Here is a 72,089-nt window from a genome sequence, read left to right as displayed (position 1 = left end):
GCGGATGTCGGCCCATTCCTGGGATCAGCTCTGGTGGGGTTCTGAACTACAATATCTGAGCTATCCCTCTCTTGACTTCAGCCATTTTTGTCTGCAAGGTCTCTAAGGGATGGACCTAGGCCTGTTCGGGTGATTCAGAGTCATGTGGATCCATACTAATGGGGCTATAATCACTTGGTAGTAGACAATCTCAGAGAGATAATAGAGGTGACACTGGACTTAGGCGAGTCAACGGATTACCCTGACGTGTCCAAAGGGACCACGGAGAATACTTGAGGTGTGGAATTGTGCCTGAACCAAAAGTGGCTTATTTTAGGATTCTTGAATTCCCAACCCCTTGTTCACACATTCACTAGATTAACAACCAATGATCCATCTAAAGTTAGTCTACTTAATAATAGGGGCGGATAGGGTTTGATGCCCCTAGGCCACCCAATATCATAAGTGGGAAATTCATACAAATGGCTTGTCGAGAATATTCCCATAAGACATTCCATGAAATGAAGTCATGCTTTTTTTGCTCTTTTTCCCACTAGGTGTCCATCCTGCTTTTCTTGGGACTTCTCGGGACTTTACGTGACTCTGACGGGCTTGCCCCTAAGTCACGTATTTTTTAAAGATGAGGGACACCTTCTATCCAAAACCCATTTAGGAAAGTAATTCTTTATGATGAGAATATAATGTAGGAAAATTCCTTTTCAACACCGCAAACAAATTCTACAGTTAGCTTATGATGCTCCTAGCTTCTCCATCTATTTTCTATATGATGTTGAGTATGTAATGGATGCAATAGGACCGATAAGGCTTCCTTGATAGGATCTATATACGCAAGGTACGTGATCCTTTTGATATACCCATAGCTATGAGATCAAGGGGGTTGACTTCCTTACCCATTACTCGTGACTACACACGAGGTTAAGCAACTGGCCACAAGGTGGGGGAATCATGAGTGATTGTGTGCAAAAGTGTAATGCGGGAATACCATTATCTGATCTTAGAATGTTATAAAGTGCATAGACCTCCCCGAGGGTGCTGGCACAATTATGAACATCCTCATCATTTAATAATACCCCACACCCTTGTACAGGAAGCGGGTATCATTTGCTCTCAGAGTACTCTCCATGACATGCACTGACCTCCCCGAGGGTGAGGGCATGACAAGGAGTCCCTCGCAAAATAATTTCACTTAGAGACAATTACAAACATGGGGTTAGTCAAACATGTTTTCAAAAAAATGTGGTGAAAAATGTTCTTGTATTTAAAGGTAGCATCTAGTATCGGAAGCTTGACATTTATCCCCAGTGGAGTCGCCACTGTGAGGGTAGCGGCCGGAGATGATGAGACTTCTCTCTTCCTTTTTGGGGGGGAAAAGGACTTGCATGCCGTCCTCTCTCCTCTCTTTCTCTTTCATGTGAGGGAGGGGGTGTGTCATGTGTACTTACCTTACCGGCCCTTCACCGTTGTATCGTCGCTCAGTGATACATGGAGGCCTATTTGGCAAGAGTGTGAAATTCATCATTCGAGATGGGGGTTTAATGATGGTCCAATACGTGGATCGAAATCATACAAATGAGGGTTTGGAGTCGCCACCTAGGTTATGGGCCTAGGACCCTGAGGTGGGCCCAATTCCCGAGAAAAGGGCCCAAAATTTGGTCAGGTCTAGAGATTTAGGGTAAGTGGCAGGTTGTAGAATCAGGAAGGTGTTAGGCACCCAATCTACCCGATTCGATTGATCTTCCTACTAGATGCTTAAGAACGAACATTTTCCGTAATTATTACTATTCCACATGCATGGCTAAGTTATCACACATATATACATTGACTGAATTTAAACTACTATATACACTAAGATAAGGTCTATATAAAGTCTACATGATGACAATGTGGTTGAGAAACTATACCTGAACTTAACCCCTGTTTTGGGTCAAGAGGGGTGGGCCCCTGATTAGTACCGGCTCGAACTATCTTTCGGTTTCTCTTGGCTCAAGGGAAGATGGTCTTGACCTCCAACTTCCTTGATGTTGACTATGATGGTATGCAGACAGAGGTTCGGCTAGGAACGGTTACTTTTGGATTTGGGCTTGGACAGAGCTGCAGCTAAGGAAGGCTATTTCTGGATTTGGATTCGGATAGAGCTTAGGCTAAGGAAGGCTATTTCTAGCCTTAGGATGAGGTGGCACTTTGGCAAAGCTTTCGTCGAGGATAGACTAGGGGAGGGCTAGGCTGAGGTGGCATTTCAGCAGAGCTTCCGCTGGGAATAGCTATTTCTGGAGAGATTCTAGGGGCACTCGGACAGGGCTTCCACTAGGAACTGCTATTTTTGAAAAGAAATGGATTGACCTAAAAAATCGATTAAAGATTTCCAAAGCCCCGAAGAACACCTTGAAGATCCGAATAGAGCTTTGAATCTTGACAAAGATCTCTTTGTAGACCCGAAGAACCTTAAGGGGGGAGGGATTTCTATTTCTGGTAAAGCTCAAGAACACTCAAAGGGGGAGGCTAAGAACATCCTATATTTTACAAAAACTGGATTGGACTAAGAACTTGGATTGAAGATCTTCAAAATCTCGAATAGCACTTCAAAAATCCGAACAAGATTTTGTATCTGAGTGAAGATCACTCCTAAGACCCGAAAAAAATCAAGAGGGGGAGGGGAGGAGGAGTGAGGGTTTCACTACTATGGAGTGAGGTAGGGTTGTTTAGTATGTAAAATCCAAAGGATGTGGGGTATTTATAGGATTTTCGGACCAATAGGGAAGGGGGAGAATTTTTAACTAACGAACAAAAGAGGGTTCTTAGACTAAAATGGGTGAAGAGGGCTTTTATCCAATGGGTAAAAGGGGTTTTTTTGGAGAGAAAATTCTTAGCCAAAAAGTGGGTTTTTGGTCTCAAGTGGGTGAAGAGGAAATCTCCTCACCTACTGGGCCAGTGGAAAACCAATCCCGGCCATTGATGATGGCGCACAAGATTGGGCCGAAGTGCACGGGACATGGCCAACACAGGAGGGCAGGCAATATGTAGAAAGTGTGCGGGCAATGTTATGGATGTGCAGCACATGGCATAAGTGTGCGGGTAGTCGCATGGGTAAACAAGGAATGGCATGGGTATACGAAACTTGGCACACGGGGCAGGCCACACATGGGCATTGGCAGGGCAGCAGGCAAGGCTAGCTAGGCACCATGCAGCAGCCGCATGAGCTCGGTAGCAGCAGGGTATGCTGGGTACTTGACAGCAGTCGCATGGGCTGGGCAACAACAGGCACAGGCACGGGCTGTCCAGTGCTAGTAGGCTCGTGGGCTACAGCCAGCGGGGCCACGGGTAGGGTCATACGAGGGCACGAGCCAAGTCATACAAGGGTGCGGGTTGGGTCATGCAGGGGTGTGGGTTGGGTCGTACGAGGGAGTGGGTTGGGTCATGCGGGGGCACACACGCGAGGCTGTGCGGGCTAGCCAAAGAGCGAGGTTGTGTGGGTTGTCTTATTGGCCAGCACGCGAGGCTGTGCGGGTTGGCCTATTGGCTAGCGCGCGTAGCACGCATGCAGGTAGGGCTAGCTGGGCAGTAAGCATAGGCTGTCATGCATTAGGTAGCAGCCAGCTCATAGCATGCTCGTCGATTGGCCTGCTAGCCAGCGCATGCAGCATGCATGCAGACTGGCCTGTTGGCCAACGTGCGCCTATCACAGATTTTTCTAGTGACAATCACAAGAGATTTCGACGATCCAATTTTGACATGCTATATATTTTCAGAATCATATTTTCGAGCCCTATCCATCTGTTCGGTCATCTTGAGCAGATTCCTTCGTATATAGAAAGTCAAAATTGGACCCTCTTCTCTCCCATGCGGGGGTTTCCAGGGTTTTAGGTAGGGGAACATTTCCAAGTTATTTGGGTAGGTATGGGATGAATTTTGGGTAGGTAGGAGGTTGTTTCCAAGTTTTCAGCATGCTTGCTCGTGTGCGTGGAATACGTACGGGAATATATAATTTTTCGACGATGATTGCGGGAGATCCGACAGTCTGATTTTGACATGCCATATATCATCGGAATCGTATTTCCGAGCACTATCCATTTGTATAGTTATTTTGACCATATTCCTTCATATATGAAAAGTCAAAATTGGACCCTCTTCTCTCTTACACAAGGTTTTCAGGGTTTTCAGGTAGGGGAATGTTTACAAGTTTTCTTAGTCCATCATCTCTGTTGATCAAAAGTCAGAAGTCATGTCTAAGATCCACATTTAATCATATCCAGAGGAGGGTGACAAAATTGGGTGTCTACAGGTATCACCACCCCAAGTGCTACAACCCCTTGTCAGGAGGGGATAGGTACTGACTAATCCCAACATATGTGGCTGCCTGATTAGCAATGCACCTTCCGTGGTATGACGTACTATACCTGAGATGGATGAGGATAGGATACAACATACTGTATCCCTAATTTTATTGTATGGGGTTACTATTTAGGGGTTAGCCGAGGGACCGAGGCTCTAACTGGGACTGGCTGACTCCGGCCTACAACGAGCTTGTATTCCTAAGACCGAACATACAAGGTAGGGAATACCACCTACGTTGTGTAGCACTATACCCATTATGATTAGACTTAGTAATGGACTAGGGAATAGTGCAATAAATAATAAATTGATTCATGAGCATCATATGTCTATGTGGAGCATGCATTGCATCATTTGTACTATGTGTACTTGCTTGCCCCAACCCCTCACTGAGCATGACATGCTCACCCACCTTTACTTTGATCCTCTAAATGACGAAGGTGATATTTGCCAACTCCTGACATTGATCATAAGGCAATGGCCATGGATCACTTGGCCCATATTTAGGAAGATGAATTCGACCATAAACCAGCCTGTGATTGTGTCGACAGTGCCTACAAAGTCCAGTATTACTGAGGAGTAGATCTACCACTGACTATTCTTTTTGTGTAATTATATGCTTCTGCGAAGACTTCACTTTTGGCTAGTCTGAGCTTGCTGACGGATAGGGTTACTTGGGAATCATTATATCTTTTGTGTACATATTCTTTTGGTTTATAAATTATTTTGGATGATTGTAATATATAGATAACTGTAAATTATGGTATCACTTAGAGACACTGGATGGCTATGGAGTTTATTTGTAAATGTGATATATGTGAATCTCTGATCTGTAGTTATATCTTATGGTGTTGTGGACTATTCCTAAGTTCAAATCCTTGGGGAAAGTAGGCTGACAGGATGCGGTGAGGTGTCCAGTGCCAGCATACCTGTGCCATAATGAGGGCAGGGTATGACAATAAGTCTAACCTTCTCTGTGGAAGCCACTCTTAAGTGGATAGCATCTGTAGAAGCCTTAAAGGGAGATGGTAAGGCTTACCATCTCCATGGAAGCCATCTTTTGCAAGGATAATTATCCGTGGAGGATCATAGGGTGGGCGACTACATTGTAGCCTAGGCGGTTGCAGTTGATTCTATTAGCTAGGGGAAGACGGTAGGTTTAGTTTGGTTTGGGTTGGGCCTGGTTCGTGTTTGTTCTTGTTTACTAGGTTCAAATTTTAGGTAGGCAATACGACACATCTGGGTATCCCTTTTTTTCCTGCAAGATATCAATAGGACCGTATTTCCTAATACTCTCCAATGGTACAGGAATCGAGCACATGCTAGGCTCAGTTGTAATATTTTGGCAAAAGGCATCAATGACCACTTTTGATCACCCTCCCCGCATCATTTTAAAATATCGGGCTAAATTCCTAATCAGTCTTACACTCAATTATACTCCGCAAGTTCTTGCATAACGGCTTTAGGTTGGGATAGCTGGGATAGTCTGGACTTGTGCTGAAAATTCAATTTCTTTGTAAAAGAGAGAGTAAATGTTTCATCATTACTCATAATTCATCATTATCAAGGGGGGACAAAATTTGGTGTCTACAACTCGGTTCTTTCATGTCACTGCTATTAAACATGGTGCTTGAAATAGGATTACTTCTCTCAATTTTAAAGGGTTAACTTTCATTTATATGAACAGTATTGCAAATATCTTCAAAGCTCATTTGAAACTATCTACTACTCCAATGATCATCAATTGGATACTTTTTATCTCGATCCCATTGTTGGTCGTGTCTCTTTGGAGGATGATACTAGACTATTAGCCCTAGTCACAGTTTAGGAAATCATCAGTATTGTTATGAAGATGTCGGCTTCAAGGTCTCCAGGACCAGATGGATCTTTCAGGTTTTTCTATCATAAAGCTTTGTTTATTATATCCTGGGATGTCTTTAATGTTGTTCAAGAGTTCTTCACTATTAGTCATTTTTCTCTTAAGCTTAATCATACGTATATTACTTTGATCCCTAAAATGGTTTGTCCCTCCTTTGTTAATGATTTCCATCCGATAAGCTTATGCAACTTCCTCTATAAAGTTATCTCCAAAACTCTAGTTACTTGACTCTAGCCTTTGTTATATGAGTTGCTTTCTTCGAGCCAAAATGGCTTTATCAAAGGATAACATATTTAAAACAATATCTTGATCAGTCATGAACTCCTTCATACTATTCTCAAAAAGAGGAGAAGTAGATATGGTTTGACAATAAAGCTGGATATTGTTGTAATAATGGATTTTATATGTTTTAGGGAAAATGTCAATTACCAAACAGATCCTAAGGGGTTTAATGGTCTTTATAATTCTCTAAAACCTTCTCTCCATTGTTATAAATAAAGAGAGCTGGTGTCATATGAGACACAAGTCATTACCCCATTCAACATGGTATCAGAGCCTTAGGATCCGCAACCCTAAGGGCTCTCCCTCTTCTCCATCTCTTTTCCTCTTTCTCATCTCTCTCTCTCTCTCTCCCAGTGTCCCCTTCATCTGTGCCTCCCTCCATCTCTCTTCATCTGCTTCTCTCTTATGGTGGAAGCTTCTTAAACCACCAAGAGGGTTTCTAGCCTCCACCTATTCTTTCCCTGGACTCTCAGACTCTCTTCTACAATGATCTGAGAGACCCAGAACCTTTTTTTCATCACTTTTTCAGTGTTTTCTCCTTGAGAATGTTTTTTTATTGTCGGGATGCTTTTTAACCGCTCGATGCTCTGATCGTCTTAATGTTTGTTATTATTGGTGCCTCTTATCCTTATGGTGGTATGTACTGACCACTTTTTCGTTTGAGGTCTCTGTTCTAGAGCTATCCCCAAAATTGTTTTTTCAGTGTTTTACCCTTTAACGGTCTTTAGGTTTTCTAGTTTTTTTTTTTTTTTTTTTTTTTGGTGCTTTCTCTACCTCTGACTAGTGTCTCTTCCATTTACATAGCCCCCTTGAGTAGCAACCATGTCTACCATCTCATCGGCTTCTACTGGCAGAGACACCATGACTCTCTTCATGCCTTTCCTCCTTATGCTATCAAGCTTGATGGCACAAACTACCTTATGTGGTCACGTTCAGTCTACATCTCCATCAAGTCCCGTGGCTATTACGAGTACCCCACTGGAACCATGAAGCATCCAACCACCAGTACTAAGATTGACAAGTGGGAGTGTGCCAACTCTCTGGCTATGGCCTTCCTTGTCAACTCCATGTTGCCATAGTTTTTGTGTGGCTATCTCCTCCTTGACTCTGCTGCGAAGATCTGGAAGTCTATCTAGGATATCTATTCTCAAGCAAGGAATGATGCTAAGATCTTTGAGCTTTACCAAAAGGTTCGTGATCTAAGGTAAAGAGGGCTCACTCTATCATAGTATTACTAAGAGTTGCAGTCACTATGGACTGAGTTGGATTTCTATGAAGAGTATACTCCTTCCAGCACTGAAGATGTCACCAAATTTTAGAAGCGAGAGGACAAAATTAGGGTCTATGACATTTTGGTAGGTCTGAATGTGGAGTTTGATCTGTTGCGGTCCCAAGTTTTGAGTTGTGACCCCTTTCCTACCTTGGATCAAGCCTATGATGTGATCCAACTTGAGGAAAATCGGCATACCACTATGCTTCCATAGTAAGCAGCCACTCCTACTAAGAGATCTGCACTTGTTTTTGACATGTAGTCCCTTAGTGTAGCCCCACAGTCTAGTGGCTCCTCTACTAGGACTCCAGTGAAGTGCGATTACTGTGGAAATGAACATCACACCAAGAAGCACTACTGAAAGCTTCATGGTCGTCCTGCTGATACATCTGGAAAGGGACGAGCAAAGGGTCATGCTGGTACTTCTGGGCAGGCCAACCATACTGAGAGCCCTGACTCTGACTCTACTTGTAGCTCCTCAGTAGCCTCGCTATCATTTGACGAGCTTACTACCCTCCGACGCCTCTTGACATGTCCAGACTCTCCTGCACTTGCCACTGCGATTTCTGCTTATTCAACCCCTTCTAGGTCAAGTATCTCTTTTTGTGGCCATACTATGGCTGTCCCTTTTACATCTTAGATTATAGACTCTGGGGCTTCTGATCATATGACAGGTCACTTGTCTCTTTTTTCACAGTACACTACTTGTCCTAGTAATGGTAAGGTCAAATTGGTTAATGGGACTTACTCCACTATTTTGGGGAAGGGCTCTATTGGTTGTACCCTCTCTTTATCCCTTTCTACTGTATTGCATGTTCCTTCTTTTCCCACTAACCTTTTGTCCATTAGTAGTCTTACTTCTAGTCTTAATTACAAAGTCACCTTCTTCCTGTCTCATTGTGTTTTTCAGGATATGGTGACAAGGGCAACAATTGGCTCTGGTAGGGTACGTAGTGGTCTGTATCTGCTTGATGATGATTCGACGTTGGTCTCTGATTAGGCTCTTCAGACATCTTCTTCGTCACCTCCCATCTCGGAGTTACTGTAGTGGCATCATCGGTTGGGACATCCACCTTTGGAAACTTTAGTCAAAGTTTTTCCTTCCTTTAAAATTGTAAATCGAGTCAGTTTTTTTGTGAGGTTTGTGTTTTGGCCAAACAAATTCGAATCACTTATTCTGTTTTTGGAAATAAAAGTGCCACTCATTTTTTATTGATACATTCTGATATTTGGAGTCCATCCCGCTATGTATGTCAATGGTTATCGGTGGTTTGTCTCTTATATTGATTTTCATTCTCAAACTACTTGGGTTTATATGATGCGAACAAAGGGCGAGACCTTTTATTGCTTTCAGTAGTTTCACCGCACGATTCAGACTAAATTCGGTGCTACCATTAAGATCCTTCAAAGTGACAATGGTCAAGAATACTTTGAAGGGTCTTTTCAAGCTTACCTTTCTGATCATGGGATGATTCATCAAACTAGTTGTGTGGATACTCCGGCTTGCTAAGTGAAAGAATTGCCACCTTTGTGAGCTAGCACGCTCTCTTAGGTTTGAGATTTATGTTCCTCCCCAATATTGGAGCACTCATGGAAAGTTTGATCCTCGTGGTCTCCCATGCATTTTTCTAGGTTATGCTTCTATTTAGAAAGGCTATCAGTGTTTTCATTCTCCTATTCGGTGTTAGTTTGTGACTACGGATGTTGTCTTTCATGAATTTGTGTCATACTACACTGCGAAACCTCTTCAGGGGGAGTCTCCTTCCATTGTGGAAGATGTGCCACAGTCTTTTGAAAATGCTATAACTACTAGTATCCCATTCCAGGGGGAGAGTGACACTCCTACTTCTCCTACTGCTCCTCGGACAGAGATACGTGTGAATAGTTGCAGAAAGCAGACTCAGACCACGACACATCCAACATCTACCCTACCATGCCAGTCATCTCCTCTCGATCCTGATCTTATCCACTTGGACCCTAGTAATTCTCTTTCTCCTTCTATTGATCAGTCTCTTAAGTTGCCTATTGCTATTCATAAAGGCACTAGGTCTTGTACTTTACATCCTATTCCTAAAATTGTTTCTTATGACTCACTCTTTCCTTCCTACTATAGTTTTGTGTCTTCTCTTTCCTCTATGTCCATTCCTCATACCTGGTAGGAAGCGAGTGCAGACTCACAATGGCAGGTAGCTATAGTTGAAGAGATGCAGGATCTGAAGAAGAATGACAAATGGGATTTGGTGTGTCTTCCCTCACAAAAGAAGACAGTTGGGTGCAAATGGATCATCATAGTAAAACAGAAGGTTGATGGTACAGTGGATCAATGCAAGCCCAGACTTGTTGTCAAAGGCTTCACCCAAACTTATGGGATTGACTACCAGGAGACTTTTGCTCCAGTTGCTAAGATGAACACAATTCATGTTATCTTGGCTTATACCACCAACTTAGGTTGAGATCTTCAGCAGTTAGATGTGAAGAACGTCTTCCTTCATTAGGAACTTGAGAAGGAAGTGAATATGAACATTCTTCCTTAGTTCACTTGCTCTAAAACCCAAAGGAAGGTATACAAGTTGAAGCGTGCTCTATATGGGCTAAAGCAACCCCCTCGTGCTTGGTTTGGACGTTTCCATAAGCTATAGTTACTACAGGTTACTCTCAAAGCAATGTTAACCACACTTTGTTCATCAAAAGATTTGGTGGGAAGATTTCTATCCTCATAGGCTATGTAGATGATATTGTTGTTACTAGTGATGATCTGACAGAAATCTCTCACCTCAAGAGATCATTGAATGAGGAATTCGTGATCAAAGACCTAGGACAACTTCGTTACTTCCTCGGCATTAAAGTTGTCATGTCTTCTCATGGGATCTACTTATCTCAGCGGAAGTATGTGCTTGTTCTTCTCTTTGAGATAGACATGTTGGGGTGTAAGCCAGCAGACACTCCTACTAAAGATAATGGTCACTTGAGAAGCAAGGAAGATGATCCAATAGATAAGGGGAGATATCATAGATTAGTCAGGCAGTTGATCTATCTCTCTTATACACGCCCTGACATAGCATTTGTTGTCAGTCTGGTTAATCAGTACATGCATGATCCCTACTCGACTCATATGGAAGTTGTGTTGCGCATTCTTCGGTACTTGAAATCTACCCCAGGACGTAACATTCTTTTTTCTCCTCATGATCACTTGAGGGTTGAGGCCTTCACAGATGCAGATTGGGCAGGTTCCCCTAATGATCGCAGGTCTACTACTAGTTATTGTACCTTTATTGGTGGTAACCTTATTACATGGTGTAGCAAGAAACGAGCCATAGTTGCCTGTTCAAGTGCTGAAATAGAGTTTCATGCTATGGCACATGGCATTGGTGAGCTCCTATGGCTTAATGGTCTTATCACTGATTTGGCTATTCCTTCTACCATTCCTATGAAGCTCTTTTGTGACAACAAATCTGCCATTAGCATTGCTCACAACCCTGCCCAGCATGATCGAACCAAGCATGTGGAGATTGATCGACACTTCATTAAAGAGAAGCTGGATATAGGCCTTATCACTATGCATTTTGTTCCCAGTAATGAACAACTGGCTGATGTATTTACTAAAGGTCTTAGTAGTAAGTTGTTTTATCCTATTATCTGCAAGTTGGGCATATGTGATATCTATGCACCAACTTTGGGGGGAGTGTTGTAATAATGGATTTTATGGGTTTTAGAGAAATTTTCAGTTACAAAACGGATCCTAAGGGGTTTAATGGTCTTTGTAATTCTCTCAAACCTTCTCTCCATTGTTATAGATAAAGAGGGTTGGTGTCATATGAGACACAAGTTATTACCCCATTCAACAGATATAAATAAAGCCTATTGTAATGCCCCAGACCCATTAAGCTTAAAACAATATTATCCTCTTTGGCCCATAGGCTTCAAGGATTTAAAATGCGATGTGCCATATTAAGGAGGCTAGAGGTTATCAACTAGTCCAGCAACCTCCCCCTAGGCGATGTGAGACTAAAGTTTACACACCATCACCGATCTCTCAAAGCCCTTTGTACTTTTCGTTTCTTAGTGGGGACATCTCATCGATTTCCCACATGGGTCCGATACACTTACCGTTTTCTTGGGTGTTACATCGATCCCCTCCTTTGGACACAACATCCCCTCCATGGCCCCACAAGCTATCGAGGTCCGCTCTGATATCACCTGTAACGCCCCGACCCATTGACCTTGCACAATATTATCCTCTTTGGCCCATGGGCTTCAAGGTTTCAAAACGTGTTGTACCATATTAAGGAGGCTATGGGTTATTAACTAGCCTAAAAACCTTCCCCTGGACGATGTGGGACTAATGTTTGCACACCCTCTATCGATCTTTTAAACCCTCTAATACTAAGTCGTCTCTTGGTGGAGACCCCTCAACGATCTCTTAAGCTAGTCTGGTACACTTGTCATATCTTGGGTGTCACACCTATGATAGGTTTTAATGGAGTTTTCTTCATTAGGTTTTAACAACCTATGGTTTTCATTCTGACTGGGTGCAAAGAATTATGTTCTATGTGGAATCCCTTCAATTTTCTATTCTTTTTAATGGCTCACCTCTTCTATTTTTCCAACCTTCAAGAGGACTTCATCAAGGAGACCCTCTATCTTCATTATCTCTTCGTCTTATGTCTAAGGTGCTTTCTTGTCATCTTGAAGTGGCCTTATATAACAAAAGAGCCATTGGTGTTAAGGTGGCCAGGGCTTGTGCTGCTATTTCCCACATGGCATTTGCAAATGATCTTATTCTGTTTGGTTGAGCTACTTCTCAAGAGGCCTTAAAGTTCAAATCTATTTTAGATACTTATTGTCATTATAGTAGACAAGCTATCAACATCTTAAAAACTAGAGCTCAATTCAATTTGGTTGTTGCTTCAGCTGCCAAGAAATTACTTTTCAAGTGCTTTCATATCTCTGCTCATATCACTATTTGGGTATTCCGTTTATTAGGAAGCGTATCAAAAAAGTTGATTGTATTGGCCTTATTGATAAAATTAATATGAAGCTGAAGTCTTGGAAATATAAGTACCTAACCTTTGCTAGGAAGCTAACTCTTATTCAAGCCACTCTTCTAATTATGCTCCTTTATTATGTCTTTCTTCAATCTTCCAACATCGGTACATAAGGAATTGGACTGTATTAGTCAAAATTTCTTTTGGTCCAATGGAGATAAGTTCCTCAATTACACCATCAATGGGGAGACTGCTATTTGCCTATCTAAGAAGTTTGCAGGTCTTAATGTGAAGAACTCTAGTGATATGAATTTAGCTTTACTCTTAAAGAAGGCATGGGAATTGTTACATTCTCTATCTTCGTTATGCACAAGATTGATGAAAAGCAAGTATTTCCCAAGATCATCTTTTCTCAAAGCTTCTTGACCCTTAACTGCATCATGGGTTTTAAATTTATATTTCGGGTTAGATATATTCTCGTTAAAGGAATTCTCTTTAAAGTGGGTCATTGCCATACCATTAACCCTTGGACTGACCCTTGGGTTCCCAGTCATCCACCACCTACTACCCCATACACATTGCCATTAAATGCTCCATCTACTGTGGTAGACTTTCATTGATTTTGATATCTTTGCTTCGAAAGTGGACCTTCTTTATCAATGATTTTCATTTGATATGATTCAAATCATTTTATCCATCCCAATTCCTATTTCTAATTGTCAGGATTTAATCATCTGGTCATGCATTTCCTCTAAAAAATTCATAGTTGCTTCATCCTATTGACTCTATTTTCATGGAGTGGACAATACCTAACCCATTTTGGCAAAAACTTTGGCACATTTCTACAGCTCCAATAGTGAGGATCTTAAGTTATGAGAGATCATGTTCCCCATGCTGGCATTCTTATCTCTTTGGGTTTTCCATTTCAAGTTATTTGTCCATTTTGTTCAGCTCATTTCCTATCTTTGGATCACATCATGCTTACTTGCAATCTTTCTTTTGAGGTGTGGAACTTGCTGGGTTTTAGGTAGTACTTTCAATCCCGTTCTTTTATACAAGATTGCATCACCAATCCATTTAACTCTCAAAATGTTTGTTTTCCCTTATAGTTAGCGTTCTTTCACATTTATGGATTGCATACAATAATGGCGTCTTCAGGAACCAAGTTCTTCATGCTTATGTTATTGCAACTTCAAGCTTTGATTTTGCGAAGGAATATTTTCATGTTCTAGCTCCAACTAAACCATTAAAGCAAGGTATTTTACTATCATGGGGTTTTCCACCTCAGGATTTTAATGAAGTAAATGTGGATGGTTAATCTCTTGGTTCCCCAAGTCCCTCAGGTATTGGTGGAATATTTTGCAATCAAAAAGCAAGATTTATTGTAGCATTTGCTGATTACATGGGTTTTTCTTATGCCTATGTTGCTGAAGCATTAGCAGTTCGGCGTGCTTTCCTACTGGTTATCTCTAAAGGTTTTCGTTGACTCATTGTTTAAGTTGATAATCTCTAGTCTTAAATCTTCTCAAACGTGTTCATGTTGATTGTCCTTGGTGTATATCTAGCTTCATTGAAAAACTACCACTACCTCAGCTTCTTTTTTCTCCAAGTTCATTTTGTACATACCAACCATGAAAGGAATTCTATGGCTAATTCGCTAGCCTCTTTTGGTAAAACTAATGATCACCTTTTGTTTGGGATGCAAAATCTCCTCCTTTCATTGTATTTTTTTTTTTTCGGATTTTAATAGGTTCATGTAACTCACTTTGTTAATGTTTATTAAATATTTGATTTATCAAAAAACTAGGAAAAATAGAAAAATGAATGCTACCTAGTTGCGTGGCCCTTGCATGGATCCGTCTAGTCTCCAATGTGCGTCCAACGAGCTTGCAAATGGTCGACACATGGAGATGAGAAATTTGACAGTTCGACGAACTTCGACATATTTCTTCTCTCGTTGAATGATCACAGAGGTGAATGAGGATTTGAAATCGATCTCGCGGGCTCGTCTTCCTCTACTCTATTTTTCCCTCTTTCTCTTCATACACACTAAAGCCCTAACTTGCAGAGGGGCTTGAAATCAATCTTGTAGACTTGTCTCCCTCTATTCTAACGGTAAGATCATTGAGCACCAACCAAGAGATTCAAGGTTGTAGGGACTTTCAGAGGGGTTGGAGTCGTTGAGCTTTAGGGTCGTAGAGCGTCCAATCTCTTTTCTCGCTAAACATCTGCAGAGCTACTCGAGGTATGCTCCATCTCTATTTCTCTCTCACACACACATTTAGGGTGACGGTTTCAGAGGGTTGGAGTCATTGAGCTTTTCTTTGTTGTTGCCCCCTCCCCCATACCTCCAAAAAAAAATCTTGTAAGAATAAGTGTTGCCTTTGTGTCGAGGTGGTTTGATATCTGAAATCTAAATGTAACTCCATTTAAATTTTCTTTCTTTCCCTACTTGACTTCGTTGAGCTTTTCTTTGCCGTTGCCCCCTCCCCCATACCCTTAAAAAAAAAAAAAAAGAGATGAAGCTGATATGCAGGGACATTGCTGGGCACACAAAGTTTTACAGGTGATGGCTTCAGTGCAAGGACAGATTGGTTCATCATTTATGTTCCAATTGGCCTAGAATTCTCATTGAATCATGTATTTATAATTTGCCTATGTTTTGATTTGAAAGAACAAGATATTGTTTTACATCATTATCTCCCTCCTAATGTTTTCAAGACCAGGGAATCATTGTTTCGCAACTACTAGTAATCCAAGTTTTTCCTGATCAATTTCTGCTTGTTCTAGTTTATAATTCCTTGATGCACTCTGAAATATATGACCACCATATTTATTAGATTCTTTGGAAATGAACTAAGGTTGAGAATTTCCTTCTCTTATCAGCTATAACAAAATAGATGGTTCAGCACTCTGACACAAATAAATAACAGGATTGTTTGTCCCTCCCTCCCCCTCTCCTCTTTTCTAGTATCACATGGAGAGAATGGATGCAGAGCCTTGCAGTAAGGTTTATTTGCACTTGCCCGTAAATATGTCCACATGAGAATGCATGGGTTGGGTATGTTTTATATTGGTTAAAAGTATTTAACGTTCTAAGGACTACTCTCATTGTTCTATCTTTATGGGGAAGAGTTCTCAGTCTGGGGTGGAGGATTTCTAGGTCTAAAAAATATTATAATTTCCTTGTTCACTATTCCTGTTTGTAAGCATGCTTGGGTGTTCCAATGTCATCTAGCTAGAACATCTGCACTAATTAGAGGTTTAGTAACTATACTTTGGAGATCTGACTAAAGCTTGTTGGGATGTTTTCAAGGATATGGGGCTGCTTGAAAGGTAGTGAATGGTATCTCAAAATAAGAGTATAAGAACTTCAGCTAAATATCTGACTTTATCCTCCAAAATTATTTAGAAGGTACTTAGAGAGTCCATAATCCAAAAGTCTCTTAAGAGATCAACAAACGTAAAGATGGATGAACTTAAAATTCAATCAGCCAAAAGGGTTGTAAAGATTGTGTTTTTTGTGGACATTATGAGAAAATACTTTTGGGTTTACATCTTTGGTTTGAACCCAGAAACCAAGAAGGCAACAAGAACTACTCATGCTATGCATCAAGAGTCTTCTTGTCTCTTTTGTTCATCTTTGACAACAACCTTGCATTTATTTAATAGACACTTGTATTTAATGGTGTCCACTTCCATACAACCTTTCAATGCATTTAAGTTTCAAATTCATTCCATAGCAAATGGTTTTGTGCACCATATCTTTTATGTGGCTGATTGACGTCTGTATTTTTATTTTGCAGATCAAATGTCTATCTCAAGTGTTAATTGTAGTAATCCCGATGTACATAAGTACAGATGCATCAGGTGTAGGTGTAATCGAAAAGCTACGATTAGGATCGCAGAGACTGCGGATAATCAAATAGACTCTTTTACGGGTGCCTAGAGTTTACATGTAACTACTTCGCTTAGTGTGATCCTATAAATGCACCAACAACCGAGCTTCCGCATAAAGAAGTCCCAATAAACAATCTCGCACATGACTTTCGAGAGATGCAAGAAGAGGTGCGGAGGTTGCGAGAGGATGTGCGAGGGTTACAAGAAGAGGTGCGGGTGTTGCAAGAGGAGATGCGAGGGTTGCAAGAGGAGGTGCATAGTGAAAAAATTAGAATGGATTAAATAGAGAAATTTGCTGGATCAGTGAAGGTTGTAGCTAATTTTGTATTTGTTTTTTTAGTCGATGTGTTTGTAGCAATTGTGATTGGTAGAAGAATGTGATGATGTTATGTAATTGAAAGGTTAGTAATGAAATGATGTTTTCTTTTTTGGTGCTTTATTTTGGATTCTCTCTTTATTTTATGAATTATTTTTATTAAATGGATTGTTATTAATGAAAGGAGATGCAAGCAATTCCATCAAGAGCATATAAACCATCAAGGTTTCAAATAGAATTGACACTAATGATATGCTTAACAACAAATATTGAGTCTTGGTGGATTCGAACCACCATCCCATGGGTGTAACCCCCATGTGCTCTTTCGATTGAGCTAAAGACTCACCTAGGGGTATAAACCATGTTAGTGTCGAAATATAATAAAAAATTCAGCAATGTCACATATATTGGATATATAACAAAAAGAAATCAATTTCAAACACACATTAGAATTCCATAAATGCAACTAAGGCATATATGTTCCCATAAGTAAGAAAAGAAACTTAACAACTAAAATTGATCAGACACTATTTGAATGGGGGAAAGATGTTGCTATTTGTTGAAGCTTGGGATGATATTCCTTGCAAGTCATAAGTATCCTGCGACAAGGCAACAACCAATACATCAATAGTGAATAAATAACAGGATTGTAATGGAAAATATACCGATATATTTGAAACATACCAGCAATATAGATCTGAAACTTTGATTGTCATTTAGTTGGTCAACTTCACAAGGTGCACGAGTTTGTTGTATTTCAAAAGGTGGAATCGAATGGTGTATTTCAAAAGGTGCACAAGCTTATTGCATTTCCTATAAAGAATTAGGGGTGTAAATTTAGCCCTGACGATACGAACCTGCCCTAACCCGCCTTGGGCCTGAACCCTATCTAACCCGACTATGAGGGCTAACCCGGCCTAACCCTATGTGGGGTTGGGCTGGGCCTAGGTTGAGGTATAGAAAACCCAGCCCGACCCTAACCTGCCCTGAGTCTAACCTTGATTATTATTGTATTTAACTAATAATGTTTTATCACCCTAGTATACACTATATAACTATAATGTATTTTTAAACCCTAGCTCCTTAACCCCTCTGCTCTTTCCAAATGCAAAAATCACAGGAAGTAGAAACCCTTGAGGCCTTGAGGTAGGCTCTCGACTCATCCCTCTCCCTAAGTCTCTCCCCCATCTAGCGATCCCTATTTTGAGAGATGAAAGACTAAAGTAAGAAGAAGACTGCCTTGATTAGCTTCTCCCAGTCTCCCCCATCTCTATTTTGAGAGATGAAGAAGGAAGAACATCTTGATGCCCTTTCCCTTCAGCCTTCCCTTCTTTCCTAAGCTTTTGAAAATCCAACAAGCAAACTTGATTAGTAGAAGGGACCCTTTCTCTTTAGACTCATAGCACATGCTAGCACTTTGAGGAATTTAGGGGGTGGAGGGTTAGTTACGGTCAATGTTTTTCAGAGTTTGAAGGTAGCGGAGTTGTTTAAAGAATTGGAATTGGAATTGGAATTGAAATTGAAATCGGAATTGAATCGTACTTATTGGAATGTGATTCCACTAAGAAGATGAGCTAGGGTCAACCCGACCCAACCCGGCCCAACACTGAGCCCGGTAGGGTTGGGCCTGAGCATGAACCCGACAAGTTTGTGTTAGGGTTGGTTTGAGTTTTGGGGACCTAGGGTTGGGTTAGGGTTTTAAAAAACCCGGCCCTATTTCACCACCCATCATTCCCATAACAATTTTTTTCTTTCTCTTTCCCAACTCTTCTTACGTCTACCACCTTCTTTTAGACCATCTTTTTTTCTTGAGAATTACTCCATTATTGACAACAGTATCTTTAACTAGAACCCTTTCATCATCCTGCTCATCAAAGCTAATATTTATATTTTCCATATGTTTACAGATCTCATTAGCAACATTGTCCACATAAGCATAATCCTTAGATGAATTTGATGTTATTGCTGCAATCTTAACCAGTTTAGGACAAGTACGCCTATACCTTTGTGGACAATCCAAGTGGGCATCTTCTACAACAACTTTTCCTTAAGTATCATGTATAACTGTATTTCTTGTTGTCCGTGTCCATCTCCTCAATATATATGCATTTGGAATATATTTGAAATCATTGACATCTAGAACTTTAAAAACATGATGACAAAGAATGCCGAATGTCTCAAATTTTCTACAACTACAATGAATCATATACTCCTTTAGGTTGCACGACACTATACATTCATCTTCTTTTCCAAATTTTGAGACTACATATTTATAACAGGTGGCATTCTGAATAAATTTCTTGGTGTAGCATGCACTAATCCACTCAGACTGTTTTTTAAGTTTCTCAAAAATTTTAGGAGTGTAAACTCTTGCTGTTTGATTCATAATTGGTGACTTTATGAATAAATTTCTTGGAAGCTTATTTCTTGCATTAAACTCTACCCTCAACTCGTTAGCACGCTTGTTAGTCATAACCCTTTCGAAGTGCTTGAAAAATTGTACAAGGTCAAGAGTTGAACTTGAGTAATCCTTCATGTCGCCATTTATACTTTCACTTAGTTGTGTACTCTGCATTCCTATAGTCAATGTTTCCTTCATGTAGCACTTAGCCCATTTATATTTAAGACAATAAATACGGTCTAACCAAGAATTTTTTTCAACCTGATAATCACTCCTTAGTTTATCTCGTGCAATTTCAAATTGTGATTCATCATCATAATGGAACATACACTTCTTCAAATCTGCTAAAAAATTGAGTCATCTTTTATCATGTTGCCCATATATTTTATGCTATTTTGCATTAGATGCCATGAACACAAGCCGTGCCTTGTCACAGGTAACACCTCAGTCAAAGCCTTCCCCATTGCAACATTTTGATCTGTGAAAATAGTTTCTTTTGTCCATGAACTTCTAGAAAAACCTCAAACAACTATTTGAATGAATCAACCATCTCATCATACAAAAGCACAGCCCCAAATATAATGATTGAATCCAACAAGTATCCCAAAAGGTCTAGACTCTTTGTCCATAGAAAATGTTGTATTAAGCTAACAACATCACCAAATTGTGCATAATCAATTCTCATCTTTCGATCAGCCCAATATACGTTAGTTATCTGCTCATCATTATCCAACTGCAATGAGTAAGTAAATGATGGATTTATCCTAAATTGATTTTTAAAATATAGTAGCAAACTCCCGGCTTCACCATAACGAAGGTCTCGTTGACGCTTACTTCGAAGATAATTCTTTTGATTTTTCTTTAGGTACCCAATGCTCTGTTTTTCACTTGCATGCCTACTTATGTACTCAAACATGTCCTTAGGTCTAATACCAGAGTCGTCCGCCATATCAATTTCAAATGCATGAAATTCATAAACACTCCTTTATGACTTCATCATATGACTAATAGATGGCATTCAACAAATTCAATGTAATTGTACATCCCATCAATATTCAATTTAATTCTCATCCGTGCAAGACAATCAGTTCTTGTCTTCGCTCGAGGCTTGACAATGTTATTATCTCTCTTGTTTGGTTTCCTTTTTCCTTCTTTATTATATACAAATACCCTTGATGTAATGGTTTTATTATCTTTGATACTCTTATGTACCCAATCTCTTCTGAAACTAAACCCCTTTGTTCCTCCATATCCATTGTAGAAATCATATGCCTTTTACTCAGAATTAAACACCATACTAACATGAGGCTTAATCTCACTATGTGCAATCATTGGATCTTCCATTTTTTTGCCTAAATATTAAGCAATTGAAGTAAAGAAGAAACAAAGCCTTAACCTGGAAAGTAAAGAAGAAACAATAGTATGGGAACACTTTACAATATAATCCAAAAAAAAAGGGGGGGGGGGCATAAAGGATAGTATTAAACACCATGCAAAAATTGTATGTTTAGAATCTTTACCATTCTATTAGTCTCTTTTGTCGCTTCTATTTGATGCTAAACAGATATTATAACATCCAATAGTCTTTAATTCAAATCTTTCAGAATATCCAAACTGCTAAGACTATTTCCCTATTTTTTTCTTGGGCCCCTGCTTTTCATACAGAATTTAACTTCTTTGAACAATTTCCAAATCACTACTTTGAACAAACCCTTCTTGGGTTGGACCAGAAACCAAACACATGATTACATTATGGAATCAAATACATGGGCATTTAATTCGAGCTTCCTATCAAGGGAGGTCCCAATACCCATATTCTCTATTTCAACTTCTCAACAGCCATGGGTTCCCATATTTACTTCCCCTGTATATATGTTTATTGATTTTTTGAAGATGCTGACACATATTTGATGTTCCAATAGTAAAATATTTTCTTCCTAATGGGCAGAAAGGGTCATAAAAGCAGAGGCTGCAAATATGGTTCTCCCTTTATTCATTGTTCATTTACTACCCAAGAAGTATCTAATGGGAACGTAGATTTGGAAGAACTAGAAAAGCTAGAAAAAAAATTATGGGTGGATTAAGAAAGAAGATCTTATTAAAAAAAAAAAGATTAAGAAAACTTGTTATGCCACTTAGCTGAGATGATAGATCGAGAAACTCAAATCTATGTTTTGAAGATGCAGAAAAAATCCATGGCACTCTTGAATAGTATGTTATGCCACTTAGCCCAGATGGTTGATTTATTACAATACAGAGCATGGTATCTTTACATAGTGCCAACTCAGAAATAAAGCTTCCTAATAATTGGTTCATGAACTAAGAACTGCCTACTATAGTGCATGCAACTTTTACATCTATGGGCATGCCATGAAATTTTCTAGCACCCTTGGGTGATGTCTAATTGTACAAGGCACAAGATAGAAACAACCATGGGTTCCTTGAATTTCTAGCACTTCTTATAGAAAAAACTTTGCCCTGCAGGTAATGAATAAGTAAATCCACTTTAGCCTAATGTTTCTTTGGGAGTGAAGAACATGTTTCAAAATATTCAGGGAGAAAATTCAAGCAGGGAAAGAAAGCAAATTTAAATGGAGTTTATTTTGGGAAATAAATTCACAACCCAAGGTTTCATGAATTTGGAATTGTAAATTTCTAGCACTTCTTTTAGAAAAAGCTCTGCCCTGTAGGTAATGAATCAATCATCCACTTTAGCCTAATGTTTCTCTGGGAGTGAAGAACATGTTTCAAAATATCCAAAGAGTAAAGTCAAGCTGAGAAAGAAAGCAAATTTAAATGGAGTTACATTCAGATTTCAAATATCAAACCATCTCGACATGAAGGCAACACTTATTCTTACAAGAAAATTTTTTTTTTTTTGGGTATGGGGGAGGGGGCAACAGCAAAGAAAAGCTCAACGACTGCAACCCCTCTAAAACCTTCACCCCAAATGTGTGTGTGTGTGTGAGAGAGAGAGAGAGAGAGAGCAATAGAGATGGAGCGTACATCGAGCAACTTTGCAGATGTTTAGCGAGAAGAGAGATTGGACGCTCTGTGACCCTGAAGCTCAATGCCTCCAACCCCTCTGAAAGCGCCTGCGACCTTGAATCTCTTGCTTAGAGATCAACAATCCTACCGTTAGAATAGAGGGAGATGAGTTCGCAAGATCGATTTCAAACCCCTCTACAAGTTGGGGCTTTGGTGTGTATGAAGAGAGAAAGAGGAAAAAAAATAGAGTAGAGGGAGACGAGTCTGCGAGATCGATTTCAAATCCTCTTTCAGTTCTGCGATCTTTCAACAAGAGGAGAAATATGTTGAAGTTCGTCAAACCGTCAGATTTTTCATCTCCACGTGTTGACCATCTACAAGCTTGTTGGACGTTTGTTGTAGCATCAGTCATTGGAGACGAGCCGGATCCCCCTTGCATCAGTGCAGGAACCAATTAAGAGGATACATAGGCCTGGGAGCATGGACCTAGATGGAGTTCTTATTTTGTAAAACGGTAGACGCCAATTGAGAAGGGAGTTTTTATTTTGTACAGGAATGGAGAGGTCATTTCACAAAAAACTACGTCTGCGTGCAGAGAACGCGGCCAGAAACCGTTGACGTTCTTTTCCCCCCCCCCAAAAAACAAAATACGGGCTAACAACTTTTTTGTCCAACGCTCCCTACGCCCAGATACAGCTGGCCATCCAGCTGCCCCACGCTGGATATCTTCACGCCCAAAAAACACAGGGCGGGCAGAGTTCGGTTGCCCAGAAAAAATGGAAAGGTATTGGGATATATTGGTTACAGATTTATAACATTCATCCAACAGTCAAAATTTTCCAAAATAAAATGTTTCAATCCAACGCTCAGTGAATGCGGTCTAGGAAAATTACTTGTAGATCGCTTGTATATAGATCATCACGTTCCTTCCGTAAAATCGACGACGCTGCTTTACAAATGGATGAGTCGAAGCAGACGGAGCGAATCGAGTCGATTCTATGAAACTCACAGCAGCCAAGCCATAGAAGACATCGATTCCCTACACGGCCACTCCTTGCGTACCAGAAGTTTTAGGTTTTTTCTGTTCTCTTCTTTGGAAGTGATGAGTCTCCTTTGATGAAACCTTGTTACTTTTCTTTAAATTCAGTTGCAGAACCAGGGATCTTCCACTTGCGTTTCTAGGGTTTTGAATTGCTGTCGTTGGTGAGCTTAATTGATGATCTGTGTCCTTGGGTAATTATTTTTTCAGTAATTTTTTTCACCCGGGGGTGGTGTTGTTGGGTTGTTACAGTTTGATCTGTATTTTTTTTTATCGGCTTTTGTGGAATTGTTCGAATTGTGTTTATGTGGATTAGAATATTTCTGACTTCTTGTGCTCTGGTGTGGCCTCTGGGCTTGAACGTGTAGTTGGTTGGGTTTCTACTGTTTCTGATTCTTCGGGAATATGGGATTTGTGATAAATTACTGAAATGCTGGTATGAACTTTTGAGTTGAATTTATTGGCGTAATTTTGACTAAATTCTCTAGTAGTGGAACACGAATTTTTCCTGTAAAACTACAATTTCCTGTTTTTATTTTTAACTAACACAACTGTATATGAACAATATCCGTTATGTATTTAAATTATTTTCTGTTCATTTAAAAAATCATAATTAAGGAAAAAGCAGAAATTCACATGTAATTATATTCAAACAATTGTAATTCAGATTATAACTCTGGCCCTTTCGAAGTTTGGAGGCTGTGTAAGTAGCTTATCATGATTGGTCGATACTTCCATCTAATAGAGATTATTTGTGATGCCAACCCATGGTATGGTAGCGTAAAGCTTTAAATTTCTCAATCTTTTCTTTATTGTGTACTTGTGTACCTTATGTAGAAATTGCCTGTTTTTATCAAAGCATGCTTTACTGAGGATCAATGGTATATCATTAAATGATCTGGGAAGCAAATCCCTATTCCATCTGTTTATTTTCTGTTCAGTTAAAATTTACTACTTGCTTTCCACCAGGGAAGATTTAAGAACTGTTGCATCACATATGTTTTGAGTCCAGGTGTTATTGAGTTTAGTATAAGTTGTTAAGAGCCTGCTTAATTCAGTTTCAGAGTTCGTAAGCAGGTGTAATACTTTTGGGGTCCTTAGGCCAGTTATTGTAAGTTGCTGTTCATGTATTTACATCCCATTTTACTTGTTGAGTCCATCGACAATTGAATCAGAATGTGTCTTTGGAGGCCAATCTCTCCTCGAATTCGGCCATCCATTTTCTTGCTGTTCATGTATGTACATCCCATTTTACTTGTTGAGTACATCGACAATTGAATCAGAAGGTGTCTTTGGAGGCCAATCTCTCCTCGAATTCAGCCATCCATATTCTTGTTTCATTCACTGCCATGGGATGACATAATAAAAACAGAAAGGCAATTTAATTGAGAGAGCAAGATTGTGTAGAAGGGCACAAACTCCTGGAAGCCAATATTTTAATGCTCTGTGTCTGAGTATTTGCTTGTTATGCGTAATCTGCGAGGGCTGCTTTAGAGCGATGGGCACTTTAACAATGGATTAGTCTGCGACGATGTATAACATATATGTAGATGCCTGTTACTATTAACACATCATAGTGATCGAGATGTGTGTGTGGTTTGACATTTAAGATTAATGTTGAAGAAAAGCAGATGCTAAACTTTTAGGGTTATTTGCTGACCAAGCCAGTATTATTTCGATATATATTATATTTGATGTTCTAGAAAATATTGTCCCATAAGATTAGATAAATTGAAAATTATATCACTATGGGGTTCTAATTCCTTATCCAATAACTCCTCACAGAAGATAAAGGGGTGACGTAAAGCCTGTAAAACAACAAAGCCTTATCCCAACTTAATGAGGTCGACTGCATGGATCTAAGTAAGGACAGAGAAAAGGAAATGTAAAAGTGAAAGGAAACAAATGAGGAAAAAAATAACAAAGTAGAACACAGCTAGATGGGGTCCAATACATGGATCCTAGTCCTCCAATCCACTCTATTTGAAGCCATACTTAGGACAAAGGCCTAAATTGAGCATGTCTTTCCGCACGACATCTCATATGGTCATTTTTGGCATGCCCCTAGATCTTTTAGATCCTTCTACCAAGATTAGATCACTCCTCTTACTGGGGCATTTGTAGGCCTCCATTGAACATGGCTATACCATCTCAAATGACTTTCTCGAAACTTATCATAGATTGAGGCAACTCCTAAATATGCTTTAATGCGTTCATTTCTTAATTTATCCTTCCTTATTTTCCCACACATCCATCTTAACATCCTCATCTCCGCTACACATAGCTTATCCATATGTCGCTCCTTAACTACCCAACATTTTGCCTCGTACATCATAGCTGGGTGTACAATTATCCTATAGGATTTTCCTTTAAGCTTAGTGGGACATATTGGTCACGCAAAACTCCGGACAAACATCCCCACTTCATCCACCCCACTTTAATTCTGTGTGACAAATCGTCCTCTATATCGCTATCTTTATTTATAATTGATCTCAAATATCTAAAATAGTCACTGTGCATTATCTCTCTCCCCCTCAATTATCACCACATTGTTATCCATCGTAGTGTGACTAAAATTACACATCACATATTTCGTCTTTGTTGTACTTATCTTAAAGCCTATTGATTTCCAGGATGACTTCCATCACTCCAGTTTAGTGTTGAGCCAATCTTTGTCTCATCCAATAAAACAATATGGTCTGCGAAGAGCAAACATATAAGGGCTTAGAGCTAATCCTTGATGTTTTCCAATAGTAATTGAGAATTCTCTACCTTGACCGCTTGATTCTCACACTAGTCACCACATCAGCATACATATTCTATCAACATGATACATTAAGCATATATTCTAAATCTTTTGTTGCTGGAATGATTATTAACCCCTAATTATGTCATTCTTTTTATGCAACTAACATGTTTTGGTGATAAAGTCTATAAATACCTTATGCCCTGTCACTAGATTACTTGCAGTTGATGTTCCCTTAGCTGTAATAAGTATACTGCTAAATGTGTGCTTGAATGTTTTAGATTCTCATGATATCACTTCTTGGACTAAACTTTATTCTTTTCCTAAATGACTACAGGTGCCCCAATGGGAAGCAATAATGTCACTGGAATTTGTTTTATGTTTAATCTTATGTAAAACTATGTATTTCCTGAGATACACAAATTAAATGGATGGATTTTCGTGAAAGATTTGGGATGTTTGAGTGTGACAGTTGGCCTTTTCGGTTTCGAGAAACCGAGCCCAGTGAGTTATCTCTTATGGCTCCAGGAAGCAGCATTTGCAAAGAGGTTCCTGAATCTCTCACCACAGATATGGAGTCATTGGCTATCAATGAAGAATTGGAGAATTTTCAACTCAGCAAACCTTGCAATGCTCCTAATGCTCAAGGAGCAATATCTTCTACAAATGGTGTACGCGAGCTTCTTGAGTGCCCAGTTTGTACTATGTCGATGTACCCTCCAATACACCAGGTCTTTCTCCGTTACCTTCATGTTTTGTACTTCTTTATACATTGTTGTTCCCTTTTTAATTCTATTAGCATTGTTGTTCCTTTTTCTTTTCCCTTTTTTTCCCCCTTTCCTTTTGTGATTTTCTAATCCATCTTTCATTTTGACATAAGTAATGGCTTGCTAAGACGAGCTTGTCTCAATGGCTTTCTTGTGAACCATTGGTTAATATTATAGATCTTGGTCATTGTCAGTCTATTTGCATGACTGTCTCTCTATCTTACATCCAGAGACTTGCTAGCAAGGTTTAAGATCTCGCTTCCGCCCCCCATCTCGCTGATCCAAAAAAGAGAGATCTGGCGAGATCTCTTCGAGATCATGTACTTTTTCCCGATCACCTCGGTGGTTGGTCTCGGGGGCCATGTGGTCTTTGAATTTTCAGGTATTTATCCTATTTTAGGCCTTCTAAACTAATGTAGGGATAGATTGGACAACCAAATCAGCCCCAAACTGCAGGAACTTTTAAACTAAGAACAACCAAAACCACCCAATAGTAAACAGCAACAACAGTCCAACTTAAACTAGTCAACAGTCCTTGAAGAAACCAAAATTAGCAGATCCACAATCAGGAATTTCAGGAAACAGAGTTTGCATCAACAATTAGAAGTTCCAGCAACAGAAATAGAGTAATTGAATAAGTAGGATCAGAATCAAAACATATCAGGACCAGATAACCAAATCAGAACTCGATTCTGACAGTAGGTTCTGAAATCTGGCATTAACTTCTGAATTTTCAGCAGAGTATTATCAAGGAACTAGTAACACATCTAAGGACTGATTTGAAAGTCCAACCCATTGGAGAATAATAGCAGCAGTCAAGTTCCATACAGATTTAAACAAAACAGAATTCAGAATTCAGATCTGGACAAAATCCATAACCGGCCAGAACTGAGTAACAGTCCACTTCAGCAGGAACCAGTGGTCTGATTAGCCTCAAAATTGGATCAAACTTCCTTCAGAATAGGACTAACCTTCGATCAAAATTAGAAGGCCATCGGATGGCCAGAACTCCCAAAACAGGAGGCCAACAATAGATAAAATAGAGAATCTTAACCCAGAAATTCTGTAGACAAATTAGAACCCTTACTTGATTGTTTTGACAGCAGTAGAACCTTGAAAACAAACTTGAAAGAAATAAGAAAACTTGAAGAAAACCTCCTGGACTTCACGCCGCAAGGAGTTAATTGGATCAAACACCAATTCCTTCAGCCTTGATCAAACACAAGACAACTATTCATGAAGAAGACAATAGCAACAACCATTATTTTTTTATCAAAATCATTCTAGGCTTTTAGGAGCCTCCTCTTCTTTATTTATAATGTTAATGGGAGAGGGAATTACAAAATAGAAGGTTCCTCAAAAAGGAAACCAAATATTCTCCTAATACAATAGTTACTAAAAACTGAAATTAGAAACTAGTTGAAAAAGGAAACTAACTACTAATGACTTGACTCAATTAACAACTTGACTCCTAAGGAAACAAATATAACTCAAATCAAGCCCAATTAAAAAGGAAACTAATGAAAATGGAAACTAACTAGTAATCCCGTATTCAATCTTAGACCCCCCCTTTTAGACCCATAAAGTGGTCTATTACACTCAAAACACATGGAATCAAAGGCCCAACATGTATGGAACCCAACCCTAGGCTTATTCCTAATAAAACAAGCCTATTTTGGTAATTAATCTGCATCAACTCTCCCCATCTTGAAAAAATTCGTCCTCGAATTTTACAGTGATGAGGGGGAAACATGTGAGTAATAGCTTTGACCATTCCCAAATAAAATTCTGGTTGCTTGTAAACTTGTGGAATGTAGTCTTCAAGGCGTGAAGCTTTCTCTTTGAAGAACCATGATGGCAAAACAAACTCTGTATGTTCGACCTTTGCATCGATACCAATTGTGAATGTTGTATGCATAGAGTCATCAACGTTGGTAACCTTCTCATCAAAGATTGGAGGAACAATCTCTTCCTTCTCATCATGAGTCTCAAAGACTTGTTGTGGAGTTTTTTCAATTACTACCTCATCTTCCAAGGCTTCAGTCTCGTTTACTACGCTCTCTTCAATGTAGAACTCTTCAGTGGAATCTTCTATCTCTTGACTTTCTGTCTTTGAAGCTTTAAGAACCATCTCTTCAATATGAACCTTGACTTCAAGTTCTTTTGGTTTGAATAGAGGTATCTTCACTTCACATAGAGGAGTTGTGGCTCTTGGGGGTGCTAAAGTGTTAGGTTTAGTGGCTGAAAAAAATTTCTTGACCTCACCAGCTTGGTAACTAAACCTTCTACCTGGCTGTGCCATAAGTCCCTCTGCTTGAAGAGCCTTGTCAAAGCAATCTCTCACTGTATACACATCAGCAACACCAATTCTTCTATTAATTTCAGATCGTAATCCCAGTCGAAACTGAGAAAGTAATTGCCTCTCATTCTTCCTAATGCTCGTGCAAGAATAAAGTGCATCAAACTTATTCATATACTCGGCAACAGTCATAGACCCTTGACGAAGAGAGTTCAGCTGGTCTTGTATGCGAGCTCTGAAGTTGAGTGGCAAGTATTTATCTGTTAGCTCAAGCTTCATCTCCTTCCAACTAGTAGGTTCTCTACCATGGTCTTCTAACTCTAGCTCATAGCTCGTCCAGCACTCACGAGCAGCCCCAACTAGCTTAGCACGAGCTAGTTTCATCTTCCGTTCCTCAGGTAACTCATAATAGTCAAAATAGTCGTCTAGTGCGACTACCCAATCATAGAACAATTGGGGGTCATATCTCCCATCAAACTCCTTCAGATTGAGCTTGACCTTCTGTGAATCTCCAGAATACCTTTGTTGCACGGGACGCTCAGTCTCAAAATATCCTCTTACATGCTCTTCAAAAGTAGGTTGTGCTATCGGAACCCTCTGTGGTGCTCTCAGATTAGGGTTTGCTCTCCTGTTAGTCAACTGAGCAACTACATTCAATGGGGTTTCTACTTCGGGTGTTGTATGTGAATCGCCAGTAGGCGGTTGTGGTGGGGTCCCTTCATTCAACAACCTGGCATCTAATTCAGCCTTCAATTCAATTTTCCATTTTTGTACAAACTCCATAATAGAAGCTAGGGTGGGGGTGTTGTTCTTAGCCATGCTCTGATACCACTTAATGTAGGGATAGATTGGATAACCAAACCAGCCCCAAACTGCAAGAACTTTTAAACTAAGAACAACCAAAACCACCTAATAGTAAACAGCAACAACAGTCCGACTTAAACTAGTCAACAGGCCTTGAAGAAACCAAAATTAGCAGATCCACAATCAGGAATTTCAGGCAACAGAGTTTGCATCAACAATTAGAAGTTCTAGCAACAGAAATGGAGTAATTAAATAAGTAGGATCAGAATCAAAACATATCAGGACCAGATAGCCAAATCAAAACTCTATTCTGACAGTAGGTTCTGAAATCTGGTATTAACTTCTGAATTTTCAGCAAAGTATTATCAAGGAACTAATAACACATCTTTCTGTAGACAAATTAGAACCCTTACCTGATTGTTTTGACAGCAGTAGAACCTTGAAAACAAACTTGAAAGAAATAAGAAAGCTTGAAGAAAACCTCCTGGACTTCACGCCGCAAGGAGTTAATTGGATCAAACACCAATTCCTTCAGCCTTGATCAAACATAAGACAACTCTTCATGAAGAAAACAATATCAACAACCATTATTTTTTTATCAAAATCATTCTAGGCTTTTAGGAGCCTCCTCTTCTTTATTTATAATGTTAATGGGGGAGGGAATTACAAAATAGAAGGTTTCTCAAAAAGGAAACCAAATATTCTCCTAATACAATAGTTACTAAAAACTGAAATTAGAAACTAGTTGAAAAAGGAAACTAACTACTAATGACTTGACTCAATTAATAACTTGACTCCTAAGAAAACAAATATAACTCAAGTCAAGCCCAAAAAAGGAACTAACTAGTAATCCCGTACTCAATCTTAGAGCCCTCTTTTTAGACCCATAAAAGTGGTCTATTACACTCAAAATACATGGGATCAACGGCCCAACATGTATGGAACCCAACCCTAGGCTTATTCCTAATAAAACAAGCTTATTTTGGTAATTAATCTGCATTATAAACACATTGGAAACATCTTTTTTTTTTTTTTTTTTTTTTTTTTTTTTTTTTTAAATCATTCCTAAAATGGTACTTTGACTTCATACCCTATATAAGTAGTCTCCGACTCTTCGGACCTTAGGCTAATATGCTCTATTCCACAATCAATATATGACACAACATAATCATAAGAATTTAAAATACATCATAGATAATTACTTAATTGTTTAACAATTACATTGATGACTGTTCACATACATTGAGAATTGGAATGACATAAGATAAGCCACATATCAACTTAAGGTCAGTGTTATATGCATCATTTATTTTAACAGAAAAAAATAAAAAAGATTAAAAACAGAAAAAAAAAATTTCTTTCAATGAATCCATATATCAATGTTATATGCATCACTTATTTAAACCAAGAAGTATTAATGATGTTTCCATGAAAAAATGGGTTTGAGAAGATTTTTTTATTTAAAATGGTTCTTGAGAAGAAAAGTAACTCCAAATTTGGATGGGGAGGTAATATTTTGTACTCTTTTAAGCTTCAATGAGTGTAGAAATGGAGATCCTTAAGCAAAAACACCAAAATCCTTGCTCGTTAGCATTTTTCCCTAAAAAAAGTAGAGAGGCGAGATTTGGTGAGATCTCGGTCGAGTTTTTGTACAATTTATAACTTGCCATGCATCTCGTTTTGCCTTTCTGAAAAAACGAGATATTAGCAAGGCCTCACCAAGATCTTAAACCATGCTTGCTAGAGACATGATAGCTTAAAACATGGAAACCTAAAAGTGAAACTTTATTCTTCTTTCCAAGTGAAACCTAGTCTGATTCTTCTCTTGCTACTTCACTAGGGGCAATAACATGTAAATCTCTCTCTTAGTTCTTCATAAGATTTAATGGTTCTTTTTTGTTGGATCGTGTGGCAACCAAGTAGGGGGGATTACGTCTTTTAATTTTAAAGGCTAAAATGTAAATAAATATTTGAGCAAACACCCACCCAAAGACGCTGCGTGGAAAAATATAAACAATCAAAGAATGAAAGAGACACAATGACTTATGGTGGTTCAGGACTCTCCATACATCCACTCCAAGGAGATAGCTTACACTTATTTCTTTTCACTAACTTCTATTGCTTTACCAGGTGGCAATAAAACCGTCACAAATTGTAGTTTTCCCAATGGCTCACTAGAAACCTTTACAACAGTCCGCTAGTGTTTTTTCTTGTGTTCTTCACACAAGGCAACAACCCTTTGAAAGTGAAAGAATACAACGTCAAAAAAGGCAGAATTGTAAAATGAAGCTGCAATAAAATCTCTCAAAACATTTAAATGCCAAAGAGAAAGAATACTCAGTTTAAGTGTAGTGAACAGTAGTGTTGTATGATGACCTTGAAGGTCCAGACATCCCGTTTAAACAACCCAAGAAAGTTGAAAAGAAATAACACAATTTGGATTAAAACTACTTTCCACGGACATCTACAACTTAATTGTGGATGTGCATTAGGCTCTAGGAGTTTAATGTATCCGTTAGTGACACCACCACCAACTTTAAAATCAACCGACCTGTGTAAGAAAATAAAGTTCTGCCTTCACTACAACCAATGAATTTTTTTTTTTAATGTATTTGTGCGCTATAGGTGGTAATAGTTGGTCGTTGTTATACCTCCTTAGCATGATGTTGAATTGATGGTTGAAGTTATAGTAGAAAGTACAAATACTATTTTGTCACTTCCATCATTGTTTGCCAGAAAATTAATTTCCTTTGAGGATATAAGAGGACAAACAACAACTCAGCCTTATCCCAATTAAATGGGGTTAGCTACATTGATCTGATCAAAGGCAACAGAAGAAAAAGTAGAAGTATAAGGGAAAGATCATGACACAGCAAGGCAATAAAATCTCACCTAAATGGGGTCGGGTACATGGATTCCTACCCTCCAATCAGATCTATTGGAGGTCATATTTGGGACAAGGCCTAAACTAAGCTTGTCTTTCCTCACCACTTCTCCTATGGTCATTTTAGGCATGCCCCTAACGCTTTTAGCTCTTTCAATTTGAATCAAATCACTCATTACTTGTGCATCCTTAAGCCTCCATTGAACATGACCATACCACCTCAAACGGTTCTCTTGAAGCTTATCTTGAATTGAGTAACTCCCAAATCAGCTCTAATATGTTCATTCCTTACTTTATTCATCCTAGTTTTGCCGCATATCCATCTCAACATCCTCATCTGCTAGACATAACTTATCTATGTAACACTTCTTAATTGCATAACATTTTTCCCTGTATATTGTGGCTAGACTTATGATTGTCCTATAGAACTTTCCTTTAAACTTTAAAGGAATATATCGGTAACATTACACCTTGGATGCACCTCTCCACTTCATTCATCTCACTTTAGTCCTCTGTGAAACATCATCCTTTATATCTTCTTTCTTTATGATTGACTTCAGATACCGAAAATGATCACTTTATTGCACCTCTCTCCTTAATCTTCAGCATTTCATTATCTGTTATAGTGTGACAAAAGTTACACATTATATATTTTGTCTTCACTTTACTCATCTTAAAACCTCTTAATTACAAGGCTGCTCTCCATAGCTCCAGCTTAGTGTTAATCCCTGCCTTTGGCTCATCCACCAAAACAACATCATCACCAAAGAGTATACATCGCAAAACCTTGTTTTGAACGTTCCTGGTTAAATCATCAATCACAAGCGGATACAAATAAAGGCTTAATGCAGATCCTTGATGATGCCCAATAGTAACTGGGAATTCACTACCTAGCCCTCTCACGGTTTTCGTACATATCTTTAATTATATCTACATATTTACTCTATACCCTTCTCTTCTATAATATGGGCCAGATTAGCTCTCTAGGGTCTCTAGTATAGGCTTTTTCTAGGTCATTTAAGACTATGAAGATCCTTCTTGCATGCTTTAAATCTTTCCATGTGTCTTTTGAGTAAGTGAATAGCTTCTATTGTGGATCTACGTGGCATAAAACAAAATTTGTTCTCCAAGATGGGAGATTCTCTTCCACGGTGCCTTTAATAACTTTTTCCCATAATTTCATAGTATGAGTCATTAGTTTAATACCTGTATAGTTATTACAGCTCTGGATATCACATTTATTTTTGTATATTGGATGATGTAGATCGAGCTTGCAAAAGGAAGGGGTTGTTGGTTCCATCAAACTAAATCATTCAGGCCCAATGTTTTAGCCCATCAAGCCATTTCAAAACTAGAAATTACCGTTCACGTGAACAGTACCAATGAACAGTAACTCTATTTCCTAGAAGAGGAGTGGCTTAGGCAGCAAGAAAGAGGCACCCATCAATTTCAATTACAGAGAAGATTTGTTTTTATTTTTATTTCTTAGTTAGGCAACAATATTTATTTTCTTTTAGGAGCCCTAAGTTTTTATTTACTTTTTTCTTAGCAAACAAGTTAGTATAGCATGGGAAGTTTTTGTTTCCAAGTAATTAGTTTCCAATTTGTTTAGTTTCAAAAAGTTGATTAATGATATTTTGTCAGCTTTGTAGCAAGGTTTGTTCTTGAGAACGGATGTTTCAACAGCTGAGATAGGTGTGGATGAGAGACCTTGGACTGAGAGAGGCTATCCCACCCACATATATCCCTTTTATATTTATTTTCTCTACTTTCTACTCTTATTCTACTTTTATTTATTCATTATTATTGTGAGAACAAAGTCCCAAACATTGCTGAACAGAAGAACACACAACCAGGCTACTGAATCCAGTTATAGGGTTTACCAGGAAGAAATTTCTAGTGCGTATATCCCAGACCAGATCTCTGATTGCCAGAGGATTTTGAGGGGTTTTTTAAGGTCTTAGGACCATCCGACGATCCTAGCTCAAATTCATTAAGAATCACCAAAAGTTTCATTTTTGTTGCAACCAACATAAGTCTTAATCCATCCGGAAGAATTTGTCCAACTTTCGATGGTTTGTTCCCTCATATAGGATCTCTATTTTCTCCAAAATTCAGCTCCATTTGAGTTGTGGTTTGTAGTAATCAAAATCTCCTCTATTTAGCCCTATTCTCTAGATCTGAGTTTTCTGTTGAATCTTGATTTGTATGTTGGAGTTTATGATGGATCCTACTGGGATTGATTACCCTTTGGTAATTTAGTCTGACATCATCGGAACAACAATGCTTCTCCTCCATTCATCTGGCTTTTTCCTTGTGTTCAAAATCTTGTTAAAAAGTCTAGTTAACCAAGATATCCCATATAAACCTAAGCTCTTCGCCTCTTCCACACTTCTATTGGGACCTCATTTGGTCTTAGTGTCTTACCTACTTTTATCTTTCTTAAGGTTGCTTTAACTTTAGCCACTCCAATCTTTTGTATATAAATAACTTATGATGTGTGAATGAACAATGCAATCTTCTAAGCCATTCTTACTTGAATTGTCTCCATTTAGTAAGTCGCATAAATACACATCCCATCTATTCATAATATCATCATCCCTTACTAGCACTTTACCATTATCACTTTTAATACATGTAACATGATCTATACTCTTCCTTTCTCTCATTTTAGCCATCTTCAAGATAACTTTTTCCCCTTCTTTGGTGTTTAAATTATTATACAGGTCATCATATTTCTTCACCCTTGCTTTTCCCACAATCTTCCTAGCTTCGTTTCTGGTAGCATTATACCTCGTTTGTTTTTTCTACCTCTTTAGTCCTTTGCCAAATCTTAAATCATTCTTAATCTTAATGGCGGCCTAGACGTCCTCATCCCACCACTAAGTCTCCCTAGGTGCCAGACAAATACCCTTTCATTCCCCTAGAATTTCTTTAGCAACCTCTTAATACAGGCTGTTATCTCAGTCCACATCGTGTTGGTGCCTCCCTCAAAGTCCCCCTTTCTTTGCTTGACAACTTTATCAGTAAATGAATCCAAGGAATCTCCTTTTAATCCCCACCACCTTACTTTAGGGAAAACATGCTTCTCTATCTTACGCTTTTGTGTATTGAGGCACATATCCAAGACCACCGATCTATGTTGAGAGGTTAGGATCTCCCCAGGTAACCTTACAATCCTTACACAACAATCTGTCAGACCTTCTAGTTCGGAAAAAATCTAATTGGCTGGTAGGCTACCCACTTTCGTAGGTAACTAAATGCTCCTTTATCTTTAAAAATAAAGAAAAAATTGTTCGCAATGAACAGATCATAAGCTATTGCAAAGTCTAAAACTAAGGATCCCCTCCTCGTTCCTCTCCCCAACTCTACATCCTCAATGTAAATTTTCATAGCCTCTATGATCTCTTCCATCATGTCCGTTCAGGTCACTCTGTTTAGGTCACCTCTTATAGTAATCTTTCATCCTAACCAAAACCTTGCACTAATTCATCCATGTGTTCCCAAAATTGTAACTTACTACCTTCATCCAATCCTACTTGGGGTGCATACACCATTACTTGATCACCGACGCTTTTATTCAGAATCTTGAGACCCTACCAATTGATCTGGTTTGAACTTGCAGCTATCGCCCTCCGAGCCAATCACAGTTTTTCTTTCCCTCGTACAGTGATTAGATCACTTACAGTAAAATAGGGACCAGCAGCACCGATGGTCATAAATATGTTATTCATTGTGAACTTATACAAACTTCTGCGGATGCCATTGTCTTTTGGCAGACACTGGATGCCTCCTGGACAGGGGACATAAAATTACATCTCTTGGCTCAGACGTCCACACTTAAGTTGCTGACGTTCACATTGGCCTGCCTGTCGGAGGACCATAAGTTGCACAAGAGTTTAAATGTTTGTTCTCAACCAGCAGACAACTCCAATAGAAATAATGTAAGATATGTTCACCCTAGGCAAACAACTCCAATAGAAATAATACTCACAACCAAGTACAGGTCTGATCACAGAACAGAGAACCCTAACAGAGCAAAGCAAGGACTAAAGTAGGGCTGAAATATAACTCAGAGAATAGGGGGATTTAGAAGCTTCACGCCTGATCAAAATAGTGCCTAAAATAGACCTGAATATCCACCAAACAGATCCTCCAACAAGGCTGCAAGGGTGCGGCAACAACTCAGACAAACCCTGGCCGAAATTGGGTTTCGACCAGAATAGGGGAGAAGGTCTGTGGCTCATTTGTAGCTGGTCAGAAACTGAGAAAAGGCTGAAAGCCTGGTCAAGTGGTCCCCTTGTCATGGTCTTCAAACCATCCAAAGGGCTTCCCAAACAAAGGTGGTGGGGGGTGTTATGGAGAAAATCGATTGGAGCCTAAAACCCTAACTCCTGGCTGAAATTGATCCTCCTCTTGGCTTGCCTTCAAGCTGATATTTTGATGGAGCTTTTGAATTTCAACAAGCTTGTTTTGATCACTCAAATACTCTCTCACAGCAAGAACAAATAGAAAATAAGAGGAGATGGATGGAGTTGTGACAGATGTGGGTGGGATATGGTTATCTCTACTTGGGCCTCTCACAACTATCTGAGGAGGTTGGAGCAGGCTTTGGCTGTAATTCTATAGTTTTTCATTAATTCAAAAATTGGTACAACAATCTCTCTTTTATAGAGAGTACACAGCCTTACAATTTGGAAACTGACACCTAAAAGGCAAATAACATGTTTTGGAAACTGCTACTGACTTGAACTTCAAGTAAACATAGAAGACAAATGAAAGGGATAATGCGATCTAGAGTTCCGAAATTGGAATCGGGCCACTTTGGGCCCACAAAATCATAGATAATTCAAGTTGAGATTTAAATGGTGAATCTATAAATAGATGGAAGTCTAGAAAGGAATTGGCAAACATGTAATTAATTGGAAGTTCCTTATAAGGAGTGGTAGGTTTATAAATAAACATAATATATAAGGACTTAGATAGGTAAGTATGGGAAGGACACAAAGGTGATTAGTATTTATTTGGTCGGGGTAAACTGGGAAGCAAAGTTAAGGTTATGGGACATATGGGAATAAAGGAAGATCAGAAGATGTGAAGGGTATTATAGGAAAGAGGGCAATAAAATTAAAGCAAACAAGGGAAGTAGGATGAAGAGTCTTCAACCTGGACAGAACCAGAAAAGAAATTAAATTCGACAGCTTTGCTAGAACTCTCTTGCGCCACCATGGATCGACCTAGTTCTTGGAATGGAGAACCGAACCGCAGCACAAGGATCTCTTGGTTGCAGCCAAGGTTCAGCCAATGGTAAATGAAGGGATGGAGTTTACTCTCCGGCAGAAGGTTTCAGAACTAGATCTGTTCTCTGGTTAGAACTTCTAGCATAGAGCGGAGATCGACTCAAGAATATGAAGGGGTGAATCGTTTCATTCGCATGGATGTTTCCTACCAATCTCCAACAAATCAGAAGAGTATCACCAGAAACCGATATCAGCAACTAGGCTGCAAGTATCGTCCAGAACAGGAAGGAAAAGAAAAACCAGAAACTAAATTTTATTCATAAAAAATCTCCCAATACTTGTTCATCTGTTTCATACTTATATGAGAAAAACACCCCTAAAATAGAAACAAAACGAAACCTACTCTACTAAGGAATAAACTTGATTTAGGAAACAAGAAACAGTATCTACTCCCACTCAAGTCCTACTTAAAATAGAAGATTACATAATATTCCTAAATAAATAAAGCTTCATAAAATCCTACTAGAATCCAATATCTCAAATATGGACCTGGTTCACCTACGCTTGGATACCCAGGTGGGAATGGATCTGTCCACGGTTGCGCTCCTGCATCAAAGGACCTTCCAGAAGATTTAATGACTTGTCCAACTAAGGTTGGACTGGTCAAACATAGAGGACAAAAGTATAGCTGTGTGGGAGAAATAGCAGGCAGCAAAAGAGACTTCTTGACAGCTAGATTGATGGCTGCTTGGGCTCTTCTAGAAGACCAATTGAGGAAACAAAATATGCATCAACCAAGGGGCATCTATCCTGGTTCGATGGCTGCATGTATGGGCCAGCATAGGAAAAAAAAGTGAGGGCCAGCTGGCTGGCTCGATCAGGCCAAGCCCAAGGCCTGGCTGGGCTGGCTGGCTGGCTGGCTGGCTGGCTTCTTTCTCCTTCGACAGTGTAGGCCAGCATGTGTGTCTACATCAGCGGACGTATGAAGAAAATTACAAATTAGAGCAAACAAACCCTATGCAATGCGAGTTTCCTCTTGTCGAGACGAGCTCCACTCTATTCAATCCAGAATCCAGCATAATCTCCTCAATCTTGCTTTGGCTGAGGAAGAAAAAGTTGCTGCTTATGAGTTACCATTGGTTATGGATCAAGAAGAGAGCTTCCTCTGTCTGAAAGTCCACATCAAATGGCTTGACCTGGGAGACTCTAATTCCGCATATTTCCACCGTTCTCTCAAAGCTTGGAATATTGCCAACACCATTCCCAAGCTTATCTTCTCATCTAGAATAGAGCTTTACTCCCCTGACCTCATCAAGTCGGAAGCCATTTCACACTTTAATGGGCTCCTCTGCCCTCCCCCTCCCCCTCCGCCTCAACAAGTTTGTCCCTGATGAGCTCCTCCCTTTCCTCCGATCCTTCCCCAGCGAGGAAGAAATCCTTTCAGCCATCCTCTCCCATAAAGCCAACAAAGGCCCAGGCCCGGATGGCTTCAACATGGGTTTCTTCTCTGCTTGCTGGAACATCATCTGCAATGACCTCATTCTTGCGGTGCATAGTTTCTTCTACAACCCCAACCAAATTAGTGGGATCAATCACACTTTCCTTTGTCTCATCCCCAAAAAGAATGGCGTGGTCTCCATGAATGACTTCAGACCTATTTCTCTTTGCAATATCCTCTACAAGTTCATTGCAAAGATCCTTGCCAATAGGATCCAAAAAGTCATTGATTCCCTTGTTAGCCCCAATCAATCTGCTTTTATTGCTAGCAGGAGCATTTTCGATAACATAATTCTATGCCATAAGATTGTTCGTGGTTTTGATCGAAAGTCCCACTTTTCGGTTACCCTCCCCAAGATTGATATACATAAAGCTTTCGACACGATCAGTTAGGACTTCATATCCAATACTCTGTTCCAAATGTCTTTCCTTACCTCTTTTGTTCACTGGATCAACATCTGCATCTCCTCCCCAAGGTTTTCTGTCCTAGTGAATGGTAGCCCTGCTAGGTACTTCCCCTCGAGCTGTGGTATTCGTCAAGGTTGTCCCCTTTCTCCTCACCTCTTCTCCCTCTCCTTAGAAGTCTTCTTCTGCTCCATCCAATTTGCCATTGACATACATCTCATTTCTCCCATCCCCAAATGCAAATCTCTTCTCCTCTCCCATCTAGCTTTTGCTGATGATATTATGATCTTTTCCAAGGTCGATCCTCTCTCCATCACCACTATCATGGCATCTCTTCATTCCTTCGAATCTTTCTCAGGACTTAAAATCAATCTTCTCAAATCCAACATTTACCTCTCCAGTATCTCCCTAAATGCCCAAGATATCCTCTTGGGAATCTTTGGAATTCCGTTAGGTTTCTTACCTATTAAATATCTAGGCCTCCCTCTCATTTCATCCAGGCTCTCCTCCCACCATTGCACCCCCCTTACTTGACCAGCTCAGGAAAAAGCTTCAACTCTGGAAAGGTAAACTCCTCTCTTTTGTTGGCCGTCTCACTCTAATAAGGTCGGTCCTCTAGTCCATGTGCCTATATTGGTCTGGTACCTTTGTCCTCCCGGCTTTTGTGATTAAATATTTTGAAGGTCTCTTATGTTCCTTCCTTTGGAAGGGCTCTGAGTCCTCCAAATTCCTTTGGCCTCTCAGTTGGAAGAAGGTTTGTCGTCCTAAATCTGAGGGTGGTTTAGGCATCAAAAGAATCAAGGATGCCAACACAGTGGGTGTCCTTAAGCTCATCTGGAAAATTGTGTCCAAACATAAAAGCATTTAGGTTTATTGGATCCTCTCTGGGGTCCTCAAGCATAACTCCCTTTGGACAGCCCCTTCCATTACTGATTCCTCCCAGATTTGGAGAAAGATTCTGGACCACAGGCCCATAGCCCTCTCGGCCATCTCCTTCTCCATTGGTAATGGTCGGACCACTTTTCTCTGGAAGGACCCTGGCACCCTTCAGGCATCTTGTCTCACCTGATTTCACCCAGAGTTATATACTGGCCTCCCCGCCAATGCTTTTGTCTCCTTATCCTTTCTCCCACTAGTTGGTCCCCTCCCTCCTCTCCTTGATCTCTGGACTTCCCTCCTTCCTCTTACCCTTGGTCATAGAGGAAGAGAAGATAAATGCAACTGGCTTCCCTCCTCCAATGGGATCATCTCCTCTGCCTCTGCTTGGTCCTTTGTTAGAACCTCTTCCCCGGCTGTCCCATGGCATAAGTTGGTCTAGTTCAAAGGCCACATTCTCCATCACAGCTTTACTCTATGGCATTGCTTGACCAGCTGTCTCCCCCCCTAATCCTTCCTCATCCACCGCCATATCCCCGTCAACCCTTCATGTTGCCTTTGTCCTTATAGAATGGAGAACATCCCCCATCCTTTATTCTCATTCTCCTTCTCCTCAATTGTTTGGAAATCTGTTCTCTCCAAGTGTTGACCGACTAGGAGATGTATTCTTCCCTTTGATAAGGAATGGAACTGGATAGACATGACCTTTTCTGGTTCCTTCATCTGTGACACTGTTGGAAAATTGGCTTTTTGTGCTACCATTAATCATCTCTGGATGGAGCGTAATATTCGTAGATGGACCCCAAAATCTCGCTCCCCGGATAAGATTTGGAAAGCTATCTACTTTGATGTTACCTCTAAAATCCATGCCCTCCCAACTCGTCCCGCTCCCTCCTCTCTCAGAAATACCCACATCATTGCTTCATGGAACTTGCTGGTTGATCTCATCCTCATTCCCTCCTCTTAACAGCATATTAGTTCTCCAACCCCTACCCTATTGTTATCCCCTGGTTTGCGTTGTTTAGTTTCTATTTCATTGTTGTTCCCCCTTGGGTTGGTTGGCTTCTCCTTGTTGGCTTAAGCCTTCCATCCCCCCTCCCTTTTTCCCTTTGTATATTTTTTTCTTCTTGGCAATGAATTATTTATTTATCCAAAAAATAAAAAAATAAAAAACCTATGCAATGGAGCTTAATTCCAACTTAATTATTTCCAAGACTTCGTCTCTTTAATTATTAATGCCTTTTGATCTTGATGAAGCCTTTCCACTATAAATAGTCAAACTTCCATGACTTTTCTCATTGGAGGTGCTTGCTGAACAAATGATGAATCTCTTTGTGGTTTCTTCACAGCTTGGGATTGATTAGTCTTGGCAAGGCTATATTATATAGTATATTATATATGTACATACATATATTAAAATACTGTATACCATCATTGATGCGGATCCTGATTCCAAAGACTGAAATCAGAATGCTTAGGGCCCACAAGAATGACTAAAAAAACTCAATTTAATGGTTGAGGGGTATTCTTGTAATTTCAGAAACAATTTAAGAGCTTTTTAGAGTGAAATAAGTGATTAGGGACTTAACAGGAATTAAACCTAAAGAGAAGGATTAATTCTGGAAATAAAGAAAGTAGTGGGGTAAAACTGAAATAACAATTGGAAGAGAAGAGGAGTATTCTGAAATTACCAAAGATAAGGGGAATATTAGAACACAGGTTTAGAAAAGAAGGGGTTCACTGTAAATATAATTAATTAGGGAACTTAAGAATAAAAGAAAAAGGTCATCTTCTTCCTTCTCACGCTACTAATCAGATGGTGGAAATCTCAGAACCGGGTGCAAGAGGTAGCTGCTTCAGTTCTTCCCGGAAAAGCTAGAAATTCCAGGCAAAGGCTGGAAACCCTTTGGCCTCTTGATTCTGACAAGCAAGTACCACAAGCAGCAAGCTACGAGGGGCAACTGCACCTGCAACTCAGATCTAACGATGAACACTGTTCCAGGTCTGGTTTTACTGAACTGAAGCTGTTCCCCAAGTGTGAAAGTAAAGGGGCGTGTGTCGGGAAGGATTCCTTAGTTTATGTAGGTTGTGAAGTACTAACCAGAACAGGGTAGTTCCAGGGAAGGAAAAATTACAGCAGGAAATAAGAAAGGATTAGGAAGAAGAAGAAGAAGAAGAGAAGATCAGGGAGAGAGAGACTATAATAAAGGGGAAAAGAAGAGAATCACTCACGCAGCCATGGATTTCTCACCCAAATTATGCTTTCAATTTCATTCAAAACTTCAAATCTAAAACTCAGTTCCTCCATCCATTACATGACTAGCAACTAAAATAAAAATCCAATCTAAATTAAAAGACTATCAAACTGATTCTAGCTCTAAAAATGGAAAGTAAATAAATGATATTCTAAATCCATCGCCAAACTGCGTCAATCATCCAACTATTTTTATCACCAAAACAAGAGGCATGAACCCATGATTCAACAATCTGCCCCTTTTTGGTGATGACAACAGTTCAACACAATGATTATGAAGGCAGATAAGCTCCCCCTTTATTGGTGCCATTAAACATCAGATTCAATTTGACAGATTAGGTATGCAAACAAAAGAATAGTTGAACCAAGTTGCAAAGTGGAGCATTATTTATACATTTGATAGCATTCACCCTATACCATCTTGTACCATACATCATCATAAATGTTCTCTCCTCTTTTATCATCGACAAAAAGTAGTTTAGGGAGGAGTAACCTATCACAACGAACAGAAAAATGATACTTCTATGATGTGCTTGTTGGATCGTTTTGGGTTTTATAGGTATGCTACATATAAGAAAATGCTTCAAATTGAACTTACATAAATTAGTACACAAACTTACATAGATACTACACAAAAAGAATATGCCAAAATAAGAACAGGGGATCTAATGCCCCAAGGGTGGACTTAAATAGAGAACAAAATTTCAAACCAATAATAGCACATGAACTCTAATGCTGCATATAGGAAGGATGGAATGCCATGCTTAACTAAATGAAAACAAAAATACAAACTTTGAAGGAAGAGATTTCATTCAGAACTTCAGTCACCACAAAGGTAGACTAATACAAACAATAATTGAAGAGATCACGAGGACCAAACAAGAGGGATTGCAAAACTAAGAAAAAAACTACAGACAAGGGATAGACAAATAACATATTTATTAAAGCTACAAAATTGAGCTATCCCCAAGGTTCAAGTTCTCGATCTCAACATAGGTTTTGCTGGGCAAAAATACCGATATCTGGTATTTTTTGCCCAGTCATCTCGATGGTTGGTATGGGTGGCCATATTGACTTTTAGGCCTTCTAAACACAGTGGAAATGTCAAATTTTTTAAAATCAAACCCAAGATGATACTTTGACTTTGGACCTTGGCATAGTTTTTAAGGCGTTGATGCGGTTTAGAGATGGTAAGGCAGTGCTCTGCCTTACATGAAGTGGTGCCTTATGGGTTTTTTTTTTTTTTTTAAACACATTTTAAAATTACTTGATGAAGATTCCAAATATAGATTTTTTATTGGTAGGTGTATGATTTTGTTAACACTTGAGATGTATGTGATAGCTTTATTCCACCAAAAATAACCAAAACAAACAAAACAAAAACACGATTCACAAACAGGGTTTGGATTTTGTCAAGGGTTTTAAGAAAGGGCTTTGAGAAGGAATCAAGGAAGAAGGAAGAACCACTGATCTAGGCGATCATTTTGCTCTGGCAACGGTGAGTTTGCTTTGGCAGCGGTGTGCTTCATTCTTCTTTGACAGGAGTAGAAATATAGTGGATGACCTTAGGGTTTAGGCACTCATTTTTGGCATCATAGAGGTAAGTATAATAAATACTTGTATTTTGTATGTCTTCTTTTCTTTATATTTATAATTTTGTTTCATAATTATGTATTTATATTATATATTAATATGTTATGATGATTGATGATTGATGATTGATGATTGATGATTGATGAAGATGAACATAGTTTATTCACTTTATTGATTTATTTTCTTGATGAATATCTTACATTGGTATGAATATGAACCTTTAATATTATTTAACATATGAGTAATAGGATCAACTAGGATTTGAGCCAAATAGATTGGTTTTATAAAAAAATTACACAGGAACGCTTTAGTCAATAAGGCAACGTTTTATGCCCGCCTTATCGCTAAGGCACTCTGAAAGATCCTCAAATGCTTCCGTCGCCTTACCACCTTAAAAACTATGGACCTTGGTAGTCTTCGGAGCCTTCACCCTAGGTTATTCCACAATAAAAACTGTTGGATGGGGTAATGATTTATGTCAAATATGACACCAGCCCTCTTTATTTATAACAATAGAGAGAGAGAGTTCTAGAATATTACAAGGACCATTAAACCCCTGAAGGACCTAGGACCCGTTTGGAATCTGACACTTTCCCTAAATACCCATTATTACAGCACTCCCCCTCAAGTTGGTGTATAAATATCACATATGCCCGACTTTCAAATAATAGGATGAAACACTTTACTACTAAGACCTTTATTAAATACATCAACCAATTGTTCACTACTGGAAACAAAAAGCACAATGATTAGACCCATATCTAGCTTCTCTTTGAGGAAATGTCGATTGATCTCCACATGCTTGGTTCGATCATGCTAGACATGGTTGTGAACAATGCTAATGGCAGATTTGTTGTCATAGAAGAGCTGTATAGGAAGGATAGCAAGGATAACCAAATCTGTGAGAAGACCATGAAGCCATAAGAGCTCACAAATGCCATGAGCCATAGCACGGAACTCTACTTCAACACTTGAATTGGCAACCATAGCTTTCTTCTTGCTTCGTCATGTAGTAAGATTACCACCAACAAAGGTGCAATAACCAATAGTAGACCTACGGTCATCGGGAGAATCAACATCTGTGAAGGCCTCCACCTATGGTGGTCATAAGGAGCAAAAGGATGCCATATCTTGGGGAATATTTTAAGTACCGTAGAATATGCAAACACAACTTACATGTGTCGAGTAGGGATCATGTATATATTGGCTAACTAGGCTAACGACAAATGCGCTGTCAAGGCGTGTATGAGATAGATAGATCAAACGCGGAACTAATCTCTGATATCTCCTCTTATCCACAGAATCACCTTCCTTGCTATTCAAATGTCTGTTAGCTTCAATAGGAGTATCTGCCAACTTGCACCTTAATATGCCAGTCTAAGAAAGAAGGTCAAGCACATACTTCCGCTGAGACAAGTGGATCCCACGAGTAAACCTAGAAACTTCAATGCTAGGAAGTAAGAAAATTGTCCTAGATCTTCGATCTCGAATTCCTCACCCAAGTATCTCTTGAGGCGAGAGATCTTTGCCAAATCAATACCTGTTACAACAATATCATCTACATAGGTTATCAAGATAGCGATTTACTCACCAGATCTTTTGATGAGCAGAGTGTGGTCGGCATTGCTCTGGGAGTAGCCTGTAGCAACCATGGCCTTATGGAAATGCCCAAACCAAGCACGAGGGGATTGTTACAGCTCATACAATGCACGCTTCAGTTTGCATATCTTCCCTTGGGTTTTAGAGCAAGTGAACCCAGGAGAAATGCCTATATGCTCCTCTTCAACTTCCCATGAAGGAATGCATTTTTCACATCTAGCTGCTAGAGATCCCAATCTAAGTTGGTGGCACAAGCTAAGATAACATGGATTGTGTTCATCTTAGTAGCTGGAGCAAAAGTCTCCTGGTAATCAATCCCATAAGTCTGAGTGAAGCCCCGACCAATAAGTCTGGGCTTGTATCGATCCACTATACCATCAACCTTTTTCTATTGCTGTGAAGATCCACTTACAACCATCTCCTTTTGTGAGGGGTGACACTAGATCCCATATGTCATTCTTCTTTAGAGCCTGCATCTCCTCAACCATAGCTACCTACCATTGTGAGTCTGCACTCGCTTCTTGCTAGGTATGTTTGTACAGAGTATAGAGAAAACACAGAACTATAATAGGAAGGAGAAAGTGAGTCATAAGAAACAATTTTAGCAATAGGATGTAAAGTATAAGACTTAGTTCCTTACGAACAACAATAGGCAACTCAAGAGACGGATCAACACTTGGCTGAGGGGACAGAGAAGGAGAATTACCTGGGTCCAAGTGGACACGATCAGGCTCGAATGGAGACAACTAGCATGGTAGGGTAGATGTTGGGTGTGTAGTGGTCTGAGTCAGCTGTCCATGAGTTTAAACACGTATCTCTGGCTGAGGCAAAGTAGGAGTGTCACCCTCCCCCCAAAATAAGATACCAATAGGGATAGCAAGTTCAAGAGGCAGCACATCTTCCATAATGGAAGAAGACTCCCCCTGAAGAGGTGGCGTAATGTAGTAGGATGCAGATTTATGAAAGACGAACATCTATAGTCACAAACCATTGTCGAGTGGGAGGATGAAAACATCGATAATCTTTCTGAGTAGGAGTATATCCTGGAAAAATGCACCGAAGACCACTAGATCCAACTTTCTGTGAGGTTGATGATCGTGAGCGGAGCAGACACTACCAAATACCTTGGGAGGAATAGGAAAAGCAACAGAACCTTGAAGAAGATCTAGAGGAGTGCGGAAGGATGAACCCAAAAAAGCATTTGGTTGATTAGAAAGGCAGTTGCGAGGATTGCATCACTCCAGTACTAGGGAGGAACATGCATTTCAAATATAAGAGAGTATGCTACCTCACAAAGGTGGTGATTTATCCGCTCAGTAACCCCATTCTGAGCTGGGGTATCCACATAACGTGACTGATGGATCTTCCCATGAGATGATAGGTAATCCTGAAAGGACCCTTCAAAGTACTCACGGCTATTGTCGCTTCGAAAGATCTTTATGGTAGCACCGAATTGAGTTTGAACCATACAGTGAAACTACTACAAGCAATGAAAGGTCTCGTCCTTGGTTCGCATCATATAAACACAAATGGTCCGATAATTAAAATCAATTACAGAGAAACCACCAGTAATCATTGACGGACACAGCGGGATGGACCCCAAATATTATAATGTATCAATGAATTTTATCATATAAACCCAAGTGGTCCGATAATGAAAATCCATTAAAGAGATGAACCATCGATAATCATTGATGGACACATAGCGGGATGGACCCTAAATATCATAATGTATCAATGAAAAAGCAGTGGCACTTTTATTTTCAGAAACAAAATAAGTGATCCGAGTTTGTTTGACCGATACACATGCCTCCCCAAAAAAAAAAAAAGCCGAATTACAATTTAAAAAAAAAAAAGAAAAATCCTAGCTAATGTTCCCAAAGGAAGATGTCCCAACTGATGATGCCACTGTAGTAACTCAGATGTGGGAGGTGACATAGAAGATGTTTGAAGAGCCTGACTAGAGACCAACACCGAGTCATCATCAAGCTGATACAGACTAGCACATACCCTACTAGAGCCAATCGTTGCCCCACCAAATCTTGAAAAACACAATAAGACGGGAAAATGTGACTTTGCAATTAAGACTAGAAGTAACACTACTAATGGACAACAAGTTAGTAGGAAAAGAGGGAACATGAAAGACAATTGAAATAGATAAAGATGGAGTACAACTAACGGAGCCCTTCCCCAAATAGTGAAATAAGTCACATTAGCCAAATTGACCTGACCATTACTAGGACTAGTAGTGTCTTGGGAGAGACAAGCAACCTGTCATGATAGGAAGCCCTAGAGGCTATAATCTAGGGGTAGAAGAGACAAACATAGTATGGCCACAAAAATAGATACCTAACCCAACAAAATTGAGTGGAGCTCATAGTGGCTGGTGCAGGAGAATTTGGAGCTGTCAGAAGGCGTCGGATGGTAGTGAGCTCAATAGATGATAACGAGGTTGTAGAGATGCTAGTAGTAGAGTTAAAGTCAGGGCCCTCAATATGTTGGCCTGACCAAGAGTACGTACCAGCTCGACCCTTCCCTTGCCTTACCAGATGTATCAGCAGGACCGCCATGAAGCTTCTAGCAGTGCTCCTTGGTGTGACGCTCCTTTCCACAGTAATCACACTTCACTGGAGCTCTGGTAGAGGAGCCACCAGATTGTGGGGTTGCACTAAGGGACTGAGTGCCAGAGATAAGTGCAAATCTCTCAGTGGGAGTGGCAGAAGGCTGTGGAAGCATAGTGGTACGACGATTGTCCTGAAGTTGGATTACAACATAGGCTTGATCCAAGGTAGGAAAGGGAACACGACTCAGAACATAGGACCACAGCTAGTCAAACTCCACATTCAGACATGCCAAAAATTCATAGACCTAGATCTTATCCTCTCTTTTCTAAAAACTGGTGACATCTGTAGGATAAAAGGAGCATACTCCTCATAGAAGTCCGGCTCAGCCTACAGCATCCGCAACTCATAGTAGTGTTGTGACAGAGTGAACCCTCTCTGCCTCAGGTCACGAGCCTTTTGACGAAGCTTAAAGACCTGAGCATCATTCCTTGCCTGGTAATAGATATCTTGGATAGACTTCTAGACCTTCGCAGTGGAGTCAAGAAGGAGATAGCCACGTGAAAGCTGTGGAAGCATGGGGTTGACAAGGAATGCTATAACCAGAGAGTTGGTGCACTCCCACTTGTCAATCTCAGGATCGGTGGTCGGACGCTTTATGGTTCTAATGAGGTACCCATAATAGCCACAGAACCACATAAAGTAGTTGGTGACATCAAGTTTGATAGCACTAGGACGAAAGGTAGGTAGAGCCATGGTGTCTCTGCCAGTAGAAGCAGAAGAGCTGGTAGACATGGTTGTTACTCAAAGGGGCTGTGCAGATGGAAGAGATACTAGCTTGAGATAGAGAGCACCAAAAAGCCAGAGAAAAGCTAGAAAACCCAAAAATCGACAAAGTTGAAAATCCTGAGAAATTAATTTTAGGGATAGCTTTGGAACAGAGATCTGAAATGGGAAAGTGGCTAGTACATTCTACTATATGGATGAGGAGCACCAACCGCAACAAACATCAAGATGATCAAAGAATCAAGTTGGGAAAAAGCATCTTGGCAAGGAAGAAGTCGATTTTAGGGAAAAAATCGATGGAAGGGGTGCTGGGTCTCTTAGATCATTATACAAGAGTGCCTGACAGCCCAAGGGAGATGATGGGTGGAGGCTAGTGACCCTCTTAGTAGTTTAAGAAGCTCCCACCAAAAGAGAGAAGCAGATGAAGAGAGATGGAGGGAGGCACTGGGAGGGAAAACGAGAAAGAGAGATGGAGAAGGAAAGCCCTTAGGGTTTTGGATCCTATGGCTCTAATACCATGTTGGATGGGATAATGACTTGTGTCGAATATGACACCAGCTCTCTTTATTTATAACAATAAAGAAAAAGTTCTAGAAGATTACAAGGACCGTTAAACCCATTAAGGACTTAAGGACCTGTTTGGAGTCTTAACACTTTCCTTAAAAACCCATTATTACAACAAAAGCAAAAAAACTATTGACCATGTTTCTATTAAAAAAAAAGGTTTTGAGAAGTTGTTTTTACCTAAAACTATTCTTGAGAAAAGGATATCCAAAGGTTGATGATGAAGTGATAATCTCCCATCTCCAAGTGTTGAAGTTGTTATTCTATGTTGTGGAGGAGAGATTTGGCAAGAAAAATCACCAAAAGCTCTTTTTTTTTTTTTTTTTTTTTCACAACAGGGCGAGATATATCAAGTTATGTCGAGTTGAGGGTTGAAATTATGTGTGTACCCCATATGACTTAGTCTCAAGTCGAGTCGAGACCGAGATATTCATCGAGATCTTGTGATCTTGACTGAGATATTGTACATTTTATATATCGCTTGTGCTCTCATCTTGCCAAGCTAAAATAACAAGTTAATAGATCTCGCTGAGATCTTGAACCATCGCTGTCCCAAGGGCTTTCTATCACACCCTACCTTAATTTAGGCTAAGGTATGGGGCAATGGATTCTCAACCCAGTCAGCCTAACCCACCAAGATCACAGATGCAGTACCTTAATTTCATGAATGCCACCAAGATCACAATCTAAAATTCGAGTACGCTAATAAATCATACTAATATCACTGGTGATTTACTAAAGTGATATATTACAAATATACAAGATTCATTTGTTAATAACCCACATGTGTAATATTTACATCTTACATATAACATCAATATACACATCAAAAGAAATTACTAAATAACAGTAATGAAGTCCATCATCAACCCGGTGTTTTGTAGACACAAGCCTCACAACCGCTGCTGGAATCCAATCCTGCCTCAGCACTGGTTCCACCATCTAAAAAGAATAATCAATGAGGGGTGAGCTTCACAAGCCTAGTGAAGGGTGTGCATGCAAGCAGACAACAAATAATGCAATGCAAGCTCCATACAGACATAATGCATATGAATCCATTTATTATATTACTTTCCTATCTCCATTACTAGGTCCATCATCTGGTATAGGTGCTACACAACGTAGGTGGTATCCCCTCCGCACTACGTCGGGCTACAGGGATACAAGCTCACTGCAAGTGGAAGTCTGCATGTCCCGGAATCCTAAAAATCGATCACCCCGCAAACCTCCAAAAGTAACCCCAACAGCCATGGTCACGGAATCTTACACATCGGTCACCCATGCTATGGACAACCATGGTCTAAGAAAACCCCTCGGTCACCTGTGTTGCATCCGTCTTTGAGTATAGTACGTCGTACTGCGGATATGGTACTCTCAATAATATACCAACCTTTGGGATTAACAAGTACATAACCCCCTACTGGCAAGGGGTGTAGCATCAGGGTCTGTGAATCCTAACCAATATACATTCTACATGCATCAATGGCAATCCATAGCATCCAATCGTACATCGGTGGCCATCACTATAATACCGACCTTTGAGCCCATGGTATCGGATCCCCCCTTGGCCACACCATGCCTTATACCGTCGATGTTACAATCATTACCACTCATCTATAACTACGCATCTACAAAACCTCGATCACAGCGATATTGGTAAAACCATGCCACACGTGCAATTTATATATAAGTTTATATAAAATACATCCAAAACAAGATTGCAACTGTATCACACATGTGCATGCAGAATTAAAATATATAACACACTCCGCAAAATAAGTCAAACACCCACTCACCTCAGAACCCGTAATTGAATTCCTGTCACCGTGTATCCTCGCCGGTAATTTAGGTCCCCATGTAGATAGATTGTGTATTATCATGTTAATTATTTATGACACCTAATATGACTGTTCATATAGATTCACTGCTGAACCCAAAATAACGCCCAACAGTCCATGTACCAATCTAACTTAAAGTCTCGGAAAAGCCCCGAACTACCCCTACCCGTAGGGTTCATTTAGGTAAACAGGTAGGGAGCATAACCCACAAGGGGCAGGGTACAATTCATCCAAAACAGGGGCTGATCGGGCTTAAAACACCCCAACCGGCGGGTTGGTTGGGCAGCAACCGGCTAGCTGGTCAGGCCTTCCGGTTCCCCTTTTCTGCAAAATCCGATTCTGCCAAGGGCTGTACTGTATATCATAACCCATATTTGGGTTTAATTCCTCAGTTCATGGTTCTGGATATGCATACTAGTCTGAAGATGGGATTTGGACTTCAATTTGACCCATCTTTGGGGTCTAATTAGCTAAACCTTGGGTTGATACAGTCAATTCTGCAGAAAATTTCATAATTTACTCAGATTTTATAAATTCTGCAGAATTGGGTTATTTCCCCGGAATTAATCACTTGATTGGGGCTGTAAAAATAAAATTTTAACCACTAATATTATCTGCTACCATAAATTAGTTCAGCAGCTGAAATCTGGAAAGAGAATCAGATTCACACCATTCCAAAATTCCAATTCTAGAACAATTAAAATTTTTCCTTGCTTATTGCAAATTTTTTTATCTTATGAAGCCCCTATTGGGTTCCAATTTACATTATTTACTCATAAAACTTAAAATCCCTCTATCTTAAGGTTTACAGAGATGGGTTTTATACAAATTGAGTCTCAGAACCTTTCCTAAAATTGGGGATTTACTCACTTGGTTCTGAATTCAGCTTATAGGGACTCAATTGCAGTCCCTACACCACTGAAACCCTAAACCCTAACATGTTACCCTATTGTACAATCATTAAAGAGCAAATTCTTACTTTAATTCTGCAAACGCAGCAGTAGATATATCAGCCCACGCACAACTTTCTTCTCTTTTTTCAGCTTGTGAAAGCCTGAAATGAAGTAAAAGGGAGGATGGAATTTTATTTATAGTGGCTAAGACATATTACACTAGGGCCTGTTTGGCTGAAGCACTTAATTTCTAAAATTAATTCTTAAAATTACTTTTAAAAACATACAACTATTTAAATTTTAATTCCCCTTGATGGACCCCACCATTTACTTGGATTTGGTCAGCATTAGGACCTCTATAGGTTGGGAAAGTGCGAGGCTCAAGGGTGTAGGGATGTGGGCCCCACGCATAAAAATAGATTTTCCTGTATTCTGTCAGCCTAACTGGCAGGCCGGTTGGCACCTGGGTAACCTGCCCATTTGCCTACTTTTAGTTCATTTGCTGTCTTTACTCCTGGGTTCTTGAGTCCACCCATTGTAGGACTGGTCTCACCCGTTTTCTGACCATTTGTACACCTTCCCTGGATCTGTGGGTCAGCCTAATTTTCCCTTTTGCTTCTGTATTCCTTAGATCCACAACAATACACAGCCTACTTCATGTTATGAGTTGGGCCATACCCTTGGATTCAGTTGCTTCAAATTTCAGGGTGTTTTACTTTCACAGTATTACAGACATAACACATCATACATTCCATAGTTGTCACAGCTTCTAGGAGACCCTAGGCGTTGGAAGGGGTCTGGATGCAAAGGGACCAAGGCATCCAAGGCACCTGCCAAGGAAGGCCTAGGTGACGCATTGACAACTATGTACATTCATTGTAAAAGTAGAAAAACAAAAACAAAAGAACTAATAGACAAAACGAAGGTCAAAGACCAGCCAAGTGGATGATGACGAGGAGGTTGCTCAGAAGAGGATGGCTGCTGAGGTGAGAGATGCAAGAAACTTTGAAAGCTTCTCAAGGAAGACTTAATCCTTGTCTCATATGCAAATTTCTTTCTTCCTGCAACTTGTTTTTATCATGATGATCAAGGTATGCATCATTCTCTGATTCTCCTTGATTTCTTTAATTTCGTTCTCAAGTTTTTCTTGCTTGATTTAGAGTATGAAAGGCATCTTGTATGTCAAATTACCTCATTTCCTTAGACAATTGAACATGACCAGTGTCAGTTCTTAAAGCTGAAACTTGATGAATTCTTGATGTGTCATCAGTTGATCAAGCTTGGAGTTCATGAGATCCTGAGTGGTCTTTTATCCTTGAAGGGAGGTTTCCAGATTCGATGTCTAGTTTTGACGTCTCTGAGATAAGTCTCTTAAGATGTAAAACCTCTCTAGCTTGTCCTGAGATTCTCTTGAGGAGTTGGGTCTATCTTCAACTGCTTCTTCATCACTGCTCATTGTCTATACTTACTCAACTCTTAAAGTCTACTCTTCCACTCTTTCTTCCATATGCATATCATGTTGAGGCCTATGGTCATGTTCTTCACCACTTCTAAAGTCATCTTGATTTTCTTCTTCCTCATTAGCTGGCTCTATTGAAAGTTTCATCCTTTTGAGAGTGGTGGTGTTAATGTGATTAGCCAATTTATAGGTTGCTTTACCACTCAATCAATTTCAAAGTTCTTTCATTACAGGGTAAGTAACATACCAAAAGGGAGTGATCTTCCCCTCTTCCTGTGCTCAAAACAAGTCATGAATTTCAGCAATATATATGGGAGATTAATTTTATTTCCCATTGTCAAGCAATACACAATCAAGGCTTGCAATGGATATATTGCATCACCAGTTCATTTTATGGGAAAAAATATTGCTCTGCACAATGAGTCTAAGAATCCTATGGGGATCTTTGAACTTGCTCCGAGTAATGTTGTGGTCAAGGTTATATCATCTACCGATGGTATTATACACATCTTCGTTGCTGCACACACTTCCATCCATAGTTTTTAAGGCACTGCTATGGCGTCGCCTTACCAGCGCCTTGGCGTTGATGCGGTCTAGAGATGGTAAGGCAGTGCTCCGCCTTAAGTGAAGTGGCACCTTAAGGTTTTTTTTTTTTTTTTTTTTTTTTTTTTTAAACACATTTTAAAATTACTTGATGAAGATTCCAGATATAGATTTTTTATTGGTAGGTGTATGGTTTTGTTAACACTTGAGATGCATGGGATCAGCTTTACTCCACCCAAAATAACCAAAACAAACAAAACAAAAACACGATTCACAAACAGGGTTTAGATTTTGTCAAGGGTTTTAAGAAAGGGCTTTGAGAAGGAATCAAGGAACAAGGAAGAACCACTGATCCAGGTGACCATTTTGCTCCGGCAGCGGTGATCTTCATTCTTCTTTGACAGGAGTAGAAATATAGTGGATGACCTTAGGGTTTAGGCACTCATTTTGGCATCGTAGAGGTAAGTATAATAAATACTTGTATTTTTTGCCTTCTTTTTTTTATATTTATAATTTTGTTTCATAATTATGTATTTATATTATATGTTATGATGATTGATGATTGATGATTGAATATTGATGATTGATGATTGATGATTGATGATTGATGATTGATGATTGATGATTGATGATTGATGATTGATGATTGATGAAGATGAACTTAGTTTATTCACTTTATTGATTTGTTTTCTTGATGAATATCTTACATTGGTATGAATATGAGCCTTTAATATTTATTTAACATATGAGTAATAGGATTCAACTAGGATTTGAGCCAAATAGATTGGTTTTATAAAAAAAATTACATAGGAACGCTTTAGTCGGTAAGGCGATGCTTTATGCCCGCCTTATCGCTAATGCGCTCCGAAAGACCCTCAAACACCTCCGTCGCCTTACTGCCTTAAAAACTATGCTTCCATCTCATTATTAGGTAGAAAAATACTTTTTCACTTCTACTTGAAATGTTTATAATTTCCCCAATTCTACAAAGGTGAGGCTATGCTTTTTCCTTTCACCAAGGGGTTAAACATGATCACCTCATCAACAATATTAACCTCTAAGTTGCAATAAAAAAGTCTGACAAGCCTAGGATAGCATTTCTCAATCAAGCCTGTAATGGTTCTCCAGCCTAGGTTTTCAAACAATATCCCAATGCCATAAGCTCTTAATGTGAATCATAGACATACTTTCACTAGTGATTAGTCTATTTTCATAATTTCTCCATGAATTTGGAGCACATACCATATGCAAATAAATGACCATCATTTACTTCTTTTCTCCTTTCATTTTTGTTCAAGCTGCTGGAGGATTGCTAGGAGATTCTTCACCCTCCTATGATTTGTCTTCCTCTTGGATAGGATCAAATGAGTTAGATGATGGAGTGGGAGATTTGGGAGAAGCAATCATGCCTCCACTTCTTCCTCTGCCTCCCCTATTAGTCTTAGTCTCTTAAATGGTTGTTCACCAAAAAACAAAATCCTAGATGGTCTGCTGGTCATTTAAGCAAGATTTAGGGTGGAGACAAAAGCACGGGTGCTCTGGCAAGGAGAAATAGAGTGGGAAAATGGAGAAAAAATATTGGATGGAAAGACAGAGAGATGGAAGACTCAAAGATAAAGTACAGTGAGCTGCAGCTGTCTCAGAGTTTGAAGATGAATTGAAGTGAAAAAAGGACATGAACGACCTAATTTAAATTGGGGTGGGCGGAATTTTGTGCTCTTTCTCTAATTCACACCACTTAATGCAACACAAACACAATTCCGTTAATTAATTGGGATTAAACCCTAAGACAAATAAATGCTCAACAAAGCATACATAGGCAAAAGTAATAAAGAAAACTAATATAAGATAGAATCAAGTAGTAGTAGAATTAATCAAACTAAAAAATGAAGCATAAAGAATCCTAAGCTAGGCTCAAACACATAAAGGACTACTCATGCAAGTACTATGCTAAGGCATTTATCAGAGGGTGTCATCAGGTGAAGTCCTAACTCCCAACACAACCTTCTTATACACACAGCTGCTGGTAGTTATATTGATTGAGGGTTCAAGGTATAGATTTTCAGAAAACTACCTTTGTTTACCTTTTTGCTTCTCACCATTTCTTGTGGAGTCTAATCCCTTCTTGGTCCTCGTGGATTTTCTCAAGTACTTTCTTTTCTTTCCCTTTGTTTCCTTAGGTACTTGATTTTCATTAAAAACCTGCATACAGTTGAGGGAATTTTTCTTTGGTACCATTTGAGATTGAATTGTTCTGGGTTAGTTCTAAGGAAGCATTGAAATCTCATATGCCCCTTTTTACAACAGCCATAGCATATCACAGATGATAAAGGGGCTGAAAATTTGTGATGTGCATTTCTAATGGTTTTTTTCAAAAAGAAGAGTGTTGTGACCTCTTACAGAACTACACACAGAAGGAATAAGGTCATTTTGCACATTTTTACCAAATGGTCCATTTGTGAGCTCATCATGTAATTGATCATTTTTGGAGCTCAAAGTCTCAACCAAATCTTTTAGGGAACAATTTTCGGAGAGTAATGTTGAATTGTTTAATTTAAGTCCTCATATTTATAACACATTTTTTCATACTCCAAATGCAGTTCTTCAAGGGCATTTGGAAATTCCTCATATGAGTTACATCACCTGCCTCATCAGAATCACTAGATTCATTGAGGATCAATTCAGCCTACAAGCACATGTGGCAATCTCATCATTTGAGTCCTCATTTTCCGACACTCTCCCTTTAATCTCATCCCATGTGGTTAACATGGCCTTGTTTTTTCTTCTAGGCTTCTCTTCTCAGAATGAGGTCTCCTTGCTTGTCACTAGTTTTTCATGTATCTGAATTTGTTACAGTTGAAGCATTGGACACCCTTGGAAAACCTTGTTTTGCCTTTGTTACTTATAAGAAACCTATTGAACTTCCTGGTTATTAGGGCTATGTCTTTATCACTACTGCAATCTTCTTTGGAGTCCAAAGAGGCCCTGAGTGCTATTCCTTTTTTCTTGTTGTCATCCCCTCTACAAATAACTATCTCATAGGTGATCAGGGATCCAACTAACTCCTCCAGATATAACTTTCTAAGGTCCTTGTGATGTTGCACCAGTCCCCAACTAGACAACTACGAAGTAATTCCACGGTAGGATCTTCCAATAGCATCGACAGTGCAAGATGTCACCAATTTCCAGCAACAAAATGGCAAAAACACTTAACAGTAGGTGGACAGCAATGTATACTACCAGCCCAACAGTGCCTAACAATGTCTTAAGTTGATCAGTCACAAAAGTAATAAACAGCAACAGCTTCAAGCCTACTGCAGGGTGGATAACATGTGAAATAACCAGAATTCAAACAACCAGCAGAAATAGCAACTAGGTTGCTTGGATGGAACTGCTGTTCCAGTTGAAGGTAGGGGTCTGTGGTTGGAATACTGCAAAATCTCAGCCCAAACTAATGGCTGGACAGTTAGTTATCAATAGATTTCAAAATTAGAAGGTTAAAGCAGAATTAGAAACTCACAGGCAAAACAAACCTAACCGATAGATTGGACCCAGATTACTATAGAAGGAAGGCCCTTTGAAGGGTGTAACAATGGCAGAAGTTGGGAGGGATTGAATGGCTGGATCTGAAATTACAGACTCACGCAGGTAGGGATGATGGCACAGTGATTTCACTTGATGCTGACCTGATGTGATCACACTTCAGCTTCATAAACAGAAATATTAACACTCTTGTAGTAGGTTTTGATTACTCCAAAGGATAGTTGATGTATCAGTAATAAAAAGAAACAAAGTAAAACAAAGAGAAAGAAGAAGAGATAGGGAAGGGTATCTCGCACATGGCCTCTCACATAACTCTCTCGCGGAGCCACTGACTCAGCAAAAGCATAGCTTTGTTTTGCCTTTTACTCAAAATCGTCCCCCTATTCTGTCCTTCATTGTTATTAAATAAAACTGACTGTTACTGAAATAGAAGTATCAAACTAGAAACTACCCTAGCTTGCTTCTGTTCATATTTACACCAAATTAGAAACTGATTATAAGATATGTAGAAATAGAAACTGATATGTGGCACTCTAATAGCAACAACACCTGCTAATCAAGTTATAACAATGTCAGAAACAGATATTTAATAGAATTTTTTTTTTGGGTGAATTAATAAATGCATTAAAAGAAGGGGGAGGGAGAATATATCCACTAAGGGAGATTACAAACCCTATAAGGGTCCAAAGTCCAAAAAAGACAGCATCCAAGGTCTAGTGGGCTTAAGGAGTGGAAGAATGTCATTTGAGACATGTCTAATACAACATGAAGTCCACAAGGGCAAAGTAAAAAGAGAAAGCCCACATGGGCTGAACAAGAACCTAGAAGCCCAAAAGAGGAAGGGAAAAAAGGGAAAATTGAGGTACGGTTCCACCAAACCCTACCAGCAGGTCTCATCACTTCATCTTTCCGCTGTCAAGTCGAGAATCGAAATGCCGGCAAAAAAGTCTAGCATGGCGGCGGAGTGTGGGCCTTGCAGAGGGCCACGGCCAAGAGGGAAGCTGGCCTCGCGGAAGAGACTGCCATGAAGAGGGCGCCGGCCTTACGGAGGGCCTCGGCGAGCGGCTGTCGGCCGAGCATGCCAAGAGATCGCCGACACAAACGATTTGACCAGAGACGTGGAGAAAGGTCTGCCAAGGATCTGGAAGAGCATGGCGAGTCAACGACACAAAGGCACTCTAACAATGTGGCGACTCAAGGATGAGCTGCCACATGCCCAGCAAGCTTCGGCGGAGAGGGGGGGGAGGCGCCAACAAACCGGACTGGGAGCAGGTTGGAGCAGCGATGGACGATGACAAAGTGATACCCTTAGAGCAGCGGCAGTCCCAGAGGATGTTGGCGGAAGAGGAATCCAACGAATCAAGGAATAGCAGCGGCAGGCCCAGAGGATGCCGGCGGAAGAGGGGGCCAATGAGACCATCGGGGAGGATCCCGGCAAGACCAACACCAGATCTGATCAAGGCGGGAGGGAGATGGCGAGGGGTGGATCACTAATTCCCAGACATGCGAGATCGGAGAAGCAGAAGGAAAGGTTCTGAGGAAGAGGGTGGAGAAGAAAAAGAAAAAGGTTCAGAGGAAGAGGGTGAAGAAGAAAGAAAGGAGAGCAGAGGATGAGAGGAGAGGAAGAGGGAAAGGATGAGAGAAGAAGAAGAAGAAGAAGAAGAAGAAAGGATGGGGAGGGGGGAGCAGCCCAGCGTGCTCCAACCGGCGGCACTGTTTTGAGGTTCTCGCAAGCGTTTGGGATATTTAATAAAATTTGTTAAGACTCCATGCAAATTACCATCCATTCCATAAAATACCCAACATGCAAGGCTGGAATGGGTCCCATCAGATCTGTTAAATCTTCTCCATGCGAGTTTGGCTATGGGGCTCACGAATACTGTCAGCTATCATGCAGATTTAGTACTGTTCCATGGGCACATAATCTGGAAAAATATGGGCATAAAATGTAGGCTTAAATCTGGCCCATACATGCTGGTTCGATGGGCTATATTAAGCAGAAACTTGCCTGGACCTGGGCTTAAACCTAATCATCAAATGGGCCTGCCTAGGAATTAAATCAAGGGCATATACTGCATCAACTCTCTCCCACTTGAAAAAACTCAAAATCGAGTCTTAGTGAGTTGAGGAATCACTTGGGGTTGAACACACAAAAAGAGTGCATTCAAATCCTTTGGGTTCAAGGCCGCTGCCTTCTTCTCATTGGGGGTCCAAGCTGATTTTGGCGTTTTGGTCTCCACCTTTCCAGTATCTTTGGCTGTGGGTTCCTTGAACCCATCTTCCACAATTGTCTCACAATCATTATCTGACAATTGTAGGAAGACTGTTCATGTCTTTTTGTAGTTGAAGTTGATTCCATTGCATAATGGCAGGAAATTGATTGAGTGTGTTTGGGATGCCGTTGAACTCTTCTGATTGATTAGATACTTGAGAAGAGTACTAAGCTTTGATCATGTGACAACCCAAAAAAAAGGAGGGGGGGTGGTTTGAATTGGGTCTTTTAAAAATTTAAAAGCTAAAAGCTCAAACAGAACAAAATGCAAATGCAAAAGTAAATAGCTTTTCGAGCAAAAACCCACCCAAGAAATTGCAATGGAAAAATAAAGAACAAGAGAGAGAAAGAGACAAAAGTTTATAGTGGTTTGGGACTCCCTCCCTGCATCCACTCCAGGGAGATACACTACTTGCTTTTCACTTACTCGTAATTGCTTTGCTATGTAGCAATAAAACCCTTACAAACTGTAGTTTTCCCAATGGCTCACTGGAACCTTCACAATAATCAACAAGTGACTCTTCTTGTGTTCTTCACACAAGGCAACAACACTTGAAGATGAGAAAAAGAAACACAACCCCTGAAAAGACAATCATACGCATAGTTGTCATGGCGTCGCCAAGGTGGTGATTTGGCGTCCTGGCGGAAAAATAAGTTCATGGCAGTGCTATGATTTATGTGACTCACAAATGGCGGTTGTCATTGGCCTATAGGCATCTCCATGGCACCGCCATGGATGCCAGGTCATGCCTGATTCACTAAGCGGTCAATTTTTTGTAAAATGCAAGGTGATTTTGATAGGGCTATGTTGATTTTTTATGATTTGATGTTGCTTAATGTTGGTTTTATATGTTATACGGTATATATTGTAGACTTGTAGCATGCAAAATAACTTTAGAAAATAAGGGAAATAAAAAAGTAGCATACTAAGTAACTTTAGAAAATAGGGAACATCGCCAAATCGATTAGCCACCCCTCCACCGCCTTGGATCGATTTGATGCCGTGACAATTATGATCATACAATGAAAGGGCTATAAAATCTCTCAAAACCTCTAAAGCCCAAAGAGAGAATATTCATATTAAATGCAGTGAATGGTAGTGTTGTGTGATGACTCTTAATGTCCAGAATCCCCCGTTAAATAGCCCAAAAGAGGTGAAAAGAAATAACACAACTTGAATTAAGACAACTCTACACAGACGTCTTCAACTTAAGTGCAGACTTCCACTGGGCTTCAACGTTTTAAAGAGTATTGGTTACACACACCAATGATCATAAATGTCTGTCATTTTTAACTCATACAAACATCTGTGCCCATGTGTGGATGTCCGCGCTATCTGGCAGACATCCTTTGTTTTACATGGACATAAAATTACATCTTCTCGTACCAGATGTTTATGCCAGCACAGAGTGATGCAGTTAGGCGTGGGATTACTTGGGGTTTAATATGTATTTTGGTTATTTATTTATTTCTTTTATTTTAGAGTAGGGTGTTGGACAAGTTAGTAGGGAGATTCAAATTTTGGTTTTCTTTCCATTAATAGAGTTAGATTCTTATTTGGAGTTGCCATATTTGTTTCAGTTTAGAATAGGAAAGTAGGTTATCTCTGAGTCTATGCAGTGATGAGACTTGAATTAATTGAAATTGAATGAATGTTTCGGTTGAAACCATGGCTACCATGCATGCTTCTCACCTTTTCCCTCTCTGATATTCTCTCCTTCTCATCTCTTGCTTTTCTTCCATAATTCGATCAAAGTTCTCATTCCAAATAACCCATCTGGTGTGAGATCAAACCCAAGCTCTTACCTGATCTTGTTACTGTTCATCATCCCTACAGCAGAACAGGAACTTAGAAAAGGTTTGCTGGAACTTTGCCGGCAGATCTCTGTTTTGCCCTTTTGGTTCAGTTCCAAGGAAGCTGGTCTTGAGGCAAACCAAACCCTAGGAGCCTTTGGTTCTAAGTGATTCTTTTACTGTGAGAATCGAAATCAGATTCAGGTCTGGACTTAACCTACTGGCAGATTCAAGTTGCATCAACACTCAATCTTCAGGGATTGCTGATTTGAAGTGTATCTCTATTGGAATCAAGAGGCCCTTTGGTTTCTAGCCTTCCCCTGTTGTTTAAGCCCAAGCCAAGATCTGTTGAAGAAGCCCCATTGATCTGAAATTTCTCTTCCGCCTTTGTTGGTTAGTATCGTGAGAAGGGAGAAGATGACTTCTTTTATTCTTAAAGTGACCTAATTAGTAATATTTATAGTTACCCACTCCCTTTTCTACACGTGTTCTATTAATTCCTTCCTCACCTTGTGTAATTCTAGAACACCCCTCCACTTCTAATTTCTATTCCAGTTTGTCCCACTCACTTAGTAGTTTACATGAGATGTGCACACTTGCTTCTGAAATTACAAGATTGCCATTTAACTGTTAGACTTCAGTTAATTCTTCTTTGGGTGGACCTATAAGCAATCCAATTCTGGTTTTGGAACCTGGATCCGCATCGCAGAGGTCTAACAAGAGTGCAAACTTCTGCTGCTAGAGGAGCATAAATCAACACTATCACAAGCTCAGACATATGCACAATAATGCGGACGTTTGCATAAGAGCGTGAACATACAAAGAATTTACAAATTAAAGCAAAAAACCTTATGCTACAGAGTTTGATTTCATTGATTGCTTCTAAGACTTCATCGCTTTAACTCTTGGTGCCTTTGGATCTTGATGAAGCTTTCCACAGTTCCACTATAAATCTTCAAGCTTGAATGACTGCTCGTGAGATCTGCTTGCTGAAAAAATTATGAATTTCTTTGTGGCTTCTTCACAGCTTGGGATAGGTAAATCCTTGCAGGCTCATACAAATATTAGAAATTCCATGAACCATCATCCAATTGTGTTTTCATTACCAAAGCAAGAGGCACGGAATCATCATTCAACCATTTTTTCACTGTTAAGACAAGGGTTACTTAATGTACTTTCCCCTTATTATTACTGGTTTTTATAGTATTTTTTGACAAATTCTTCCTCTCTTAGTAGTTTTGGGATGTTCTAAATGAGTTGCTTCCATTTTCTTACAAAAGATTTCCACTTTTTTGAAGAAACCTGCATTTCATGCATTCCATATGTATCTATTTTCTTTTGCTAACCAATTATTTGAATTTTTTTGCTGTCAATTGCAGTGTCCAAATGGCCACACACTTTGCTCAAATTGCAAAGCCAGGGTACATAATCATTGCCCTACTTGCCGATATGAACTGGGAAACATTAGATGCCTAGCTCTAGAGAAAGTGGCAGAATCCCTTGAAATTCCTTGTCGATATCAGAGCCTTGGATGTCCTGACATGTTCCCATATTACAGCAAATTGAAACACGAGTATCTTTGCAGATTCAGGCCCTATAATTGCCCTTATGCAGGATCTGAGTGCCTGGTCAGCGGGGATATACCATCACTTATTGCACACCTGAAAAATGATCATAAAGTGGACATGCATGATGGGTGCACTTTCAACCATCGATATGTCAAATCGAACTTCCAAGAAGTTGAAAATGCCACTTGGATGCTCACTGTAAGTAATTCCTCTCTCTCCATATTCTACTTCTTATGGTTGATGCAAGTTGGGTTACAGCCTATCTATATGGGTGGCTGGTTGGGACTAGTTGGGGGTTTCTCGTCCACAATATGCAAATTTTGTTTTTTGTAAAATTGAATTCTTGGTCATATAAAATGATGACATAAATTAAGTAAACAAAAGGATCAAGAACACTCACTTTGAGTGTCCTCTGTTCTGGAGAACATAATTTCTTCTTGCTATGTAACTACTGTAGCATTTGTTGTAGGTTGCTAAGTTGGAGACAGTTAAGACCACCCAGTTGTTGGAATTATGTTATCAACTGCTTATGGTCCAATACCTGTTATTTTTAGGGCTGTTTTGACATTATTTGTTTTATTCTCCTGCCGTTAAATTTCCCCTGCAGGTTTTTAATTGCTTTGGGCAGCATTTCTGTCTGCACTTTGAGGCCTTTCTATTGGGATTGGCTCCAGTTTATATGGCTTTTTTGAGATTCATGGGAGATGATAATGAGGCAAAAAACTATAGCTACAGTCTAGAAGTGGGCGGTAATGGGCGGAAGCTTATTTGGCAGGGGGTGCCAAGGAGTATTAGAGATAGCCATAGGAAAGTCCGTGATAGTTATGATGGGCTAGTCATTCATCGTTCCATGGCGCTCTTCTTCTCTGGTGGCAACAGGCAAGAGCTGAAGCTTCGAGTGACTGGGCGTATATGGAAGGAGCATTGATTTGGTGAGATGAAAACATTGATGTTATCTTTACACTCAGGCCTTACTCCATGACAACTGCTAGTTCTGTAGATTAAACTGTGAATACAATCCCAAGAAACAATGCTACGAGTGTTGGCCGGTTCTTACCGTAAAAACTGTAAATTATGTGAATTCTCTGTTGCGTGCACCATGATTGTGTGCACATGCATGTACTTTACTGTGTCTGCAGCATTTATGGACTTCTGAGTTCTTGTAAACAAGGTCTGGACCTGTTTCTATGCCATGAAAATCTAGCTATGTTTACTGCCGAAAGGGTACATAAACCGATGAAAATTGTTTTACAAGTCTCTTCCTTATTAATTGCTTTGTTGATGAGAAGCTCAAACAGGGTTAAATCTGATTTTCTTCTAGTTTCATCCGGCATTAGAAAGTAAGTTCTAGGATTAAGGAGGAAAGTTCTTGGATGGAATCCTAACAAGACACTGTAGTTAAGTGTGATGTAAATTCTGTGGTAAAAGAAATAAAATATGATGAAAAGAAACTATAAGATGAAACTTTCGATTGGAATGTTTGGTAATAAGATTGGCGTAAAGTGAATTGCAAACATGTCAGGTTCTCAGAGAGAAGTTGAAAAAAAAAAAAGAAGGTATATTTAGGGTTACAACGGTCAGCGGTAAGGTATAAATGTTGTCACCTGGTGATCAAGCGGTCGAAACACCCTCTCGTCATTCTCGGGGTAAGGTTATTTGTAATTCTTGTTTCTAGTCCTCGTACAAGCGGGAGCCTCATGCAATGGGTATGCCCCCTTTCTTTTATCAGTTGTTATTAGTGTCACAGTAGTAATCGACATCTATAGAATTCGCATTTTTCATGGTCCTTCATTTTAAGCAGTCTGTTCCTTCTCAGGTTTGTAAAAGTGCAAATTCATTTGTGTAAATTCATTTTACCCAAAAAAAAGGGAAGAGTGCACATTCATTTCTTGAGTATTTGGTACACATGCATGGACACACAGAATATAGGCCCAAAACGAGGGGTAGTTGATTGAATTTGACCTAGAAATTATCCACGTGGTAAAATAGATTTCTTGTGAAGTTTGGAAAAATAATATTTCACCTTAGAATAGACACACATATCCACTACTCTCTCTCTCTCTCTCTCTCTCTCTCTCTCTCTGCCACCAACGCCTCACAACTAAAGGAGGAGGGCCATGTTAGTGATTCTAAATCCTAGAATCATTTGAATGGCTTACAGTGTATAGAATACAAGAATAAATAATGGAAGGAAATCGATCACATACCCGTTGAACGTGAATGAAGTCCCTAAATCAAGGTTGACGTTTGCACTACGAACTATGATGAAGAACCACGCAACATGGGTCCTTCTACTGAGATCTTCTGCAGCCTCTTACTCTAGGATATTCTCTCTGTCTCTACACTAGCTCTGTGAGAAAGCAATACTCCCAAAATATTATTATGAGTGTAACAGCTGCAGGGACCATCAGTATTCTATATATAATAGAATCCCTAAACCCTATTCCATTCCCACAATAGAATATGCCTAGAAGTTTCCTGATTAGAATTGTCCTTATTCTCTTACGCCCAATGGGTCAATCAGTATCAGTGAAGCCCACATAAGAGTCCTAACAATCTCCCACTTGAGCTACACTGATACTGATGTCTTTCCATTGACATCTAACCAAATAATCCCAAGATTGAATACCACTCAAAACAAACTTTGATCCAATCAATAATCTCTATTGTTGAACAATAGTAGAAAATACACCTCAATATACGGCATATAACTATTTAATGTTACAAACAATAGAAAATTATCAATTCAAATCTCCTAGAAACATAGATATGAGGAATTATATCATAATTGTGATCATATAAGATATATCCTTCCTTATAGGTCCGTTCCTGATCTAAAGATCAACCTACCTTGAAAACCTCACAGGTAGAGAACTTTGATATTAATCAATACTTAGGCAAACCGTCCTTTTCTTGTATTAATATCTCACTTTGGCATACAGCCTATGGTTAATAACCACCTCCAGAGATTTAGGCTAAATACCGTCATAAATCACGAAACTTGGCTAAACACCGCCATTAACTGTGACATGTCAAAGTAAACCACAATAATCATACAATAATATGATGAGAGAGAATATAAATGAACACTATACTGGAAAGTAAACATTTTCAATATAGATTGTGCTCATAATGTATGATCTAACAAAATAATGCTTATTACAATACCACTATGGATAAGTAAACTCTCACTAAACAAGCATATCAAAAGATTCCATCATACCCATGTTAGAAACATGAGTCTTAAAATTTCCCACTGGAAGAGCTTTGGTCAGAGGATCAGTAACCATCTCTTCAGTAATAATATGCTCAATAACGATCTCCCTAGTGTTGATCTTCTCACGAACCAGAAGATATTTAATCTCAATGTGTTGCTAGATCTCTTGTTATTCTTTGCAAAGAAAACATCAGAAATATTGTCAAAGGCTTAGAGATGGAATCTACAACCTTTAGTTCAAATATGAAATTCCTCAGCCACACTACCTGCTTGGTAGCCTCATAAAGTGCCACAAACTCAGCTTGCATAGTAGATGAAGCTAAAATAGTTTGTTTGGCACTCTTCCAAGAAATAGCTCCTCCTCCCAATACAAAAATATCTAGAGGTAGACTTTCTATCATCAGTACATCCATTGAAGCCCGAGTTAGAATACCCCTTAACTTCAAATTTCTCTGATTTACTGAACACTAGCTTGAAGTCCTTTGTCCGCTGTAGATAATGCATGACCTTCTTAGCTGCAGTCTAATGAGCCAAACCAGCATCAAATTGAAACCTGCTAAATACACTGATTGCAAAGGCAATGTCAGGGCGAGTACAAACTTGTGCATACATCAGACTTCCAACGGCAGAGGCAATAAGGCTTGTCATTCATTGAGCTCCACTCAATATCATTCTTTGGACATTGTTGCTTGTTCATCTTGTCTCCTTTACTAGTGGGTGCTTCACCACCAGAACATTTAGACATGTTAAACCTCTGTAAAACTCTATTAAGATATGCCCGTTGTGATAGCCCAAGTAACCCCCGCGACCTGTCACGATTAATCTCGATTCCAAACACATAGCTAGCTTCACCCATGTCATTCATTTCAAAGTTTTCTGAAAAGAAAACCCTTGGTCTCATTCAATAAGGTTATGTTGCTGCAAGCCAACAAAATGTCATCCACATAGAGCACAAGAAATATGAAACTACTCCCACTGAGTTTCAGATATATACACTGGTCGATTGGATTCTCTACAAAACCAAAAGAAACCACAACTCGATCAAATTTCAAGTACCATTGTCGAGATGCTTGTTTTAACCCATAAAGAGACTTTTTCAACATATAAACAAGGTCTTCTTTACCCTTTTCCTCAAAACCTTCTGGTTGTCTCATTCAAAAAGGTTGTTTTCACATCCATCTGATGTAACTCTAGGTCAAAATGGGCAACAATGCCCATGATATTCTGAATGAGTCCTTTGATGAGACAGGTGAGAAGGTTTTCTGGTAATCTATCCCTTCCCGTTGAGTAAAACCCTTTGCCACGAGTCTAGCTTTGTAGCGTGCTACTCTACCTTGAGAATCTGTCTTGGTTTTGAAAACCCACTGGGATGTAATAGTCTTACAATCCTTTGGAATTTGCATTAATTTCCATACTCCATTGTTGCTAATGGATAACAGTTCTTATCACACCCGTTCACACAGAACCGGGCCAGCGACCGGGTTAACACCGGTTAACCCAAACCTGCCAAGATCATCTGATACAGTATCCAATCACAACATACACACAACTAAGAAAGTGTTCAACAGTTCAGCGGAAGGCTTAATTTACCTGTAAATATTCCCATTATACTTGATACCCAAATTGTAATTACATAGTTAAGTACATATGGGTCTGTCGGCATGATATTTACACAAAAAGAATACAATTTACATATCAAGTACACAAAAGGAATCATCAAAAATCAAAGAGTCAGCTCAGCTTGGTATTAGAGGTAGGGCTCAGCTCGGTATCAAAAGGTAGAGCTTAGCCCGGTATCAAAACAAAGCTCAGCACGGTATCAGGAGGTAGAGCTCAGCCCGGTATCAGAAGGTAGAGCTCAGCTCGGTATTAGAACTGCGGTCCCGCAGCACAGCCCTCGCACGAGCAATCCGTGCCGTGCTCTAATTCTTCAGGGACCCACCAATCCTCTTTAGGGAACTCAACTGTGGGGCCCGACCCGTGCTCATCAGGTTGATGACCTGAAAAATCATCTAAAAGAGGTGCACACGTGGGATGAGCTCACTAGCTCAGTAAATGAAAAGAAGGACCACACAGCAGTCCACATAAAAATTCACATCCATATGCACTATATGCTATGCAATACATTTTTTTATCACATCCACCTAAGCAACATTACTAAGTCTTTGATTAGTGCTACTATAACCACAGTGCGCGTATACTCCGGGTACGAGCCGCGAACTTCATCCCGCGATACGCCCATAGGGCTATCAAAGAAGGCCCACCGTGAGTACTCGGAAAAGTAAAACATGTCGACCACCGGCTCTCAACATAAAATAAATGACAGAAATTAAAGGTGCTGACTCAAGCAATTTAAAAGCAGTATGATTGGCCCTCTTGAATATACCACCGAGGTTGCCGACTGTCCTAATGACCAGCCGGGCGTATGTCTAACTGCCACAGTGATCCTCAACCCCTGTTGGGAAGGGTCGTAGCATGGGAAGATGATAATCCTAAACCGCATGCTCCTATATGACATAGTACGATTGTATAGTGCCACCGCGTCCCATACCACGGGCCACCAATGCACTCGTTTCTGAGCTGACTATGACATCTAGTCTATTAATGCATCATGCACAATCATGTCCACATTCATCACATAAGCATATCATCATTTGGCATTGAGAAATAAACACAGCACACATAACATAAATATGAGGATGGCTAAGCTACATAGCATTTGCATGATGACATGGCTAGTCTAGATACAATTATATGAATGCCAAACAATGCCTTGAAACAAGGCCAAACGTCCTCTCCCCACTTACTTGTAGTGTACAAGGACTCACGCTCGGTACGGGTGAGATCCGGTGCGAGAAGCGTATGGGTTGGTGAACCTAACATAAGTGAATAGGGTTAGCATTTCACCATTTTGGGATCAAAATTAACAAGATCCAATGACAAAATCATGTTTAGAATCCTAAACGAAGGTCGCACGTCCGTTTTGGGTCCAATCGGACGTAAAAATCACGTTGGGAGCCTCTCAGGTGGGTCGGACAGCCCACCTGTCTGACCCACCAGTCAGACCCACCGGTCATGACCGACGGGCAGGTCGGCCCGTTGGATGGCCAACCGATTGGGTCCATCGGTTGGGCTCGAGGGTCCTGTTAAGACCGACGGGCAGGGTGGCCCGGCCCATCGATCGGCCCACCGGTTGGGCCCTCCGGTTGGCCCCGGGGGTCTGCCCTCTCAGGCGGGTGCCCTCAGGCAGGCCATTTGGCCCATCGGTCTGGCTCACCGGTCTTGGTAGGAAAGTGCCATTTTTCCCTAAACTTCCCCCAACCTTTGGGGAATCAAATGGGGCTTTTGCAAATCCATTCTTCACGCATTCAAGGTCTCATAAGATGGTTCTAACCTAGATCTAGGTTAGATTTAAGGAATGGAAAGCCATCTTACCTTCTTTGCTCAAGAACTCCTTCAAACCCCAAAATCACTTCAAATCACCAATGCTCTTGCCAACCTTGTAAACACTTCTTCAAATCCTTCAAAACCAATATATAGATCATCTATTAAGCCTTAGATTCATCATCTCAAGGGGGATTTACAAGACCTCAAGAAACCCTACCCATATCAAGGGTCTTACTTGGGTATGGTGAAAGTTTAAGGAACCCAGCCTTTGCTCACCTTTAAACGTAGATCTAGTGTTGGAGATCACTCTTCCGGTGTCGAAATGGGAAGATCAAGCCTCGGCACCGCTGAAATCCATCTCTTCTTCCTCTTCCTTCTCTTTTCCTCTTCTTTCCTTTCTTTTCTCGCTCCTCTTTACTCTTCTCACCAAACGTCCGAGTGTCATAAATGAGAAAAAGAAAAAGGAAAACATAAGATAGCTATTTATACTTTCTAAAATAACTAAGTAATCACATGGGTAGGTCACTCAGGTGGGTGGATGCGCCCACATCCACCCACCTGTGACCGCCCACCTAAGGCCCAAAACTTGGCCAACAAGTGGGATTTTGACAGAATTCGGCCCTCGGCACGAATCTCACTCTTGGCATATGATGTAATATATGTATGCGCCTTAAGATACGGCTACATACCTGCTTTATCCGTACATGATCTTATGACATGTGCATGTACACGGCTTGGTTACGACCGTCTCCTCTGGCATTGGCTCGGACTTGTCTGGCCAGCCGGTGTTTAAAGTCACCCTTGCCATCATGGTCCATAAGGAACCCACCTTAACTCTCTCTGGTTCGGGTCCTGCATGGTTAGACCGGGTCAACCGTGTAATCAGACCGGGTTTAAGAAGTAGGGTATTACATTTACCCCCCCTTCTGAAAATTTTGTCCTCGAAATTGGCGTACCTGGTTGTTAAAAAAGATGAGGGTACTTGGCTTGGATTTCATCCTCTTTCTCCCAAGATGCTTCTTCAAGCGAATGATTTGCCCATCGCATCTTTACATAGGAAATGGAGCGGTTGCAAAGGGTTTTCACCTTTCGGTCCAAAATTTCAACTGGCTACTCTGTATAGGTCATGTCAGCTTCTAGATATTCTAGTTCCACGGGTAATACATGAGAGGGATCATGAACGTATCGCTTCAGCATGGATACGTGAAATACGTTATGAACATCCCCGAGTGAAGGTGGCAGAGCAAGCATGTAGGCTACTGAGCCAACCTGGGCTAAGATCTCAAATGGTCCAATGTACCTTGGGCTTAA

The 72,089-nt window shown here is 39.9% G+C and overlaps 1 protein-coding gene and 1 long non-coding RNA gene across 4 annotated transcripts; one reads left to right on the top strand and one right to left on the bottom strand.

Moving 5' to 3' along the window:
- Nucleotides 1-17,376: 17,376 nt before the first annotated feature.
- LOC122066222 lies at nt 17,377-22,979 on the bottom strand. The gene is made up of 2 exons (XR_006136291.1): nt 22,369-22,979; nt 17,377-17,560 (listed from the first exon to the last, which is right to left on the bottom strand). It is a non-coding gene; the product is annotated as an uncharacterized LOC122066222 (long non-coding RNA).
- A 124-nt stretch (nt 22,980-23,103) lies between these two features.
- On the top strand, nt 23,104-65,396 carry LOC122066221 (E3 ubiquitin-protein ligase SINAT2-like). 3 transcript variants are annotated; one of them, XM_042630043.1, is made up of 4 exons: nt 23,104-23,553; nt 26,473-26,866; nt 63,986-64,372; nt 64,782-65,396. In XM_042630043.1, exons 2-4 carry the CDS (start codon nt 26,567-26,569, stop codon nt 65,100-65,102), a joined length of 1,008 nt encoding a protein of 335 aa, XP_042485977.1. In that variant the 5' UTR covers nt 23,104-23,553; nt 26,473-26,566; the 3' UTR covers nt 65,103-65,396. The 3 variants fall into 3 exon arrangements, with proteins under 3 accessions (XP_042485977.1, XP_042485978.1, XP_042485976.1); XM_042630044.1 differs by having other exon boundaries at nt 23,105-23,424; XM_042630042.1 differs by having other exon boundaries at nt 23,105-23,583.
- Nucleotides 65,397-72,089: the final 6,693 nt, after the last annotated feature.

Source organism: Macadamia integrifolia, unplaced genomic scaffold (genome assembly GCF_013358625.1).
Source record: "Macadamia integrifolia cultivar HAES 741 unplaced genomic scaffold, SCU_Mint_v3 scaffold23, whole genome shotgun sequence".
NCBI lineage: Eukaryota > Viridiplantae > Streptophyta > Magnoliopsida > Proteales > Proteaceae > Macadamia > Macadamia integrifolia.
The sequence above is the reverse complement of the archived record's forward strand: the minus strand, read 5'-3'. Positions and strand labels throughout refer to the sequence as shown.

What these genes read in the sequence shown, in the direction of transcription:
- LOC122066221 (XM_042630043.1), top strand. Translation starts at nt 26,567, where the DNA reads ATGGATTTTCGTGAAAGATTTGGGATGTTTGAGTGTGACAGTTGGCCT. An exon ending in TGTACCCTCCAATACACCAG is followed by an intron (nt 26,867 to 63,985) that starts GTCTTTCTCCGT and finishes TGTCAATTGCAG; the next exon opens with TGTCCAAATGGCCACACACT. An exon ending in ATGCCACTTGGATGCTCACT is followed by an intron (nt 64,373 to 64,781) that starts GTAAGTAATTCC and finishes TTTCCCCTGCAG; the next exon opens with GTTTTTAATTGCTTTGGGCA.